The sequence below is a fragment of the Psittacula echo genome, assembly GCF_963264785.1.
Source record: "Psittacula echo genome assembly, chromosome: 12".
In the NCBI taxonomy this organism is placed as follows: domain Eukaryota; kingdom Metazoa; phylum Chordata; class Aves; order Psittaciformes; family Psittacidae; genus Psittacula; species Psittacula echo.
In genome coordinates this window covers 3,592,674-3,653,621 of record NC_137747.1, presented here as the reverse complement: position 1 = coordinate 3,653,621, position 60,948 = coordinate 3,592,674, and the positions used below count along the sequence as shown (strand labels likewise).

At 45.6% G+C, this 60,948-nt stretch overlaps 2 protein-coding genes across 2 annotated transcripts; one reads left to right on the top strand and one right to left on the bottom strand.

Annotated features, from left to right (window-relative positions):
* Nucleotides 1-1,044: 1,044 nt before the first annotated feature.
* Nucleotides 1,045-21,386, bottom strand: LOC308226379 (plasmanylethanolamine desaturase 1-like). Its single transcript, XM_080628054.1, has 6 exons — nt 21,120-21,386; nt 17,766-17,885; nt 6,665-6,756; nt 5,030-5,174; nt 4,167-4,379; nt 1,045-2,201 (listed from the first exon to the last, which is right to left on the bottom strand). Exons 1-6 carry the CDS (start codon nt 21,373-21,375, stop codon nt 2,080-2,082), a joined length of 948 nt encoding a protein of 315 aa, XP_080484180.1. The 5' UTR covers nt 21,376-21,386; the 3' UTR covers nt 1,045-2,079.
* Nucleotides 21,387-28,441: 7,055 nt separating this feature from the next.
* CEBPB (CCAAT enhancer binding protein beta) lies at nt 28,442-30,804 on the top strand. Its single transcript, XM_080627623.1, has one exon. The coding sequence runs from the start codon at nt 28,703-28,705 to the stop codon at nt 29,699-29,701; it is 999 nt and encodes a 332-aa protein (XP_080483749.1). The 5' UTR covers nt 28,442-28,702; the 3' UTR covers nt 29,702-30,804.
* The last annotated feature ends 30,144 nt before the right edge of the window (nt 30,805-60,948 follow it).

Here is a 60,948-nt window from a genome sequence, read left to right as displayed (position 1 = left end):
GACTTCCACAGTAGTGAAAGTTACCTTTCTTCCCACCCAAACTTATATTCATATCAATTCTTTAATGTAACACTAAACTCTCAGTGCCTGGAAATTAAAACAAGTAGAGATCAAACTGCAAGGAACAACTGTGCCTGCAGGTTTGGCACAGAACCACCCCTCTTCAGTGCCCAGATCGGGAAGCAGCAGGCAATAATTAACAGTATTGAGGGAGCATTTCTTCCTCTTCCTCCACTTTCAACTAAATTCATTTTGAGACTCCTATAAACACTTCTGGTGGAAGTGTTCTTTACTGTCAAAGCTACGCAGAGATGTGATGTCAACTGGGACAACTGAAATAGACAAGTTTCATGTAACGGTATAAAGTTCTCCAAGGGGTTTGGAACTCGATGACCTTCAAGGTCCCTTCCAATGCAAACCATTCTAAGGGCCTCAATCATTTAAGCACATGAAATTATTTGCAACCAAGGTACAACTCTGACTTTGGTCTGCAGAACCCAGCTCGGACACGCCTGCACCCAGCAGTTTTCACTGGAGGAGAGTTGCCAAGTTCCAACACTTTCAGAAGTTATGGTCCATCAGGATCAAGATTAGTGTAAACCCATGACTCAAAACCACCTTACTGTGCTCTTCAGGAACAGTTTGTATTCAACACAATTTACAACTAGGGAAGGCAAAGCAGTTTTAGATTTGACCATCTGTAAGTTTTCATTCAGGAAAGAATTCAAGAAGATCCAAATCACACTGACGTGATAAAGTACCCATTGGATGTTCTATGGGGAACTTAGCCCTCCCCAATCCAGCAGTTACTCCTTAGCATCCAAAGCAGAATTAATTGCACTTCTTGAAAGGTGTTGAAGTCTGGCCTAATATACTGTCAAGCTCTTAGAGAGTAGACTAGCAATTGATCACTTCAACCTAAAGAGGATGTAACAGGCTGTGAAGTGTTTTAGGTGGCTTGAATAGCATGAAGCATTTTGCAACCAGTGATCAAGTTCTTGGACTAAGCACTGACAATGCATGAATGAAGAACAGCAACAAGACTTAACAAACATGATTAGTATTATCCAACTGCTTTGTTATAAATATATTATATACATTCAAACATCACATTAAAATATTATTCCGTTACACCAGAAGAGATTAAGGCTTTATATTATTTACAGAAACAAGCAAGCACCTTAAAAAAAAGAAGAACACCAGTCATTGACAATTTCCCTTCTAACATTACAATTTGATACCTTGAGCTCTTGAATACAGCTATTTGCAATGTGCCCAATACTAGAACTATTTTAAACATTTATTGTCAGGGTAGGGAACACTTAACAGAAGACTCATCAGTGAGCACTCCGCATGAACAAACGCGAGCATGTGTAGTACTGGGTGCCCTCCCTCTTCTCAGAGGCTTCATAAGTTGAAGGCTTATGCAGAAACAGCTCAGTTCCACGTAGAGAGTAGAACAACTTTATTTTAAGGGAAATTGAAGACACTTGAGGATTCGTGGCCCACTGGTGGAGCAAGATTCCCAAAGTCTGTCCCACATTAGATCAATTCAATTCAGCATGATAGAGCTGTAGGTTTATCCATCACTAAGTGCATTGAACAGCGATTATTTTATAGGCTTCCATTATTCTGACACACTGTTTTCGTGCAGTGTACTTGGACTCAAACACACAGTGACACACTGCTGTCACTATTCTCCCTACAGGTCTTAGGCAACAAGCTATTTTTGAAGTATTAAATAATGTTGATACAACACATGTTTACTACGCCACCATGTACCAATGGAGTGACCGTCCCGCCTTCTGGCTTGCCCGATAGCCTTTTGAGACACAGTGATGAAGTACTTCCTAAGATGTAAGCAGACATGGCCAAACAGAAGGTGCTCAGTAAAAGTAATCATCTCCGTTTCAAGTATTGTTTTAAGAATTAGTTCATTTTGTTGCAGTCTGTTAGCACTTTTTAGTTTGTGCTTTAGAGTCTGTTATTTCTTTGCAGGTCTTGAATTTGGCTGACGGCTTTGTATTTAAAAAAACCAACATTGGCAACAAGTTAGGGATTGCAGAAGGCTGGCAAAAGTTACTTAATTTTCTGAGCCCATTTCATGTCATCGGCTCTTGGCTTCTCCCCGGTAACTGCTTGGATAACGTTCTCCAAACACCTCCAGAATCTTATCTTCTCTAATGGATAGTTCAGCCAACCTAAGTGATTGCAAAGGAAAAAGAGGATTAGTTTCCCATAGCATCCAAAGTTCAATGTCTTGCAATGTTTGTTTAATAACATTCTTCAAATTAAACAAGGTAGATGCGAGGGGATTGGACTACTCTATGGCCACTGCAAACCTATCAGAAAAGGAACCATCAAGCTGAATGAAGCAAGAGATTTTCCTACAACCAGGAAGAGATGGATGTATAGAGGGTTAGTTATCCCACACTTACAGAACTGTTCTGTAAGCATATGTTATACTTTACTCCATGTACACTTCTCTTACCACAATGGAAACAGTGAGCTAGAAGTTCATGTTGGAGGGAAGAGCTGAAATGCAGGATAGCGCAAGCAAGACAGGAACCCAGGAAAGCTGCTGCAGAGCCAGCTCTGTCAGCAGCAGGAAAAGAACTGCTCTTGCTGGTGATGTCTGAGACTCTGTATAGCTATTATGGGACAGAAATACTAAAGGCAGAACATTCAGGATATTCACTGCTGAAAATGTGTTTCTAGAGAGCTAGATCATTCCTAACCAGCGATAGCTACAGCTTTAACAATCTACCAAAACAGGAACTATTTTCAGCCACCTTCTGTAGTTGAAGATGTCCTTTCCCACCTCACCTGTGATCCTGCAGCTCCACTAACTCACTGTATGCTGATGCCCCTTAGGAAGTCAGCCCATGCAATTCTCCTTAAACCCAGCCAGTAACCCTCAAGGAATGGATGACTCCTTCCTGGTGTCTAAAGATGGTAGTCAGCTTGAAAGATTTAACATTGGGAATGCTAGAAAGCTCTGTTATCTGACCCCATCCCTGGCAACGATACAGTGGCAGACCTTTATGTACACAGGTCAGCCCTGAAACCAAGTATACTCTTGGGACTTGGCTATCTACTCAAGTCAAGTCACTAACAAGTGCCTTACAGTAACTAGTCATATTTCATTCGGTAAAGGTCCCTTTTAAATAGTGCATTCATTGCATATTTCTGTTGTCCCCCTCATTTCTATCCTAGAAGAAAGAGAATTGGGGCTGCAGAAATGCTTTGCTCCACTGGAAAATTGAAGCATACAATCTGCATGCTGTGCTATGTCAGACTAGTACGGTACGAACACTTACAGAAAGCACAGAGTCAACAGAAGCACATGCTTTTTGGTTTTCAAATGAGAAATGAAAGCAACTGGCCTAAGACTGCTGATAATGGCCAGGCTTAAACTTTCAGGACATAATAGGACTGAAAAAAACTCTTAAAGTGGCAAGGGTTTTGCCATCTGCCAAGTCATGCTTCTTAATCGTATCATGTTTTTACATGACATTCTGGTCACGAGAATTAGATTTGTTTCCTAGCAGAGATTTCAAAACCATCAGAAACTGTGTGTTAAAGCCAATGACAGAATGAAGAACCCAAGTGGTTTATTTCCAACTCCCCAGTAAACTTAATAACTTATTCAGGACTGTGCAACACTGATGACTGAGTATACCCGCCCATACAATGGGCATAAAACTGAATATAGATGTAAGAGGAACCTAAAGGCAGTTTTTGGCAAGCTTTCACACTCTTCTGCCCCAAATCGGAATGAATGAAGACTGAAAATCCTGAAGCCTTGCTTTAGAAATGAGCATTCAAGGTAAGCTGCACTTGCAGATGATGAGCAATTTTGAACGAACAACGGCTTTAAGACTTTAATGAACAAAATCCATTACTAGCATGAGATCACCAAGGTACCATGCAATTGGATCTCAGTACCACTAACTACCCTGTCAAGCTGAAAGTTACCTTTCAGTCAATCACAAACCTTCCCCCCACATTTTTATGCGACAGAAAACTGTAGTTTGCTAAGAGCACAATTAACTTCACCATGTCATTTTGTAGGTATTTAGTAGGCTGTCACTAAATTACATATTGCCAAGTAAGTTGCACTAGCCTACTAAAGAGAGGGTGCAGTATGAACCAGGTGGCAGTACCAGTTGTAATGCAGAAGTACGTCTCGTGTGGAGACACATGATGGATCCTGTGATGCTTTCGCGGCAGGATAATGTGCCAGTCCTGCAGGAATATGACCCAGCGTGGAAGACCAAAGTACGTGTGAGACCACTTGTGAATCTGGTTCGTCATGGTTATGAAGATGATGAGTGCAAAGACATAACACTCCCAAGGACACGTTTCATATAATGCCTCTGCAAAACAAAGATGTGTATCTTTATCATTTATGAAAAGGTAAATTTCTACTAGGAAGATGCTGTCTTGCCCAGAGAGAGATGCCTGGTGCTGCAGGAACTACCAAAGGCCCCAACAAAGCTGCTTTGGCAGAAGTACCATGAGAGCCAGTGAGCCATAAGCAATTCCAGAATGTCACAAGACAGGCTGGTAAGCAACAGTGTCTGACAACGTGCCATAAACAAGAAGTTAAACTCTGAATTTACCAACTATAAAATTACATTGATTCTTTAATTCTCCCACTTCCAGTTTGCAAGTGTTTCTATAAATAGGGAGCATTTTTACACACTTCAGAACAATGAGTTCCTCCACACACACAGTTTGATCCCTCTTATAAAAATAATAATTTACTATAACTTCTAATGCTTCCTTGCAAGACTTCAGCCACAGACTGTCTGTTGAGCCAGAGGATCTACCTGCCCCACCTTCTGGTTGCTCCACCATCAAGGAAAAAGAAGGTTTCCCTCTGTCCTCCCAGGAGCATCCTGCTTCCAAGAGCTATTACTTGTCCTCTTTCATTCACTGATTTCTCCTAGCTTCACACAGAGAAATGCTCATTTAAATACCAACACAAATGCTAAATGCACACAAGTCAGAAGTAAGAGCTTACCCGGGGAAAAAGAAACAAATTTGTAAGCCATGTTTGCCAACGGGACCAGTGTCATAAAGCAGTTGTCTCCATTGGTCTCTATAAAATCGTGTCTGGTAATCGCTGTGGGGTCAATGTGATGTTCTCTAAAGGGTCTGATGAAAGCCTGAAAAAACAAATTGACAAACATGAAACCATGGCTCAATAATGGTCTCAGAAAGAAAACTATTGAACCTCCCCAACCTCACATACATTCAAACCTATGACAGTTTGAGTTCCCAGTACAGAGCACATAAGCAGAATTCAAACTTGGGTGATGACAACACTTCAGATAATTTGATTTGCAAAGCAATTCAGTTCCCAGACCCAAATCCAGTTTTTCTTTCCTTTTCAGTTTTATTCTTCTTAGTTTTCACTTACGACCTTTAGTCTGTAGATCTGAAACCCAAAGCATTAACATCCTAATTTCACAAACAACATAAGCCTGTGACATTCACAAATGTAAGTCACTTGGTGAGCAGCATAAACCAATAAATCACTGAAAAAATAAATTCAGCCTCATAATTTGTGTGGGCTAAAAGGACAGCATTAAAGGCAAGGCAAATGACCAGACAAACCAACAGAAGTCAAACAGTCAAATATAAAACTCTCCCCTAGGAGCAGAAGTTGCATCTGAATACACAGTCACAGAGAAGACAGAGCAAACGTGGTCAGTAGGACTGGGACAGGAAAACAAGTGCACTTATTTGCCTGTAACAAACACATCGTGTACAGTCTATGCAAAGGTGAACTCTTGCTTATTGTGTGCAGTCTCCTGCAGCCTTTGTCTTTGAACTATGGCCCAGAGATACAGGGACTCAAGGACTACCAAGTCTATTAAAGGTAAACAAGAACAAGCCTAAACTCGACAGTCTTAATTCCATAGTTCTAGTTCATGTATTTCTTGATAATTACAAAGAATATCCCATATACTTTCATACTAATATTGCACTGTGAGGAGTAATTAATGGTAGCTATAAAGAAGTTTACCTTTAAGAAAGATTATCGCTTATTACAGAAGTCAGTGCACCTTCCACTAAGCACCTGGCATTTGTAGCTGCAGGGGTATAAATACACCTCAAATCTAAGACCTCAGTCATCACCATTGTAATGCTATTACCTTTACAACAGGGGCCAGTAGCACAGAAGCTGGAAAGATTTCTTACTGGAGTGTCCTCTTGTTTTACAAGGCGGCCTTTAGAGGGTTTAGCTCCAGGAACAACCCTCATTTCTCTGTGTTTATCAGCCTTTTGGAAGATCGACACTAGTCTAGCCAGGTTTCCACACTCACTGTGGCACAGGCCATTCCCACAGTACTTTGGGAAGGTCTGGGAACACTGGGATTGCAAAACTGTGTGCAAACCTTCAACAACGTGATAAAATGGGGCAGTGTCACCTTGCACATGTCACTGAGGCCAAGCATAAACATGGCACTTCTCCAGCAATACACCATGCTTTCCAGTGGAGGAGGGCTCTGGGGTGGGTGAGCAGGTTACATTGGCAAGACTGCAAGAAAGATGCAGCTTACACACACAGTCCAACGCAGCCGGGAACACTGGACGTGTTTCAGAAAAGCATTTCATAACGCTTCCAAGCATAAGGATAAGAATCTCAAACCTTTCCAACTATGGGTAGCTCCACGGATCCCCACGTATCCGCTCCCCAGTGAAACAGTCCTGATAGAAAGTCAGCCGTAATAACTCCTGCAACTTGAACAGGGAGAGGGACAGTTAGATGCACACAGCACTTTTACTGACATACTCACATTTAATGCACGGTTTATAAATTTACTGATTTAACTCTAACTTAGACATTTACAACCAAAGGAGATCTGCTCAATCTGACTAAACGTAAGGTCAGACCAACTAGGAAAAAAGAAGGTCAACAAGACACCATTTGGATGGTTACCGTGCTCATTAAATAGCAGGATTTTGTGTTTAGCCCATCTTCTACAGAAGAGCTTGACAAATCCTTACAATTGCTGGCATGGAAAACACTAGTTTTCCACCACTTAGATCTGCCCATCCTCCCTCTTCAATAGTGTTTAACAGATTACCAGGCTGTTAAAGCTATCCCAGCAGATAATGCTATCTGCAAGACCCATCCTTTCCAACCGTGGTCCCTTATGTCTGTAAACAAGCAGCACTGCACACTGATGGGTACAGATAAGCACTAAGGAAGAAGCCATTCCTGGGTACTGTGATACTATTTACAAAACAAGACTGGAACATCAAACAGCTTCAAAACTGTGGCACCTGCAATGCTGTAGGTAAGGCCCCAGAAACCACGCTATCAAGTCTCTGTAAGGGACAGAGTGCACTTGTGGTATTTGGGTACCCAGTCACATACATCACTGAACAGAGCTTGCTGCAACAAGATTTTTCTAGCTGCCAACTGCAATAACTTTAAAACCATGGTCAAGTAAGGGTGATTTTTAGTTCATGCACCTAAAAACCTACTTTTGCCTTCATGTTCTGGGTAATCTACCTACCCAAGTTTCTGGCTAATCCTGACATTAAAAGTAAGGACGCAACAGATGGCATTTGATCCGAACAGCTGTATATTTCCCAGTTAGTCATAGATGGTGTTTAACAGGCACCTATCATTCTTCACCTGCAGAAGTATCTGACTCCCAGGTTCCCAATGCCTTTAGCAATGAAGTCTCCAGCACAGTCTGAGTTATTCCCCTGCATGAGCTCTGCTGCCAGGCTGTGCTTTGCAGGAAGAAAATTCAGAGAGGAAGAAGCTGAAAAAGCTCCCTTGTTTTAAACTGAGAAGCTGGAGGAATGTGGCTGACAGCGCAGTGATATGGCTATAGCAACACAGCAATGAGCGAGATACTGCCTCAGGACCTCTGTGCTTGAGGGATTTCAGGCTGCCAGACCCTGCCCTTCACAGAACAGAGACAACAAGAGGCAGCAGTCCTAGCATCGTGCTCTGAGCAGCTCACGTTAGATTAGCCAGGTCTGGACTGAGTCCACATTTGCTGAAAGATAAAGCAGATTAAGCCTCAGGATCATTTCTACCCCCAGGGCCATCCCCTCAGGTGACAAAACCATCGGAAAGATCTTCCTGTTTACTCTGAGATGGACCACCCAGTGACCAGCACACAGCCATACCTGGTGATCCTCTGCGGAGCCAGCGCTCAGGCTCTGACAGGGAAGGCAGCACACACGTTACCTGCAGGTCTGGTTAAAGGAATTCAGCAGAAGCACGACCTAGATTTCATAGCAGCTGCCGCATCCTGTGCAAACCCACCTGGGAACTGAGTGTCTGATCCCAGTGAAAATCCCTCAAAATCACCCGAAGTTCATGCCAACTAAAGCACTCTGCACTGATCTTGCAGTCCACTGGTAAATGGGTCACAACAACAGAAATACAAAGACTGTGTGGTCAAAACATAGTTTCAAAGCAGTTCAGTTAGCAATTCGCTACTTTCATTTGGTGCTCAGGGCAGAAGGCACAGTCACTTCCTATTGGCATTGGCAGTCCTCAGAGGAGCCTGTGGGTCCATGAAAAGCAGAGGAGTAGTCACAGGGCCAGGTCAGAGTGGTTGGAACCCAGCTCTTTGGTTTTCCCTCTGGTATTTACCAAATTAGGGCTGCTTGCAGCACTCACCCATTCTAACAGAGTCTTTGCTCCTAAAACAACAGGAGCTGCAAACCCAGAGGTGATGCAGGACATTTATTTATTGCTCTGCTAATTCTTCTTCTGCACTAACTCTTTCTCTGATGTCCACGAAGCCAGGAGGATTCCTGGCTTTCTCTTCCACTAGCCAGCATTTGTTTCCTCTATGTGTTTGAAGACTTTGCTCAAGCACTGCTTCTCGTTTATAGCATTGAGGCTTTGTGATGGGCAGGGACCCCTTTTCCTATTATGATGTTAGGCAAGACAATTCTAACTCACTTGTAATCCAGCCCAAAAGTTAAAGTTGCTGTGTACTGGTTCATCTTGCTTTGATGCCAAGGCAGCACCTTGTTACCCCTCCCTCCCTCCCAGAAACTTAAAAGCAGTCTGAGATACGGCAGAAAACAACAACAAACATGCATCTTGCCCCACAAATCACACAACTTTCATTTACCCTGGTCAGGATCCAGACTGTGCCTGACCTTCCTACTCCAGGAAGCTTAGGGCAGCTGCCTTGAGAGTCCAGCTTAAGGAAGTTCTTGTGACATTGGCAGGATTGCTAAAGAGCAGGTAATTTTCAGAGCATGACAGAGGATGAGGTTGTTCTGTTACTATCAATCAAGCGTTCTTCACCTTCAGTGCACAACCATTACCTACAGTGCACGCAGCACAGCACACTTCAGATGTAGCCCTCCTTGTGGTTACCTTTTCCTTAGCTGATCCCTCACCTCTGCAGGCCTTCCCCATGCCTTTCATTTGCAGAAAGGGAGAAGAAATAAGGTTAGGATTAGTGTGGCATCTACTACCCCAAAAGGTTTTCTTTTCAAATTACAAATCAATCCCCACTGCCGAATCCATTATCTAGTTGGCCCAAACTCTTAAATACAGCCAGAGATACCCCATCCTTTATGTATCACTTCACTGTACTGAACATAACTCCTTTTTAAGCAGTAAATTCTATAGACTTTTTTGTTTCAGGGCACACACTTAAGCTACAGTGAGACAGGGTAGAACACAATAGCTTTTAGATCTGCACCTAGCAGCTGAAAGAGCAAAGTGCCTTGATTCAGGGGGAAGATATCCAAACAACACTCCACTTTGCAACAACTAAAATACCATTCTTGCTGAGGCAATCACCCTATTAAACCCGCATCCCCTCCAGCACACTGCATTATCAGAGCTTGAAATAACAGCAGGAAGATCAACAGAAACAGAGGCAAAATACTGACAGTTCCATAGATATTCCGTGTGTTACTCCGATGCCAGCTGGTAGAAAGCTAAGAGGAAAGAATGAAAGGTGCCTGAAGCAGTGCATTATACTAAAGCAGTATAGAAAAAACCTAACAACCAGAAACCTTTGTATTCAGCTGGACTGCAGAAGGGCTTGCTCACTCTGCAGCAGTTGCGTATGACACGTTGTAACAAAAGAGACAGAACTGAACCAAAGGTTATATATATAGACATGACTAACATCATAACACTTTATTTGCATCCTGTTTCTGGGCTCTGGAAGTACAGACAGCAATGTATTGAACTCAATATTCTCATATACCTACCACTGTCTTCAGGTAAAATGAGAAAAGCAAGGCAGAGGTGTCCAGCTACTTCTCTAAGGTGGTATAAGAACGTGATGCTCTCTCATCAAGGTTGGGAGGGTGACAGAATTCATGTTCAAGGCTGTCAGTCTGAAGAGTTTATTATAAAGTCAGAAAAAGCAGGATATGCAGAGTTTGGATACCTGTGAACTGCAAACCATGGATTCACACACTCATGAGAAGCAAGACCAGTAAAGCATTAGAGAAACACAGCTCTGTGCACATTAGTTTTACTGCAGCCTGCTGAGCAGTGGGATGGAGGATCAGCCCACCCACGGCTTTTATCTGAAGAGGAAGTGAGCACTCAGAAGACACAGAAGGGGAAGAGGGCATCGTGGTTAAGAAATGAGCTGCAGAACTTGCTCAAAACATCAGGATTTGTTTTGGATCTTAGGCTGCTGAAGGAGAGGAAAAAGGCCTCGCAGACAGGGAGACTGAAGGTGTGCAAATGAATCTCAACCAGCAGCAGATGTTTTGAAGTAAGTGAACACATGACTGATGCACACATTTGCTGGAATGGCTGCTCTCTTTCAGCCACTTGTGATCCTTTGCACGGGTGAGCCCGCAGGCACAGCAGCACCCTTGGGACACCACAGAGAGAGCGGGTGCCTCTGCTGTGAGTCAGGGGACGTGCCAGAGCATGACTGTGGCACTCAGACACCCAAGTCACCTGCCAGGCCATGCTCAAAGGGCTCCAAGAGACACTGCCCAAACATGCAGTCACAAAGATGCCTTTGCTCTTGCTTGTGTTCTCTTCAGAAACAGGTAAAACACAGGGGCTTGTGTCACAGAGAAGCCCCCACTCCTCCTCTTCCTTGCTTAGGTACCAAACTGAGGATTACAACCTGCGGCCTCAATAAAGAGCCTCTCTCGTGAACCAGTCACATACCACTTCCTGCAACCTGGCTGCTCCCAGTGCGAGCGAAGGAAGCCACATGAAGTGGGACATTCGAACACCTCGTGCCTGCAGAGACAGAACTATTTTGCATGTTCTGCAACAGCAAGTTGTACTTCACCAAAAGGTGCAGAGCCAAGTGTAAGCCTGGCTTTGCACAGATAGAATCGTCACGCTGTAGCCCAGAAGCCTTGCAATAGAGTATATAAAGTTTCATATTCACTGTAAGGACTGACTTGGTTAAGAGTCTCTGGAGAGGAAAAAAACCCAGCATAAGATGTTATTAAATAACCTGATGCTATTGTGCAACATCATTGAGGTCAGTCATTTGTAATCAGTGACTGTTCAAACCAGTTGAATGTTAGAGCACTAAGGAACCCGAGGAGTGGCCAATTCCACAACAGAAAGATTGGTTTCCTAAATAATCAATATGCTAAAGCAACATTGCTTTGCTACTTATATGCTTATAAAAATAAAATGCCTTTGTCATCTGCATTCCACATTTAATGGCTTTCAGCACAGAAAAGGCAGGGCTTGACACTATGGCAAGTTATGAGGCAAAGAAAATCCCATTTCAAGAAGTATAAAGTGTAGCAGCTTAAAGGCAAAAGAGAAGAGTTAATTGTTTTGGGTATTTAAAGCTGAGAAGCATTCAGTCAAAACTGGACCTGAAGTGCAAGGAAGCAGAGAACACAGCTGAACTACGAAACAAAAGGGCCTGGATATATTATTATATGCATTAATTAGATTATAATCGGGTTTTCAAATAAGCCATGTCTATAATATGTACGCTCCAGAGATGGGAAAGGTCTATCCTGAGTGGCATGTGCTTATTTCGCAAGACTGGCACGCTACTGATACAGCAGACATTCCTTCTCCTTCCACTGTATGCTCCAGTTACTCCCTGCTATGGGAAAGCCATACAATCCACTGCCTCCCAGCAACACCTCCCAAGAACCAGGCACAACTCTCATACCTCCTGCCTCACCTCTAACTGCAACAGACCGGAACACCGGCCTCAGGGCAGAAACCACACAGCTTCCAATACTGCCAGAGGCTCCCAGGAAAAGCACATCCCCAGGGAATCGGGGTACCAGCTCTGTCGGAGTCAAACACCAGCAGATCCTAAACATGACTGGACTAAGAATCACTACCTGATAAACTTAATGATAGGAACCACGTTTTATGTTCACGTCCTTAATCATTGCCTGTTAACCCAAAGCAAGCCCAAAGCAGCTATTTCTCCAGCTGATGGAGTGCTGGTTAAGCACCCATCATGTTTAAATGACCAAATCTTGACAGCTTTACCTAGGCCTCAGGTTCTTACACAAAAAGTACCATTGTGTGTACTTCTTTTCCCTGAAAATACATTACTAGAAAAAGAATTAATCACTTTCTTCCGGATGGCTTAATAGAACAGAGAGCAATGATTACTGAATGAAACCCAGGACAGAGCGCGTTTTCCCTCACTGAAGCCCCCATACTTTCATTAGCATGACAGATCAAACTGACCCTCTGGTTTCACCCACTGCAAACACCCCCAGGAATCCCGCAGGGCGAGCTCAGCTCTCGGCAGCACCAGGAGCTCTGTGCAGGCAGGTTGGCACCCACAGACCTGAACATTCGCCTGGCGCAGGACGCAAGCATCCATAATCTCTCACCAAAGCGGATCATTCTGTCACCACTCACTCTAACCCACTCCATCAGGGCAACACTCCAACATGGGTTCATGTTCTGAAGTGCATGAGGCACTACTCCAAGTCAACCAGGGCCACCGAGACCTATATTAAACCGAAGTCCCTTGCAACTTTAAGAGAGACCTAGACAGCTCGGCAAGCACACAGAGCTGTCTTTGTCCCCGTCCTGCTGCTGACATAAGGAGCAAAAGCATATTCACTGTGCACACAAGGGGGACAGCACAGAAGGAGCCATGTCACCAGCTTCCCTCTGCTCCCAGGGTAAACCAGCAGGGAAAAGGGCTCATCTCTCTCCATCAAGGTATGGCCTCCATCCACTCTGCCCCAGAACTCTGCTGGCACAATGGAGAAGTTCATCCCCTAATCCAGGTCTCACAAAGAACAGACATCACCTAGCAGGGTGCAAAGCGTGTACTCCATAATTCCACTGTCACGACCAACAGCCTCCAGCATCTATTGGTGCCAGAAAGGCTATAGCCCAAGTTAACACACACAGCACTACAGAATCTATCGGTAGATGATGACGGTTGGATGGGGCTTTGAGCAATCTGCTCTAGCAGAAGGTGTCCCTGTCTGTGGCAAGAGAATGGAACCCAACGAGCTTTAAGGTACTTTCCAACCCAAACCATTCTGTGATTCTGTGACATGACACAGATTGTGTCAGGACAGTGCAATTGTTATTTGTGCAATGCAACACTGACTCAAAGTATCCACCTTTAAGAGATGATACAGTTTAGGCTGGAAACCACAGAGTTACCAACAGATATGAAGTAACTGACAATAGCTTCAGGGAGCGGGTGAGACAGCGGGTGACAAAGATTTGCCTTACTTGCACCAACGCTGAGCTCAAAGATGATTTTCCTTTGTTAACTGAGGGTTTCCCTGGCGTCATTTCAAGGACCTGTTAAATCAAGATTTCAAGTGCAAACTCATTTTAATGCACAAATCCAAAGCAAAGCGACATCGCCACAGTTGTGTGTCACGCTGCAAGGCAGCAGGACGCTGATGCAGGGGCGCATCAGTGCACTTCATAAAGCACTGATGGTCTCTAGAGCGCATTTACTCCAACGTGTGCCAGAGCTTTCATACATATTACACACTCATCACTTGGCTCTGCAATGCAGGTAACCAAGCACAGCTCTGCAGAGCTGTTCAGGCTTGAAACAAAAAGGTTCTGGGCCTTGATCAGAACAAGTTTCTATTTTGAAAGTGAACCAAGTGATTTCTTTCTGCTCCGGCCAACTCACAGCATCTGCTATACTGAAATGTGTACCTCTAACGGGCTTAGGAAAAATCAGTCCCCATCTCTCAAGTGATCATTAATTGTATCTTGTGTTGTGTCATCAGATGTTTCTAAAGAGATCTGCCCTACTTGGGGCAGTTCTTGGGAACATGAACAGGTTACAACACAAACTTAATGATTGCCTTTGTAAGACTGCAATAAACAGGATCCGTTAAGAACAAACACGGCTGCAGATGGAAGTCAGATGTCAGAAACAAATCACCCAACTTGGAAAAAAGGCTTTAAAACCCTGTAAGAAGACATGAGGAGGGAGGGGAAAATGAAAACCAGAATCCATGGTGTGATTTGCCAAACTTTTCATCAAGATGCTATTAATACACCACATATATACACACACACAGAGAGCTCATGTATACTGAATAACATGTTGGACACCACAAAGTCACCTGAGGGTGTAGGGGATTTCAAACCTAATCTCACATGTTCTGGCAAGGCTTTTCTGCTTACCACAAAGTGACACCTAGGCCAGCCTTGTCCCCAGCACTACTGAGCTGCTCTTCCAGGGGCAGGAGCTGCTCTGGGTCTGCAGCACCGCCAGGATGCTGTCCTGCTGCAGTGGGACTGCTCGGGTATTAACCCTCCATCACATCAGCTTTCCGACCCGAGGCTGCCCTGGTGTTCACTGTGTGCATGTGTGTGTGCAAATAAGGTATAACATTCAAATCTACATCATTGTCAGCTTGTATGAAAAGGAGATTTTTCATAGCTTCTGAGCAGCAGAAGATACTCAGAATAAGGCATGACTGGAGTTAACACAAACAACAAAACAAATCCACCCTCTGCCCACTTTCTTTTCTCTTTCTCTTTTCTTTTTGACAGTGGGGAGGGGAAGGGAATGGTCTTCCAGAGATAAGAGGCTCACATGCCTCTTCCTTTCCAGCAAGATCATCTTTAGTCAGCACAAAACAACCGAGTTCAAAAGCTATTCTAAACCAACGCCATAAAGTTCGCTCCTCACAGCCCCAGTGCCGGTAGGTGATTCAGCACAGCAAATGACAGCGTGCCACATTGAGTTCATTTCTCAGCAGCCTGCTCACATCACACAAGGAAGTAAGTGCCTTCAGACTGCCAGTAAGAGGAGGATTGGATCTTTCTGTCCTAGGAGTTTATAGATATTTACAGCATTACCTATGTTACAGCTATGCCTTTAAAGGCATGAAAAAAAGAAGCTATAACACAGCCTTTAACCATAGATACAGGGTTTACCTAAGGTGAAGAGATGCAGAAGGTTCAAGCTACTCGATATTTCTTAAAACAAAGCACATATTTACATAAGAGTACACAGAGAGTCCCAGCAACACATCCCAATGAACAGGTCTGTGCAGATCAGACCCAGCCCACTGGATCACCAATCACTTTCAAATTCCAACACACGATCTAGAGCCGTGTCTTTATTAGCAGAATGTTTAATTTGCCATCTCAACTCAAAGGTCAACATTCCAGTCTAAGCTTCATGAAAGCTCTCAATGGGAAAACATCTGACCATGTCTGTAACTCAGTGCTCCTTATCTCAGCCACTGCACTGCATTGCAGTGCATAGGAATCGGGGCATCTATGGAGATGAGTTTCACAAAACTCAATTCATAGGGGTAATTAGGCTGCATTACAGACATCATTCACACTTTACCTGGAGAAATGATGGATTGAAGACAGCAAAACAAGATAGCACAGAGCACTTATTATTTTATTGAACTAATTTTTGTACATGCTATCAGTTATTTCCACACTATTTACACAGAACCCAGATTCTGCTGTTTTAATCATTCACTACTACTTAAATAATATTATCAGTGAATTGGCTGCATTATCAGTTAAATTGGTAACCAGGATATCAAGCTTTTATCAATATTAACATTGAGATGAAAGCCACTTGCAAACAGATTGCACCACAGGTGCAATCATTACTGCTTCTCTTGTCTGCATCTGAGATAATTATTCTCCATTCCTCCCAACACCTCCGCCTAATCAGCTGAGAGAGGGTAAGATGAAATTAGGCCAAGTGAGCTGGTGTGATTTGTAGCGGAAGTCTGCTCTCCCTCAGCCCCAACAGAAAGCAATCTTTAAAGAGGCATCAGGAATTACCTCTTCCCAGCTTTGCCAAAAATTCACGGCATCTATCATGTATCACTCTTTGAACCTGCTGCTGTGTTTTGCTAGTGCTTGGTTGGGGTTTTTTTATACATATAATTGCCAACAAGTACCATTCTCTTCTAAAACACACAACAATTCACACAGTTTATAGACAAGTTCCTTTTATTACGAAGCACGGAAGCTGAACACCTGTAGCTAGCTTACGTGGTGTCCCGATGAATGACACCATTTGGCCGCCTTTCAGTTAACTGGGAAATCATATTAAAATACGTAAACCTTTATGCACACCCAACAGAAGCTGCTAACACTGCATTTAATATTCATCACAAGTACAGTAGAAGACTGCTGAAATGCTTAGTTACTATTCTCTTCCCTTTCTCACCCCATATTAGACTCTAACCAGAAAGTTATGAGAGGTATGCACTGCAGAGCTGGCTCTTCAGATTCCTAAATTTAATCCTCTTTCCTTTCCCCACATCACCTCCCATCCGCACATAACCACACAGCCACCAGGAACATTTGCTGCCCAGATAATGCCAACAGACTGAGCAAGCCAAGCTGCCCACCTGCTGCAGCTCAGCCTGCTCCACTGCCCTCTCTTCTGCCTGCTCCCAAGAAAGCTTCTGTTCCACAGCGTTTCAACACCATCCCAGTAACACAGGGCTCATGTAAACACAGATACTTTAGGTTCCAAGTGTTAAGCAACATTCAGGTTGTATTTAGGTTTAGGCTTTGAATGATGTAATGAATGTTGTGGAGTCCCTTTTCACACCCAGGTTATTCCAAGACAAGATTTTCCTTCAGCTAATTCCATGCAATTCTTCATTCTATCAGTACAGCTGTACAGCATCATACTAGAATTCTTTACTAGTTCTTCCTCTCCATCTTTTCAGATGAAATCACAAACTCACACCGCATCTACACCAGCTACTTCTGTACTAACAACTTCAATACTTCTACACATCTAAGGCAGAGATACAATACTGCACTTGCTTGCCTACGCTCCCAATCAAATGAAGTAATAAGAGATCAACAGTCACATTTACTGCCACAAAAGAGCTGCATTCAGGACAAAGGCCAAACTTCATGTTTCAATGTGAAATCACAACACTCCCAAATACCCATTTTTAGTTCTTGGCCTCCAGAAATAATTGGGCTTTTGCTTTCTGGGAAGTTCTTGTGACTATTTTTGTCAATCAATGTATTTTGTTTCCAGATGAGACAGTCGTAAAAGCTTTTCCCCTCTCGGTAGCCCTCACACTTGCAGTGACTACACAAGAACACCGCACTGCAGTAGCTATGCTAAGAACTTCACGTTTGAGACATAAGAAGCCACTGAAAAAGAGAAAGCACTAGAAATTTTTGCAGATGGCCTCCGTTTCAGAGGCAGTGCAATTGCACACACAGGAACGTCCCTGTCCCTTTCAACAGCAAGTCAAGCCTGAAAGATCACACACTTGTTCCAGCATTACAACAGGCTTGTTCATGGCAGCGAAGGGCTTCTACTTACAGATCCCAACAATCACTGAGGGCATGTGTTCCAGGCGCAAGTAGAAGAGAAGATTGTAAAAATTGAAGCAGATGAGAGCGAAGCACAGGATGACCGAGATCCACTCCTGCAGCCTCTTTCCTGTTGGGGAAGAAAAGGAGAAAAGCCATGTTTTAGTTTATCTGAGAGGACATTTTGACATCTGCAATAATACGGACATTCCACTGCCTGGATGACTGACTCCATTTGTCTGACAGGGAACCGAAACAGAAACTTACTTATCCACAGGAGGTGTGCATATTTTATTGTGCTATTCTTCTTCCTCCAGCCACCCTTCCTTCCACCCCTTCCCTGTGCCCTTGCCCAAATAACAGGGACAAATCAGACATCATCCAACATTGTCCTAGTTTCCTTCCCCCTGCGGTTGCTGGCATTATGCTCCTCCGCATCACATCCTTTTTCAAATCTCCATTTCATTCAATATTCAGTGTTGCTGGGATGGCTGAATATGGGAACAAATTCCTGGCTTCAGATGCCCTGTAGTTAAGTCACCTCATGATCTGCAGTATTTAGAATCTCAGCGCTTGTAAATAAAGCTGCGGTGTTCACAGGAAAAAGCATTATCTTGTATTCTGCTGACCCTAGAACTGCTTTCCTGACATTTGAGCTATACTTCTGAAGCTTGCCTAACTCCCTCAGCCTTGTCTTTGCCTTCCTGCTACCAGGCATAAGCCTACAACCTCTCAACCATTGCAAGATGAGAGGAGACAGAAAAAGCAAGCAGAAAGATCTGTCAAAAATAAAAATCTCTCTTGTACCTTGCTGTACCACTACCGTATCTGAACAACCCCCTCATTTATTGCCTATAAAAAGAGACATATCAGAGTATGGTAACACTTTGAGCATGCAGATTAGCAGCAGAAAGCTTCTGCCTGTCAATCACTGCTAGAGCCTCAGAAGGCACTGATGCCAAGAGCAAGAGAACACTCAGTATGAGACCCACATGGATTAAGTCATCAGAAACAGACCTTTAATGCCTAAATCCAAGATGATCTGAGTTACCACCTTGGCCCAGAAGGGCCCTGGCTGTGGTTATCTCTTGACATGCTCAGGAGCAGAGTGCTCATTCTTCACCTGTTTCAGGGGCCAGACAGCACAACTGCCCTTACCCAGGGCCTTCCAGAGCAGTTTAACCCCACTGACCATTCCCACTCTCTCCTGCAGCCTTACACACTTTGTACCACTCCAGTTTTGAGGCACAGCAACACGCATGGGAGCAGTCAGTAAGGACTATGTGCAAGGTGCACATCCTCTCACAGGAGCAGAGGCACACTCACACATCTGGCACGTGTTCAGGACAGGAGTTTCTTTCCTACTACTCCACTACACTGACCTACTGCCTGATCAAATTTCTCCTCCTAAATGCTAAATCAAGTCCCTCTTCTCAACTATCCTGTGCAGTGGAAAGGAAGCTAGGAACGCTGAAGGAGGATCAGTGTTCTCCAATGTGCCTACAATGCAACATTTTAAGGCAGCGTGAACAAAGACCTTTAGAGGCCATAAGTGTACAAACCAACACCCTCTGCAGTAGCAGAGGATCCGAAAATTCAATTAAGACACAAAGAACAAGCATATTTCCAGGCAGCATCAGGTGACAATGTGGGAAACTATAAAGAGATCCCTGGAGTAATGAAAGTAAGAGTTAATTAACACTCCCTGCATAAGGAAACCACACCCTGATTAGGGGAGTGAAGTGGGTAGATCCTCACGGAACAATTAGCTGGCTGTGGGGAAACACTCGCTCCTTACTAGCAGGTCCCAGGAGTTCAGTCGAGGCAAACAGCTCTGTACTCTGACCGTGGGATTCTAAGGTGTCTGTCTGGAGATATCCAAGTCCAGAAACGCAGGCCCAGCTCTGGACAGACTGAGGGGGCGAATCAGTCAAAGGAGCAGAGTCAGCACCAGCAACTTGTGCTCGGATCATGGGTAATGGTTTGTGGTGGAAAGGACCTTAAAGCTCACCCAGTTCCAACCCCCTGCATGAGCGGGGACACCTTCCACTAGACCAGGTTGCTCCAAGCCCCATCCAAACTGGTGCTGAACACTGCCACGGATGCTCTCAAGTTTAAAAGTACACCCCACCTGAAGGAATAAGGTGCCAAAGCCACTAAGTATATGCTTAAAGAAATAGTGGAAATACTGCAGAGTCATATTCACCCTGCACAATTATATGTAATCGCCGCTCTTAAGACTTCCTGCTCAGTAGTTCATCATGTGCTTCCACCGTAGCACATATTCTGACATTGTTTATGTAAGTTATTTATGTAATACCAGAAAAAAATGCACATCTAATCCACCAGCACAGCTCACTGCTGATGGGTATCGCTATGCACATGCTGCTCCACAGCCTTCCCAGGAACTTACGTCCACAGCTGAAGATAAGAACAGCAAATTGTTTGGGGAGGAAAATCTTTTCCTTATGAGCAAGAGCACAGCACAATCGTAAAGCTGGTGCTTGCTTGTGTGTAAAGCACCGGAACTGGTCACTGCCTGGATCAGAGCTGTGCCTCTAGACCAGCTGAAGGGCATCACACACCACCTTCTCTCAGGGCAAGGAAGAGGTGACCAGTGCAAGCTGAAATGGGCAGACTTGCCCTGAACAGTCTGGAAAACTGGCAAACTAACGGATGCCTTTTTTCCTTATCATTACTTGGCTCTACACAAGTAAGAACTCCTGCTTTTCCAGTAATGGCCTTGAACACTCAAGCTAACGTGTTCAGCTGACCTGCTGGAAACCACAAGATGGAGAACACTTGTCTTCCCTTTCCCAATCCTTCACCAGCAATGGCAGGAATACCTGGCAGCACTCACACTGAGCTAAAGACAACGACATATTCCATTTAAGGAGTTTACAGCTATTTCCAAGGCATAATCACAGCTGTGGCTGACAAACAGCAAGCCTCAGGAAGACAAGGCCAAACCAAAGCCTCAAACATCCCCCACCCAGTTCTGAGGTGCCAGAAGTATCTCAAGTAGCCACCAAGTATCCTGAAATGAAAGCTCCTGTTGTTACTGTGTGTAGCACCCGAGTTCGCACGTCCGCGTTCAGATAAAAGGTGACGGCTGCGTGAGCATTTAAAGGGCAGAGCACTCACGCTGGGCAGGTTCTCGCTAGGGACCCCCACCACGGCAGCGCAGCCCCTTCCCAACCCGCCTTGAACCAACCGCGCTCGCCCGCCCTGCGCAGGCCACCAGCGTGCGGCATCGCTAACCCGGGGCTCTCTGCAGCCCCGCCGGGATGGGCCGGGCCTGGGGGGAGTCCCCCGGCGTCCCTTCCCCCGGGCCCCCCCGTGCTTCTCCCGCCGCCGCCCTCACCTGGGGAGTAGAGCTCGGCCAGCTCGCGGGCCCCGGCGTGCTGCGCGCCCCACCGCCGGCTGCCGCCTTCGGGCTCCTCCGCGGCCTCCGCCTGCGGCCCCGCCGCCTCCGCGCGGACGCTGTCGGCGGCGCCGGCGCTCGCCATGGCCAGGCCCCGCGGCGGCTGCGGCTCCTGAAGGCCGGCGGGGGGCGGCGGCGGGCGGCGCCCAGGGCCCGGGGAGGCGCCCGGCAGCAGCGCTGCGGCCCGCGGCAGCATCGGGAAACGGGGCCGCGCCGCGCCGCTGCGGGAGGGGCGGGGGACGGGGGGCGGGACGGACGGGCGCGGCTAGCCACGCCCCGGCACCGCCTCCCGCCTATCGCCGGCGCCACTGCCCTGCCGCCGGGCCAATGGGCAGCGCCGCCCGGCGCTGAGGAGCCAATGGCGTGGCGGCAGGCTTCGGCGGCGCATCTGGAGGCGCCCCGCCCCGCCCCGCGGGCCGCAGCCGGCTGTGAGCGGCGCGGTCTCGGCAGCGCCCTCCCGCGCTGCAGCCCATGCAGTGCCTTGCGCGCCCCCTGGCGGCGCGGCTGCCCCGGGGCTGCGGGGAGCCCTGGCGGTCACGGCGGCAGGCCGGTAACGTGCCGTGCAGCGCCGCCTTCGCTGGTGATCAGCGGTCCTCCGCCCACCGGTGGCCCCAAAGAAACCCACCGCAGGGTGGGAGAGAAAGCCCCACACGATGTCTCAGTACCAGAGTGTGTCTATGAACGTGATTTCTGCAACAGACTTACCTGGATATCAGATAAAATGGCACTAAAATAACAAGTGTTTCAAATAATTAAACAGGTTCCACTTAAACATTTAAAATTGATCCATTTGCAGTGGGCGAAATACTAAACCAGGTGTCTGATTGATCACAGAATCATAGAACCATGGAATGGTTTGGGTTGGAAGGGTCCTTAAAGCTCATCCAGTTCCAACCCCCTGCCACAGGCAGGGCTTCCACTACAGCAGCTTGCTCCAAGCCCCTGTGTCCAACCTGGCCTTGAACACTGCCAGGGATGGGGCAGCCACAGCTTCTCTGGGCACCCTGTGCCAGCGCCTCAGCACCCTCACAGGTGATACTTGTGCCAGGTCCCTGGTAGGTTTCCTGACACATCGCTTCACTTTCAGGGTGCTGTTTCCACCAGGCACTATGCCCATGCGGTGCCAGACCCCTGCGGTTCACCCTTTCTCAGTGTGCGGTGGCACTACGGCTGTGGCAGCTCTTGGTGGTATGATTAGAAGGTGTCCCTGCCTGTGGCACAGAACTGGATGATCTTTAAGGTCTTTCCCAACCCAAACCCAAATCATTCCATGGTTCCATGGTCCTGCACCTAGGACAAGGCTGCTGAGACTCTGAACAGAGCTCTGCACTAAAACAGTGTTTCCGCAGGAAAACCTGTGTGCTCTTTGGGGTGATAAGGGCTGTATAGGGACATGACAGACCACACTGCTGTGCGGGAAGGTCCGGAAGAGCTGCATCCCTGTCCGGTTTGTTCAGGGGCAGCAGACAGCCAGGCCCTGCCGTGCTCCCGGGGAGCAGACCGGGAGGTGTGCGGGCGGCACAGCCGGCGTGGCGACGGCGCGGCTGCAGAGAGGCCTCGGGGCGAGCAGCGTCCGAACACTCGCCCGGCGCGGGCTGCCGGTTGCCGCCAACTGCCCCGCCCCGGCCCCGCCCCTGGCCCCGCCCCGGCCCCGCCGCGCGCCGCTAGGTGGCGCCCCAAGCCCGGTGACGGGCCGGGCCGGGGAGGGCGGCGCGGGCTGGGTGCGAAGCCCGGTGCCCGCCCGGCTCTGCCATGACCCCCGTTCAGCCGCAGCCATCCCGGGACGGGGACACGGGGACACGGGGACACCGACTCCCGCTGGTACAGCCCTGGGCAATGCCTCACCCCGTGACTGGCACCTGCCAGGGCACCTCGAGCTCCTGCAGACCCGACTGCTGCCCACCACCAGCACGGGCCCATCGGTGCAGAGCACGCTCCGGGCTCACCTCTCTCCCCTGCACTTATGCAACTCCAGTCTCTTCCCGCGCCACAAGGCACACAGGGAGCAGAAACTGGCTGCAGCTCCCTTGCTGGGCTCTGGCATGGGAAAGCGTCAGTGGGTGGGAGAGGTGGAATGGGCACTCCTACGGCTCCCGTCTAAAGCTGTAAATGCAAAGACACGGAGATGACAGGGACCAAAAGGCGAGGTGTGTGGAGGATGGTACTCCATGGCTATCCCTGCCCAGTACCCAGTCCACCAAGGCCAGCTGCCAGATGACACAAACCAGCCCAGGGGCAGCTTTTAGGTGCCAGGACTCACACCAACAAGTCCTAACTGATGCCTGGCAGCCCCACTTTCTCCATGGTGCTTGACACAAGATGAGAGCAGAGGGAAAAGAAAGTATTTGTACAGTCAAGGGCATGGACCTTAATGCTTTTAATGAAGAAAAATCTTGTTTCTTAAGCCCACTCTCCCGTCACTCTCTCTAAGTCCTCCCTTGGTTTATGTCACCCCAGCAATACACACCATGGAGTCCCAGCTACTCGGCCTGCAGCCTCTGCACCTCTGAACAGCTCTCCTCTTTTAGAAACTGCCTAGATGAATTCCCAAGTTCTGTACTAGGAAATTATGGCACTTGGCAGGGTCTCCTGGAGGGACAGAATTCCTGTTCCCTTGATGGATCTTTTGAAAGCTTGCATATGTTAGAAAAAAGCATTAATACATGATTGTAATAAATCCATCAAAGAAAGAGGCCACAATTACCTAGGAAATGTCAGACAATTATGGAAAACTTCTGGAAAGTTGGTGGACAGCAGCTTCTTTGCCATTTTTTTTTGGAATACAAGGGAACAGGCTACTCATAAACCACAAAGTCACCTCTTACAGTCCCTGCTTGGAAAGACAGCCCATGTCTTGCCAGCCAAATGGCTTCATTGCGACTCTGCAACACAGGACTGGAGACCGTAGCTTCTGCTTTGTCACTGTCCCGTTCCAGGGGTGTTGGTGTGCACTCTGGCTCTCCCTCCTTCTCTATCTCTTGCAGAGCCACAGAGTGGGTGCTCTGACCTCCAATTTGCTCTGGAAAATTTTCCGTCGGGTCGGGGAAGGTATTTTGCTCATGTTGTCTGCAGGCAGCGGTGCCAATCTCCAGGTGTCGTCTCTGCAGCACTGTAGGGCAAAGAGCAACGTGTAGATAAAGTGGGATTGAGCAACGCAGCGCTGCAAATGCTAGGTCAGAGGTGAGCAGAAAATCAGCAGAAGACCAACAAATACCCGAGCATCACCATGTCACATGGAAACAAGGGGTGAGGGAGCACTTAGGGAGGGGGAGGACTCTGGTCTCTAACAAAAGAAGTGAAGGAGGCCAGGAGACAGGGCCTGCAAGTGCCTGGGGAGCTCCCTGCCACTGGAGACTGCAAGGCAGGGTATCGCTGCTGCGGTTTCAGAAGAGAGGAAAGCATGTGGCAATCATTTTTTATGTTAAAATGAGGCAAAGTCTTGAGGCTGGTCTCAGAGTTGGGGGAGGCGGAAGGAGGGACAACCTCTCTCCAAGTTGAGACACTGTCCCTGCCTGACATTTCATAAGGACTGCTTTTTTACACCAGAGAACAGCAAGTGGAAAGCAAGAGATTGAAATCTGGCCTCTGCCAGGTACAACTTAAGAGTTGTCGTTGGCACAAAGTGTGCGGCTGCATAAAGAGGTACCTGGGGGTAGGAAGAGGAGCAAACACAGCTCACAACATGCTCAGAAATACATTTCAATTTTACTTCTCTGTTTTGCAGCCCTTACTTATTGCAACATCGCTCCACTTAAGCCAGTCGTTCAGGCAAGGTCCCCTCCTACCCCCCCGAGACCTTCCCACACCACCTCTGTGCTCTCTCCCAGCTTGCCTGCTTGCCTGGGTACTGCTCTGCTCTGGAACCCCTCACATTCTCCTCTTCAGCCCATTTCCAACACACTACCTACAGCACCTTGTTCATTGATGCAACTCTCAGCTTCTGGCATAAGCCTCTTTCCTCTTTGTCCCTCTTCTGCTCATCCTTGTTGTTTTTTATCTGCAGGGCAGGGTGAGAGGCTGTGCTCACACACGGTTTAGCATGGCACAGCTCTGATCTTACTGATCTGCTAAGAGCTACCGCAAGGGAAATAATACTTGAGACAGGTCTGCAGCAAGAAGCATCAGAAATTACAGATAGCCTTTTTCTAGAGTATGGTCCTCAGTCCACAGACCTTATAAACACTTCAGTGTTTGAGCCATCACCATTAAACCAACAGCGTCTCCCCAAAGCTGGTGTCCTTCCAGGGACAGCTGCTGTAGACCTGGAGCGCATGAACTGGAAAGCTTGCAAAAAATCCTGGAAAAGCAGATCATTTCCAGGAAGAAAATGCCTTTGCAATGCTTTATTGTAGGTCTGAGCCTGGAGCTGGAAAGTTGTGGCTTTTACAGGACAAAAGAAAAACTGAAGAGCAGAACTTAATTCATGACAGAAATGAGCACTGAGGGTGAAATTCTCCCCTCCACCTTTTCTGGTATCTTTCTGTTACCCTCCCAGTATCTACCTTGTTTCACACACAAATGTAGAGGGATCTGGCTTCTATTGCATCAGACTTTTTCTGCTCAAATATGCTTTATGTTCTTACTAAGTGATGTGTGAGTTATGCTGTCTCCTTCCTCAGTTGACTAGCTCTGAAGAAAAGAAAGCATGGAATCACTAGGAAGAAAGTGCTTTCACAGAAGTGCTGCCTTCCTGTTCAAAATTACTCTGTTGCGAGATAGAGCAAACCTGCTGCCCTTGGGTACTTCACAGCAGTGCCTGGATCCCTTCACCAGGAATCTCTGCATCTATTCTCCTATCTAAAGCATCTCTCTGAAGAGTTTTCGAGGACAGCTACTAGCAGCCTCTGCACATGTGGCCAGGCCAAGGGACAGAGCTCGGTGTGCCCAGGCCCCCCCTCAACCCTCACGGTGCGAGCCTCACTCTGCACCTGTTCCCATTCCAAAAACCCCATTTCTGGCCATGCATTTGTTATGACAAGTGCAGAAACAATTTATGAGAGACCAGAGTTAGCTCAGAACCTGCTTGTCGAATGCCAGGGTTTTGGATACGTGGTTAGAGCCGCCAACAAGGTTCCCATGAGAAGCTGAGAACGGACGTTGGCTCTATGAGAGTGGATGCTGGGGTTTGAGGTGAGCTGGAGGAAGTTTAAAGAGATCCAGGTACAGCAGGGAGGTGAGGGGGGAGAAGGCCAGGAGGGGACAAGCTGGGCATCCAACCTCAATTACCACCCCGGCTGACGTGTGATCTCGGTGACTACAGGATTACTCAGCACTGGCCTGGAAGCGAGGTGTGGGCCACACCATCCCTGATATAATCTGTTTCACATGACAGTTGCACAGACATCGTATTTTGTTAGGGAAGATCAGCCCAGGCAGGAGTACAGCTGCTGCAGAGCAGGGGAGGAGAGGGCAGAAACTTGAAGAGGGCGAACTGAGATCTCCAAAAATGTCTTGAAAAACTGCCCAGGAAAGTCACCAACCACCTTGAGCGCTCAACTGTATCCAACAGCAGTGGTGAGCTGGAGACCTGTCAGGGTAATGCTGAGAAAGGCATCACTACAGCAGGAGACCTCCTGCTCTGGGTCCCTGAGATGTCTGGGAGGTAGGAAGCACATGAGGCCAACTTTCAAGAGCTCGGTTACAAGGGCCAGCTGGGGCAGCGGCTGGAGGTAACTGCCAGATCAGAATGCAGGATAAAGGCACAGAACGAGGGAGTAAACAGCCAGAAGAACAAGCCCTGGCTCACTGCGACTTGCCAGTATTTGCACCCAATACAGATGTTTGTATTTATGAAGGTATGGGCTCCAACTCCAACCTCCAGACCCAGTGCTCTGGCCAGGCCCAGCTCCAATTTAATCTCTGGTGCATTCACCAAAGATTAACTTGGTAGATAAAGATGGAACTAGAACTATTTGAAGCCTGAAAACCTGTTAGGGTACTTCTGCTATGGAAGGAAAAGAAATTCTTTTAAAACATGGAAAGAAAAAGCAAATTAAAAACTAAAGTGAGAAAAAGTCCGATGATCACTGCCCGATTCTTGAATTCTTCCTCTTTTCAAAGTTCTGAGGTTTGGACATCATGAACAGTTGACTGTTTGAATCGTATAATGCAATACCTGTTCCTCTGGCTTAACGTTACAATATTTCCCACACCGCAGGATTGCTTCACATTATTCTAAGAGGCAATGTCATTTTCCCTGCAGTGCTGGGTCTTCTTTACTGAGGCGAAGGACACTCCTACTTCCTTTAATTATATGTTTTGTTTTAAATTAATGTCCTTTATTCTGGGGATGAATCACCAGCTTGTAGACAGGTAAATGTGGGAGTAAGAGAGTGAAAATATAAGTTTGATTCCCAAGGTGGGTGTCTTTAATTAAAATGGACATCAAGATTCAGTCTTCCTTCCCAAACTTAACCCGCGATTCTAAAAGCATTTGGATTCCATGTTTCTATGCACGTATTTCACTTCCCTTCTGAACTGTGTGGGATACAGTCAGTCCCCTTTGATTCCCTATTGCTCGTGTACCCTGACAGTTGCACCATATCATGCAAAGCAAATATGCCAAGGCAAACTTTAAGGCCACCATCCCTGCACAAAGTGATGGCAAGGGGAGCTCTGTGTTGGCTCGACTCTTTTGCTGCTGGGGTGCAGGAGGCCTGCAGCAGCCCCATGCCCTGCTCCGACCCCTCTTTGCTCTCCTCTGTGCCCATTCAGATGGATGGTGCTCACTGCCCCTGGCACTGACTGAAGCAAGCACAGGACGGAGAATAACGGGATCTGTCTTGTTTGCAGCCTTTCCCCTGCCTCACCTAAGGGGCTGCGGAAAATCCCTCTTTCCCTCTATTTCCCAAGGGAACAGGGGCGCAGCCGGGACCTGCACTCATCACCTCGGCAGCGCTGCCAGCCCCCAGCCCGCTTCCGGGCGCGAAGGACGGAGCCCCCGCGGGCACGGAGCCGGCGGCACCGTCCCGACACACGCGTGTGCGTGTCCCCCGGACCCCCGCTCCTGCCGCCCCGGCGGGGCTCGGCTCCCCGCTTCTCCGCCCCACAGCGAAGCCCCGTCCGCAGCGCGGCCGCTCGGCGGGCACCGCACCGGCAACACCCGCCCCGGGAGCCTCCTCCGGGGCCGCGGCCGGGGCCGGGGCCGGCAGTTACCGAGCGTGCAGCGTGGCAGGCGGCCAGGCGGTGACGCGCCTGTTGCTATGGGATCCACCGCCCCTATAAATAACCGGGGAAAGGAACTTTCCTAAGTCAGAGACTTTAGGACACGGGACCCAGAACCAGATGGTCCGGACGAGACGCGCCAGCTCCCGCCGCAGCTCCCGGAGCGGTGAAGCCCCGCCGCGCCGCAGGACCTGACCCAGCCCCGGTGGGCAGCGCAGCCGGGGGCCGTGCTCAGCGTCGGAGGCTGAGGCCGGGTCCGGAGCCCCCCATACAGCCCCAACCCCGACGGCGGCAGCCTGACCCTCTGCCGGGGGGGCCCCCCGCGTCCTGTCCTCCTCCCCGCATCCCCCTTTGCTTTCATGCAACGCCTGGTGGCCTGGGACGCAGCATGCCTCCCCATCCAGCCGCCCGCCTTTAAATCCATGGAAGTGGCTAATTTCTATTACGAGGCGGACTGTCTGGCTGCGCTCAACAAGCTGCACCCGCGGGCGGCCGGGGGCCGCTCCATGACCGAGCTCACCGTAGGGGACCACGAGAGAGCCATCGACTTCAGCCCCTACCTGGACCCCCTGGCATCGCAGCCGCCGGCGCAGCCGCCTCCCGCCGCCGCAGCAGCAGCAGCAGCAGGGGGCAACTTTGAGCCTCCCTGCAGCAGCGGCGCCGGCCAAGATTTCCTTTCCGATCTCTTCGCCGAGGACTATAAAGGCAGCGGCGGGAGCAAGAAGCCCGACTACACCTACATCAGCCTCGCCCGACACAGCCACCCCTGCGCCAGCCAGAGCCACAAACCGGGGGGGCTGCCGGGCTGCTTCCCGCCCCAGATCGTGGAGACCAAGGTGGAGCCGGTCTTCGAGACCCTGGACTCTTGCAAAGGGCCCCGTAAGGAAGAAGGGGGAGCCGGGCCGGGACCGGGGGGCATGTCCTCACCCTACGGCAGCACCGTGCGCTCCTACCTGGGTTACCAGTCGGTGCCGAGCGGCAGCAGCGGGAACCTGTCCACCTCGTCCTCCTCCAGCCCCCCCGGCACCCCAAACCCCTCCGAGTCCTCCAAGTCCGCCGCCGCCGCCGGCGGGGGCTACTCCGGCCCCGCGGCGGGCAAGAACAAGCCCAAGAAGTGCGTGGACAAGCACAGCGACGAGTACAAGCTCCGCCGGGAGAGGAACAACATCGCGGTGCGCAAGAGCCGCGACAAAGCGAAAATGCGCAACCTGGAGACGCAGCACAAAGTCTTGGAACTGACGGCCGAGAACGAGCGGCTGCAGAAGAAGGTGGAGCAGCTCTCCCGGGAGCTCAGCACCCTCAGGAACTTGTTCAAACAGCTGCCCGAGCCCCTGCTCGCCTCCTCGCCTCGCTGCTGACCCCCGGCCGGGCCGCGGGGCTAGCGGAGCCGCCGGCTCCTCGCTCCGCTCCGCTCCGCCGGGCTGGGGGCGAGCCCGGGGGCCGGGGGGCTGGTTTTTAATGGTTTTTATGTTGGTTTGTTCTTGTGTTTTTTTGGTCTTTATTTACATGTTGGCGGAAGGCTCCGCCGCCGCGCGGGGATCTCCCGGGGGCTGTCAGCGGGGCGGCGCGGAACGAAGGGGCCCCGGTCCCGGGGTCCCGGTGCCCCGGTCCCGGACAGGCTCTGCAGGCTGCTGGGCGCTGGGGTTATTTAAAAGAGCGAGAGGAGAGCAAGGGCAAAGTGATGCAATCCTTTAAGCATGGCTGGGAATGCTGTGTACATGATGCAATCTCGTGTAACTGTCAGTCATGAATTGAGTAATCTGTTAAAGATGTTCCTACAGTTTTTTTTTTTTTTTATTATAAAGAATAATCTATTTCTATAAGAAAATACATATGTATATTTTGGGATCTATGCATTCTTGCTACATTTGAAGCATTAATGAACAATTTTAATAAACTTTATGACTAGGTTAAAGAAAGTAGCTTGTTTTATTTTGAAGGCACGTTTAAAGTGAGATTAAGTGCAGGGTTGAAATTCTAGCTGAATCTGGCTCAATGCTGGGATCTGGGATCAGGATTTTTGTTGCTCTTTTGGCTTTCTCTGTGACTCAGAGAAAGGAAAAAATAAACCCAACCAAAACCAAAAAGCAAAACCCCCAAGAGAAACCCAGCAAAGAGCAGAGCTGAATCTTTAGCCAGTTCTTGTTGCCTTATTTTATGTCCTCTGATCACTTGCTTTAGCTGCCGCTTGGGTGTTGTTCGGGGAGGAGGTGTTTGTGTTGAGTTTTTTGCACTTCTTGCTGTTCTGAACGTGTAGAGCAAGATGTGCTATCCAAACCATGACGGATCTTTGGCAAAGTAACACCAAGCCTGAAGTGGGAGGGAGGAAGAAAAAGTCAGAGAGGAAGCTTGAAATGAGGGTTTGTTTATGTTGTGTGTGTTTTTTCTTCACAAAGTTTCTATTCTCTATGATTCAGCATTTCTTATGTTTGTAGTTTACAGGAATAAACATGAGAAAGTAGCCTTTCTGTTGGATGTCGGTAATTTCGGGCATTGCTCAGGAAGCTCTCATGAAACCTGGCCAGGTGAGAGGCACATGAACAACTCCCTCATCTTTCCTCTTGAGATGTCTTCCTAAACCCTGTAGACAGAGCTTCTCTGATGAGAGCTGTTTGTTTCTGTGTGCATGCGGGTTTGCTGGGGGAAGTGACAGATAAGGGTGGGGTGGCAGAGAAGGAGGTTTGTTGGAGGCCATCACTTTGTTTTAGGGAGAGCTAAGGAACACGCCAGCCTTGCCAGGGCTCCCAGGCTGCGTTATTTCCCCTGTAAGAAGTTAACAGTCTCAAGCTGGTTACATGGAGGGAGTTGAGCAAATGACCAGGTCTTACTCAGCATTTTCCATTTTCCTGTTAGGCCAAATTTAAGCATTAAGTTTTTAGATCCAGATTCCCTGTGCCCCAGAAAAGAAACTGCTTCGTGGCCTGTGCCCTGTTTGACAGCTGAACACAGAAGGATTTTTTAATATAAAGGCTGTGGACTTGAATTCACCCCTATGCATTCCAATCCAAACAGCAGTGGTTTGCAGAGGAACAAATCATCAATTTGTTGCTTATTTTTAATGTTTCTTTAAGCAAAGCAGGTTTTCTGCTGAAAAAACTGTTCTGCTTTTTTTGACACTTAAGATCCTGGCTTCCTGCAGGGAAATCTGCTAAAGAGAGCTCTCACTGAAATTTGTTACGCATTCCCTGCCTCCCCCAGTGCCTCTGCAGCTCCTGCCAGGAGCCACGCAGTAGTGAGCACTAGGAGCCGTGCAGTAGTGAGCGCTAGGAGCCGTGCAGTAGTGAGCACTAGGAGCCGTGCAGTAGTGAGCACTAGGAGCTGTGCAGTAGTGAGCACTAGGAGCCGTGCAGTAGTGAGCGCTAGGAGCCGTGCAGTAGTGAGCGCTAGGAGCCGTGCAGTAGTGAGCACTAGGAGCCGTGCAGTAGTGAGCACTAGGAGCTGTGCAGTAGTGAGCACTAGGAGCCGTGCAGTAGTGAGCGCTAGGAGCCGTGCAGTAGTGAGCGCTAGGAGCTGTGCAGTAGTGAGCACTAGGAGCCGTGCAGTAGTGAGCGCTAGGAGCCGTGCAGTAGTGAGCGCTAGGAGCCGTGCAGTAGTGAGCACTAGGAGCCGTGCAGTAGTGAGCGCTAGGAGCCGTGCAGTAGTGAGCACTAGGAGCTGTGCAGTAGTGAGCACTAGGAGCCGTGCAGTAGTGAGCGCTAGGAGCCGTGCAGTAGTGAGCACTAGGAGCCGTGCAGTAGTGAGCACTAGGAGCCGTGCAGTAGTGAGCACTAGGAGCTGTGCAGTAGTGAGCACTAGGAGCCGTGCAGTAGTGAGCGCTAGGAGCCGTGCAGTAGTGAGCACTAGGAGCCGTGCAGTAGTGAGCACTAGGAGCCGTGCAGTAGTGAGCACTAGGAGCTGTGCAGTAGTGAGCACTAGGAGCCGTGCAGTAGTGAGCACTAGGAGCTGTGCAGTAGTGAGCACTAGGAGCTGTGCAGTAGTGAGCACTAGGAGCCGTGCAGTAGTGAGCACTAGGAGCCGTGCAGTAGTGAGCACTAGGAGCCGTGCAGTAGTGAGCACTAGGAGCCGTGCAGTAGTGAGCACTAGGAGCCGTGCAGTAGTGAGCACTAGGAGCTGTGCAGTAGTGAGCACTAGGAGCTGTGCAGTAGTGAGCACTAGGAGCTGTGCAGTGAGCCTTACTCCTCATGCAGATTTCCTCTGTTTGCTTTTTAACTTGTACAGTGCAGTTCAGTTGTTTTTATGAGACCCTAAGAATAGCTTTTCTTGGGTGAGCTAGCTCCTGCACCAGCATGACTCAAGTTCTTGCAGGCAAGATAGACGTTAGATCTTGTCTTGACTGTCCCTCGTGACGACGATTACTCCAGCCTCCTGTGGCTGTTTATTCTACTATTCTTCTAGTTACGAAACTTATCCACATCGTTAGATTCTATTTTCTTGTTGTGCTGTAGGCCATGTAATGTTACCCAAACTTACAAGCAGCACTCCCAGTCGGAGCCGAGTGCTGCTGAGGGTGGAATTGCAGGACTGAAGCTGTCCTCGGGCATATTTCTTCCTTCCTTTCTTTCTTTCTTTCTTTCTTTCTCTTTCTTTCTTTCTTTCTTTCTTTCTTTCTTTCTTTCTTTCTTTCTTTCTTTCTTTCTTTCTTTCTTTCTTTCTTTCTTTCTTTCTTTCTTTCTTTCTTTCTTTCTTTCTTTCTTTCTTTCTTTCTTTCTTTCTTTCTTTCTTTTCTTTCTTTCTTTCTTTCTCTTTCTTTCTTTCTTTCTTTCTTTCTTTCTTTCTTTCTTTCTCTGTCTGTCTGTCTGTCTGTCTGTCTGTCTGTCTGTCTAAATGACAAAGTTTCCAACAAAAGTTCAGTTCATGGGGGCTGGAAGGCAGGGGAGATTGAGAGATAAGATGTACTGAAGGTATTTATATTTGTTTAAATAATACTTCAGTTTTGGAGACAGAGCTCTACCAGGCATGAATGAGCTAATCCTCATCCTTACTTAAACTTTGCCTGCCACAGTTCAGGGGAGCCAGGGTGGTGTTGCTGCAATGCAAAGAATGATGTTTGAATTTCTGCTGTATTCCAGTGTATGTTTTAAGCTGGATTATAGATTCCTTATTCAGGAGAAACTTGTGCAGCAGTGAGCTTTGGTCCAAAAGATGCTGTTGCAGGAAGGAAAGTTAAGGACAGAAATGCACCAATTTTACACTGGTCTCAGAAGGAATCTGTGAAAGTCAGACAGAAAATTCCCAAATCCTTCGTTCTTGGTCTTGTACTACCCACCTCGCTTATATTTTAGGAGCTGTGTAGCACTATTAAATGCATGGAGGTCACGAAATACCCTGCTTTATAAAATAGCATATGGAAAAGCCCCTCTAATTAAAACATTTCGTGGACAAGAAACAGTCTGGAAAAAAATAGTTTGGAAATGAATCTGAGAAAACTACAAGCACTAAAGCAGACACAAGATTCCAAATACCTTTTCTAGTCACAGCAGGGGAATTGGAAAATCCCTGTCCAAGCACTGGCTCTGCTCCAAATATTGATAATTTCCCATTACAAATAAGATTCTGTTGACTGAAAGCAGTACTTGGTATGTCTCGGTTGTCTTCTGACAGGGTCTCTTGAGCTTCTTTTCCTAAAGCAACTCCATACAGCTTGTGGTAGAACTCTGCAGTCTGTTTGGAATTTTATGGAACTTTATAAACAGCATTTTGTTTGGGCTTTTATTTTTTAACCTTCAAATTATTTATTACATTGACTGATTCATATAGGGCTTTCTCCTTACTTCTAAAATAACAGTGTGTCCTCCTATGTAGAAAGAAGTCTGTAAGATCAAATCCCTGGCATGAACATCACCTTTTCAAAGCACCTAGCTCTGTTTTGCTAGGTGTGTGAATTCAGTTGTGCTTAGTTCTGCAAAAGGAATCATATGTATAATTTTAAAGCAAACTATTTAAAAATACAATTATAATTTTGTTAGCAGTTCTTGTATCTATGAATACAATTTATTACTCTCTATCTGCCCAAAGCACATATAACCCTGTGCAGCTCTGACGCTGTGCTGTTCCTTTCACACTTTTCCCACTGCCTTCCATCAGGGACTCTTGGAAGATGCAGGGATATTTGCACTTCTTGCTATACGAATCATTTCTCCTCTGTCACATAAAATCACTCAAATTGCACACATGCACCAAAGGATTACTGGGAGGGAGGCTTGATCACGTTTGGTAACGGTATGGGTTTATTCTGCAATAGCCTTCAGATACTGAAATCACAGCCTGAAAAAAGCTTTGTGCACAATGTTTACCATTTCCTTGCTAGAACAATTGTCATTGATGTGGATGTGTATAAAAATATGAAACTACTCTCATACTAGCTAGTTTTCCAGCAATGTTTCATTAGCTGTGACCAGAATAAAAGTCAATGCAACTCAATATCTGCTTTAATAAAGAGAAAAACATGTATATGAGGCCAAATTACACATCTGCTTTTGTTATTTATAGTGATATCGCTTCAGATGCAATCAAGCATTGTCTTGTATTTTCCTGTCATTCATACTGACACAAAGTGAGTCTAAAGCAGCACCAAACTGGAATGCCAGGGTTCTGCGTTCAGTTTGTACTGGACAAAGATGACTTTATGGTGGATGGGGGATAATGACAAATGTGGTTGCAACTTTTTGCTACTGATTGCTAATGCAAAAAAAAGTCTTTATTACTCTCCTGAGTGTTAGCCTCTTTTATGCTTAAGTCTGCACAAACGTTTAACAGTCAACAGTTAGGGCAAACCTCATATAAGGTTGTGAAGTATAAAGAAAAATTTAAACCTATGCATATACGTTGAAAGGTTCCTGCTACGTTAATGAGGAAATCCAAGCAAAACTAGGAATATCGTTAACTTCTCCCACAGAAACAATTCTGTTCACATTCTGAACACTTTTTTTAACCAATCAATCAAGTAAAACTAAACCCATGTGGCCAAAACTGTACATGGAATACATGGGAATTGGTTCTCCTTTGAGAGATACTCACTGAACAGAGAAGTGAAATCATTAAACGAATGAAGTTCTATTCGACTCTTCGCTGGGACCCAAATACCAAAACATTGTCTGAGAGTTTGATCTTGGCAACATTAAGCTAAACTTCGGTAGAAACTCTACACTTGGATAATAACCTGAGGTTTTCTGAGGTTCCCGATGCTTTCATATGTACTGAGGCTGTTTTGCCCCAGTCTGGGCAGATGAGCAGCACAATCTATGGTGAGTATGCAAACACCTCAAAAGATTAGATACAGCCTCGGACTAACATCAGGATCATGTGAAATTTATGGCGCGGTGTTAGCCTGATGCAAAACTACCTGAAACTCCCTGAGTTTCTCCTTGAAATGATCCTGGGAACAGCCACGTGGTGCCTGGATCACCACCCCTGGGGCTGGAGTCCTCGGGAGTTCCCAACTTCGGGATAGCTGTAATTCTCATATGCTCAGTTTGATCTATTGGAGACTCAATTGGAAAGCAAAATGCCTTCTGTGATCACTTCCCCACCTGCCGAATTGATCAAATGCTTTAAATAAAAGGCTTTCCTGCCCTCCTGGAAATGGTGGTGGTGGTTAGATCTGCCTGGATGTGAAAAACAATAGGGCTGGGATTCAAAATGAGGATAAAAGGGTTAATAGTTGCTGAAGTGAATTGGTTTGCGTTTATAATAGGGACACATTTAGTTCCAAACCTTCCGATTGGACTGACTGCTACAATTTCACAGAGTGCCAAATTTAACCCTCAGGTGTTTTATACTTTTCACAAATTTATATATTTACTATTAAAGCTATTCATATACTAAATAATAATAAATTCCAATAATATTTGCTAGTTAATTAAAAGCTAAGGAAGACTGATCTCCATCCAGTTTTCACCTTGCCCCATCCTATTTGCTCTTGCCTCTGGGATTCCCATATCACACATTATATAGCTATCCAAGCACTCTCAGAGTTCAGGCTATTTAAATCAGAGGGTTAAGTTAGGTCTCATAATTTCATACTATTTGCAGAATAAATCCTCTAAGAAGTGCTGGCTCGCTCAGCAGACCTGGTTGAATGCAGACCCCGTTGAATGCAGACCCCTCTGGATTCATGGCAGTCAAAGAACTGTGTTTTTGATAGAGGCAATGGGCTGCTGTGCTCCCTATCCCCACACAAACAAACGCAACAGCTTGTTTTCTATAAATACCTCAGGTTTGCTAGTATATTGCAACAGCAGTTCATTAAGCCTGTGGTAAGTAGCTCATTGATGTTGTCTAGAAATTACAGGAATAGGAATTGCAGCCTCCTTCAAACAATGGAAAAATGCCTCTAACGCTTCGTCTGGTGCATTCCCCTCCTCCCTCAGCTCACCTGGGAGCCGCATCCACACAAGGTTCGCGGATATATTTTCTCCAAGCGAGCAGAGGAGCTTTGGGTTTAGAAATGAATGTCATGGTGACACGATGGGAAAATATTTCTGTGCAACATGATGAAACAATTACTTGGCTGAAGTAATTCAGGAAGGGAATCACAAGAACAAGAGAAAGTGCCTGGAGCCAGCTCGAGAAGCAGAAGGAGAGCGGTGGTGGCTCCCTAGCAGACACATTGTTTTGCTGATTTCCCCAGCCTTTGCCATCGAGACAATAACTCAGGGGTGGATGTCTCTGACAGTGATTTGCCGCACTTCTCTGAGCCCAGGTGTCTTACTTGAAACAGCAAACCACAGATTCTATCATTTTCTGAAACACAAAAGGCCAGAAAACGACCCTGGAGTTGTAATTTATTAAGATACATAAGCATGTGCAACATCGAAATGTACAAGGCGCAGAGTAAAATCTGTGGGATAACTTGGCACAACGAGATAAGCAGAATTACAGAAAAAGGAGTTATTATCACGGAGTTGGGTTGCTGGAAGGAATGCAAGCTGGACCATAGCCACTTATGTCTAACCTCAGCACACAGAGCTTTCGTGCCAGCTCTGTGAAGACAGACAACTTCCGAGCAGGGCTGCTTTCTTGCTGTTGAGTTATTGATGGCCACTCATGGTGGCAGAAAACATTTTTGTGCTTAAAATTAAGAACGGTGGGTTGAGGCCCCAAATCTGAAGGAGAAGAAGAGAAAGCAGAAGTCCTTTATGTGTGACTTGAGCTACTGCGTGCACAGGATGGGTCCTTAACCATTTTCAAGGCAAATTACACAGTCAATGAGTGCTAAGCGCTGACAGAAAAGAAAGTGCAAAGAATAAGTATGGAGCTCTGAAACAAAAGATGCAGTTTCTGGTCCTGACTTTTTCACCAGTTTATCGTGTTAGATTATCAGTTAGCCCCTAAATGTTATAGAGGCTGCATGCACATATGCACATCTCTAGTTACAAGTGCAGTTGCCATAGCTGCAGGTATATTTGCCTGTTATATATTTAGATCCTGATCTTACATATGTGCTTCACTTTATACACGTAGCTGTAGTGATTTCAGTGGAACTATTATTACTTGCATGAGTAATGATAAATGCATAGATCTGTATTTACATGGATGTATTTACATGGATCTGTATATACATGGATCTGAGATCACACTGTCTCTGGGAAAATTTTTCCTTACTCAGTTAAATAGCACGTGCCCCAGCAAATTCTGAGCACTAACATTCTGTGGGCTTTCAAATTCAAGAGAGCCACCCATGCACAGGGCACGATTTGTCCATCTCTTCTGTACAAAAGGAGATGACAGTGGCTGCAGCGTTTTTGTATTTCCCAGAAGAAAAACTGACCCCAACAATAAAACATCTGACAAGAGGGGTGCAGACTGTGTTTGAACAGCTATTGCTGGATTCCAATTCAACAAAGTACTTGAGTGCATCACAGATTGGTTTGGATTGGAAGGGACTTTAAAGCTCATCCAGCTCCAACCCCTGCCACAGGCAGGGACCCCTTCCACTTAGAGCAGCTTGCTCCAAGCCCCTGTGTCCAACCTGGCCTTGAACACTGCCAGGGATGGGGCAGCCACAGCTTCTCTGGGCACCCTGGGCCAGCGCCTCAGCACCCTCACAGGGAAGAGCTTCTGCCTAATATCTAATCTAAATCTCCCCTCTCTCAGTATGTTTCATATACCCTCTTTCAGTGTATATTCTACCAGAGCAGAAGCAAAACAATGCTCAGTACAAGCTGAAAGGTTTTGGATGTGTCAAATGCTCTCCTGAAACACATCCTTCTAGAGCTTCAGCTGTAGCTCACTGGCCCTGGATTATACAGCTGTGATACAGCTGTAGCTTGGGCAGAAGTCCTGGGAAGGAAACCATGATAGAAAAGCTGGATGTCCGAAAGATGGTGAATGAGACGGACTCAACCAGGCCCAAAGGAATCCGGATTTCTTCCTACTATGCTGAAGGAGCCCATCCAGTTTGCATGCTGGCCAGGTCTGGCAAGCCACCATTTCAGAGCATGGTGTTAGTACCTGGCTGCCGATCAAAGGATTCTTAAGCAATAACCCACTCCACATCAGCAAGAGCTGCTGCCAAGAACCATGGACTTCTATGGGCTGGAAGACAACTGATAAAGCAGGTGCTGAGAAAAGCAATGATGCCTGCATTGGGCAATCTAACAGCTACTAATGGCTATTGGAAAATGTTATTTTTACTTTAGTTCTGCAATTGCTTAAGCCTGGCTCGCTGGAGGCTCACAGGGACACAGCGTTTGCATGGGGCTTGCCTTTCTTCTTTCTGCACAGCATTTTATTTAGATGTCAGGGGAAAACCATGACTCCTTGGTAGTTCTTCCTCTGCCAGTAACAAATATGGGTCAACTGCACCTTTCTCCAGAATTATCTCCTGTGGATTTTGGCTTGTGAGGGAAAGGGCACTCAGAATAGGTATGAATGATGAAACTGAACCTCTTGTGATACAGTCCCATGCGTGGTTGTAGGAAATCCAGTTCTTGAGTGGGGCTGACAGATTGGAAAGGGATTTGCATGAAGGACAAGAAGGCAGATCTCCATGTGCTGAAGAGGCCTGAAAAGAAGGAAGTGATACCAAGCAGCACACAGTTCTGGGAAGGCTATTGCAGGCTGTGGCAGTGATGGGAACCGTTTCCAACAGACAGACAATGAACTATTTTCCCACTGATCTCATGGTAACATGAAGTGAAAATTCCACTCTTGTGTTTTTCTGCCAAGTCCTTAAAGGCAAAACTTTAGCAAATGGCTCCTGCTTTTGCATTGATTCACTGGCAGGTGCTCTTCCGCACGAGTCCTGCAAGAGCTTTATTACCAGAGGTACACTAACTATTAAGCAGCCATAAGCTTAACCCGGTATTTACTGTAGGACTGTGCCTTTTTATTGCACAGAGGGAGGGAACTCCCTTCTCAGCCCTCCAGGTGGTCCCTTCAGGGCAGGGTTGAGGCACATTGGTGAGAAGGGGTGGGGTTCGGTGGGAGAGGCTTTCATTGCTGCCCTACCTGTTCTGGGCATAAATTGAAATGATCAGCCTTTAAACCCTGCCAATTAGGCATGCTTTACTGGCATTAGAGTCAGTTTACTATGATCTGGATAACTAAAATGTTCCTTTTAAAGTAAAAGAGAGGCAAAATCCTGCTGTAACACAAGTAACTCCTGGAACAGGGGTATCGGGGTACAGCAGTGCACTCTGTGGGGTACCTGCCCCAGCCCAGGCAGGCAAGAGCAGGGCAGCATTCTGCAACAAAGAACAGCTCAGGGACAATCTCCTCCTAACACGTTTGCATATCTCCTTCCAGCAGTCATTGTCTATCAGGGAGCAGGGCAGGAGGATGCAGGCTGCAGCCCCCTGCAGCACCCTCTCCTCTCCTATTCCACTTCAAGGTAGCATTAGATATGGGAAAAATAAAAGGAAATCAAAATAGTGATAACCCTTTCCTGGGCTCCACCTGCCAACAAAGCTCCACCTACTTGGGAGAGCAAAATGAGACGCTTTTACAAGACTATGAAACTGCTAATCAAGGTAGTGCGTGTGCTCTCAAGTTAGTACCTTCCTAATCTCCTGATCAACAGATCCCTGTAGTGAAGAGGCACTATGGACTTTTTGGTCTGATACTTCTTGGTTTCTGCAGGCTGAGGCAGATACTGTTCTATTTTTCACACACTGAGGGTTATCCTGATTACTATAAAGGTCAGAAATGATGGGGTTGGTTTTCTTCCTCAAACAAAAGTTATCTTTGCAGCACGTGTTTCTGCCTCTGAAAATAGGGTGTGCTGTGCTGCCATGAAAACCACAAGCTGGCTTCATCCTCATCTATATTCACAGAAGGAGAAGGTGAGGGCCATCTCCCAACAGCCCTGTATTGCTTTCCTATGAACCACTTTGTCTCTGCTGGTCAAAAATAAGCATTTCTGATATCAGCATTTCAGGCCTTTGTGACCCTCACTGGCTTCAAAACAGGCTCTGTTCTGAGAAGGGCTTGTCCCTGGCAGTTATGCAGGAGGGGCATTTTAGGAAATGAAGAAGACAAATGGGAAAATTATTTATCCATGTAAAACTCATTTCACATTACACAAAGCCCCGCTCTGAAGTGTGCTTCCTTTCACTTGCCTTTCACTCACCTCCTGCATCCACAGCTTGTTGAGATCCATGGGTGTTTATCATCTTGTGTATAGGGCAGAAAAGCCCACTTGTAAGCTTCTTTACAAATGCACTCCTAGGTTCTTCCCTCCTCTACCTACCACCATGTCTTGAGGAGAAGGGAGGTGAATGTGACCTCCAAACAAACACCTCTCGGAGCTCATTTGTGCTCCTCTCCAGCCTGTAAGATTAAACATTAGCCAGGGATCTCAGGAGGGCTTTGGCCACACTACAGAGCTGAGTAAACTGGTGGGACCTGGCATGTGCAGGAGGGTGCTGCACTGGCTGTGTACTAAATATTAGGCCCGGATGGTCGCTTTTCAGCCTCTGCTGCAGCCTCTGTCCCACCTTAATTAGGTAGAAGGGATGACCTAGTGATTCTGGAGACAGGAAAGCAAGGCCCTGTATCTGCCATTGCTGCAAACTTGTTGCAGGATCTCGGGCAAGTCACCTCACCTTTCTTTGCTTCAGTTCTTTATCTGCCAATAGATACTTCCTGGATGTGTCTCAGGTACTGTTTGTTTAAAGAAGTGTGAAATATGGGCTATGAGGCCTTAACAATACCACCTATTAATTATTTACAGTTTAAATTAAAAGCTAAAAATAGAAGTGAATTCAGCAGGGAAAGTCTTCTGGCAAAAATGACTGGAAGCACAACTGTCCCTCTCTCCAAACGCTTCCCAGCAATAATATGACCACATGGAGTTTGGCTCATTATGTATGTAAAATAGGCAGATGCTATTAGAAAGTAATTTTTTTTTCACGCACTGACTACAGAAGCCTGTCCCTCATGAGGAAATCCTCTGCAGGGGCCGTATTTTTACCATGCCTCATACTTCTCAAGGTATTTGAAATCACGCTCAAGGCTGGATACCGTCTTCCCTTTTCTCTCCTTGAATGAGCTCTGCTTTCACAGCACTGCATTGAGGCCTCAGCATTTCCCTTTTGAATACCCTTCCTTTTTACAGTATATAATTCCTGATGTCGGGGGGCATCATCACAATTTTAAGTATGTAGTAACGCACTGTTTAGAAACAACAGATCATGGTAATAAACCATCGTCATAATTAGGAGACTTGTCAAACAGCATGGAAAAGGACTGAATGGAATTCATAAAAGCATTTTTAAGAGGCTGGTGGAAGTGTTTAAAGAAAAAAGAAATTAGCAGTGTTTTGTATTATTAAGTGTTTTGCATAGCAGAAAATTAATTAGCACTGGAGAGAACACACTCGTCTGGAATGCCCATGTGTGGCCCATTATATCCCATTTTTCCCTCTGAGTCATCTCTCCGCAGCCACTGATTCCATGCGAACAGGAGGAGTCACAGTGGGATCAAGTTGAGTGACTTACTTGTGTGAGTAAGCAGCCATAGAGGGAAATTTCCCCTTGAGCAGTGGCCATGGTACCACTGGCAAAACCTGGAGAAGTAACTTTTCTGGGCTAAACAGAATCCTGGTTTTGGATATTGTTATTTTTACTTTTCTGCTTTTCACTTTAGGAATTCTATTATGCTAAAAACGTGTCTCCATTCAGCTATACACATCAGAAGTCTGTATGTACTCCAGAATGATGATCTGAGACATCTGGCACTTACACTTGGGGCCTTCCTGCATGGGACAAGTTGCCCCCATGAAGAGAATGCACATTTCTAACATCTAAGTGAAACAAATAACAAAATAGCTGCTGGTGAGCTTAAGCCCTAAAACTGCACAAGCAAGTTAGCAAGGCCAAATCCAGCTCTCTCCAAGTCTAGGTGAAAGGTCATCCATGAATCAGGAAGCAAATTATTGAGTTACCAGCATTGCAGCAACAGAATAAACTCTCACCAGCTGCTTGACTGACAGTGGGATATCACCCCCAGCTACTGGCAACTGTCCTTTCATCATTAACCTTCATTAAGGTGGCCATCTCCAAACCAAACAAATGCACAGTTCAGTTGCTAATATAAAAGACATCAATTAGATTTATATAAGAGTATTGCAAAATATTAAATAACAAAGGTTGCTACCAAACAACAGCAGAGGATTCATCGCTCTACAACACTTGCTCCTCAAACAGGCAAAGCCTGGGTATTCTGGGGAAATTACACCTTGACTGCTGCTAATGCTTTGTGCATTTGATATGTGGGAGAAGGGGTACTGCTGGCATCCTTGGTCTGCCTAAATCTGACAGCAAGGCTGGCACTTAACTGCATGAATCACCAACTACTGAAATTTAAAAGCTTGCATATGCAAATCACTAATTAAAGGTATTAGCATAGTCAGTTACCCAAACTGTAATCTTAATCGTATCTCCAAGTGAGGCACGCAATCACACACCCATTTTGCAGATTTGCATTTGTGAGCTTGGTTTCCCGAGAGCTAGGGCCAGAAACTAGTCTAATAACCAATTTTAGCTCATGTGGTTCCAGGAAGGAAAAAGAAGAGTGAAAGTACGGAGTGGCTTCCTCCCTGAAAAGTAATGGGGAATTGTACAAAATCAGGAACCGATGTGGACAGCGAATGATAACTGAGAGGGCTTGATGGTGAGTTACGCATCCTGTCCTTTAATCTAATGCCCATCTTGGTGACTCTTGACACAAACAACGTGGATTTCCCTCTATTAGCAAATATTCAGACACAGGAAAAGACTATGTGCCAGATTTTGACTTTATTTACATTGAATTACCTGAGATTAGAATCTGAAACTAGAAACTTTCTTTATACAGTTACAAATAGCTATATTATGCAGTTTTAAGGAGTTAAGAAAAGGAGGAAATCATAACCACAGAAGTCGTAAAGGCAACTTATCCCAAGCCAAATAGTTTTGTTTCTAATGCAGGGCTTTAATTATAACATGTCATATAATGATGACATAGTGCTATAATAGGCAAATATAATGCATTAATCTGATATTATACTCTGGCTTTAACAATAGGTGCAGCGAACCAGCCCTAGTGGATAACTCATTCAGAACCTATCTGCACACTCCACCTAGATACTTATCTGCCTCTTTAATTAAGTGGAGGGAAACTTCTTGAGGCCATACCCATAAAGCCAGTCTCTGATGATAGCAGAGTTACTGGAAGCCTTTGGTAATCGTTTACACCCACGTATTGTGGTTAGCTTCCAACTTTGGCTCTTTCCTTCTCGCTTTGGAACCACCTATTTATCCCGTAGTGTAAATCCCCTAGTGTTTTTGTACCAAAAGGGGTACAAAAAACCTTCGGCGGTTGGTTTGAGCAACACACCAACGTACTGTCATTGGCCTCCTCAGGATGGAACCAGGCTTCTTAATTGCAGTGGTGAAGAAAAGTTTGGCAAATTTTTCACTTACCATATACTTCTTGAAACAGTAGCAACAGACTGCATCAGGGAACACAGGATGGCCAGTGACACCTTTCATCACGCACATACCCAAGGTTGTCCTCAGTGTGTGCTCAGGGCAATCAGAGACACTACAGCAACCAACTTCAGAAGAAGCAGGACTGGGCCTGTGGGATAAAGTCATGTTTCCTGATTCCATGGGTCCTGTCTAACTTTGTGTACATTGAAAAACACCCTTTTTGGCTTCTTTGAACACAGTTGGTAGGATCTGCACACTAAGCTAAGAGTTTAACTGATATGTTAGTTTGGAGAAGGTGGTTCCTGAGTTGCAGTGCTTGCTCTCTACTAGGATTTTTTGAGACAAATATCCTTCTCTGAAGCAGTCATATGCAGAAGTCATAAAGAACAAGCATGTAAACAGCATCTGAAGAAAGCTCAGGGACAGCAGTCATGAGGCCATGTGAGATAACTTTTCTGAGGTGCAGAATAAAGGCAGGCAACATGGGGTTCCTAGTCTTCAGTACTAGCTAAGCAAGCCACACAGGATGAGCACAACCAAAATGGCTCTGACAGCTTACTGCCTCCTTTGCCTTTTTCTCTCCTTCTGTGGCTCACTTCCGTACTCTCCTCCAATCTTTTCCAGTATGAAAGGCTCTGCTAACGACCTCTGAACAGATCATGTAGAGAATGTCACTGCAGACCTGCTTAATCTTATGGTGGCGCCTAGATAATATGGTGATGGGTACTGAAATGCTGAAAAACAGACAGACAGATACCTAGATAAGATAAGATATATAAGCAATTTAGTCATCATACAGAGCAGCTGACATAAGTTCATTTGAAAAGCCAACTGCTAAAATTGCTTTAGAAGTCCTTACATTTTAATTCTGTTGAAAGGCAGACCTTTGATCTGAATTGTTTTGGTGGCATGTGCATTATTTGAATGGAACCTCACCTGACCAGCTAATACCAGACCGGTCATTCCTGGCATACTATTGTCACAGGAGAACAGTGTACATGCAAATCCATACCTACCGATAGCTCAAGGGCAGACAGATAACTGAGCATCATGGAACAGATACAGACTGAAAGACGAGCATCACTTTATTCTGATATGCAGAATGAATCACAGCTAATAAAAAGCTCAAACAATCATATATATAACTAAAAGTAACCCGAAAACACTTTTAAGTTAAGCATGATCATAAAGTAGAAGGAGAAAAAATTACAGGTAAGTGTTATTGCTTCTCTTTTTCATTAATATTTATTAATTTACACTGAGGGATATGGAGGAGGAAGAGAAATAAAACAGACCTGTCAGATTTGCCATTGTTTATAAACGGTTTTATATTCCAGGTATTAGCAAAACACTGGGATGTTTGTTCTGCATTCACTGCAGGGAAAATGATTTACATTCACATGTGATGGTCTTTTAATTTGGCATTAAAACCAATAAATTCAAAGGCACTTCCTAGGGCAGTTTATTTTTGAAGTGGGTTGTTTGTTTTCACTCTAAATCCGAGGCCACGGTAATGTTCCCAACTATGGAAGGGAAGAGAGTTAATATGAAAGTGTAGAGTTAGTGCTTGGTTTTATCTGAGTGGCATTCACCCCAGCGCAGCCACTTTGCACCACTAAAGCAAAACCTGTGCATCAGTGCATGGCTGAACCACAGATAAATGGTTGCACGTCCTAATGAGTGATGGCTGACACTTTCAGAAGATTCTCTGGTTGAATTAGAATAAGCATTCAAAAAGTTCAAATGTTAATCTGAGCCTCTTTGGTTTATAATGATGGAAGTCTGGCTCTAGAGCTGGCTTACTCACTCCATTTTTAATATAACCTGACTGAAGTTGGGCTTGAACCGCTGCACAAACAGCCTCTGTCGCGAAAAGCAGCTCCCTCCTTTGTACCCACTCAAAATCAGTAATTGCAGGTGTGCAAAGAGATCAACTGATTGAACAGCAGTCTCCAGACACGCTTGCCACAGTCTTGAGTCCTCTGACACTTTACCTTTGCATGTACTCAGCTCTAAGGCTTGAAGTCTAGATTAATCTTTCTGTACTGTTAGAATCCCTGTTTCCTTGACATTTGGGAAGCTTAACCTCTTTTTGAAGGTACCTGCATCTCACCAGTGACTACAGTGAAGGAGCCCTAATTTGAGCATCTCATTTATTTGCCTGCACTTTGGAAGGATCAGGGTCCATCTGTCTTGTGAAATGCCCAATGTTACGTATCTCCCTGAGTGGCAACCTGTCCCCCATAGTAGTATGTTATGGGCTCCTTCCAGTCAGTTCTCCTGCATGTTGGTGTATGTCCTGGTTTTGTCTGGAACAGAGTTAATTTTCTTGCTAGAAATTATTAGAATGGATAGTAAGACAGGAGGCTTGATTCTCCAAATCATATACAATATACCTAAAGCCTGATTCCCCACTGTCTTATGACTATGCAATCAAACCCATGGACTCACAGCAAATCCATAGTGTGTGTAAGATGCTGTCTAGCACATCTGGAAGTGCCAGGCTCTCAGTCTGCATAACTAAAAAGCAACGGAGGATGAGGACAATAGTTACAACAATTGTACTTTGATGCCTAATGTCTGCATGAGAGACTATTGGGCTTGTTACGCATGAATTCGACATCTGCAGAGTTGTCTGTCTTGGGCATAAATGGAATAAGTGTGTATTTCCCTTGCACCCCTCATGCCAAATATGTGCAAATCAAGTACAAAAGTATGTCATCAGCTGAGACAACCATTTAAAACGGGTATCAAAATGTATTATGTAGCAAAGTGCTAAAGAACATAGTTTTAACGCCTAGAAAACAAAACTGGGCAGAAACTTGTTTAGTGGTGTAGTTACACTGGAAGCAGTAAAAAGGATTCAAACCATCAGTTCCATTAAACAACCCAGTTCAGGCAAAGGGATGGAAATGTACTTCTGTGAACTTGTTTGCAGTGATAACAGCAGCTCTTCCTACAGCATCGTGCGCTCCCAAAGCTTTGAATGAGTAACTGTAGCTAATGAATACTAGTACCTTTAAATAAAATCTTAATTGCCAAACAAAGGAATAATAAAGAAAGTTAATTTTTTTTTTTAAATCTATTTTAGTTGAAGCTTAGAAAAGTTTAGGTTGGAGTTTTGGTTGAAGGTTTGGTTGCTGCCTTTTCCCCTTTTATCTGAACCAGCTCACTCAGACCTAATCTTCATCATCTAAACCACATGATTAACACACAAAATAACACTGGAGCAAGCCAGGTCCAAGCAGGAAGCTGCAAGTACTATCATGTTTTCATTATATTAGCCAGCAAAATAACTGTGGTTTCTTCAGGTTTTTTTTGGTTTTTTGTTTCTTTTTTAATTCTCTACATTTATGTTTTCCTTGAAAGGGGCTTGTGGTTTTGTTTCTTCTTTGTGTTGGAAACTTTCAGATTTACAATCTCATTCCCAGAGGGAATGCTTATTCTCCTAGACAATCCCCACAAGACTGGGGCAGGCCTGGACCCTTATCCAAAATGGCTAAGGATGACTCCTGTTCCGCTCAGGTTTGTCAGTCAAACCAAACCATCCAGCCAGAGAGCATCACCTTGTCCAGTTTAAAAGCAAGCAGCTATGACTGTATCATGTGAGGGGACTGGTCCTGCTGGTGTGTATTAGGCTTGTTCAGAATATTCCATCTGAATTGGCTGTCCTGAGAAGAGATGCTCCTTTACTTCTTCCAGGATCTCAGTGGGGTTTAGGTGGGAGCTCTGCACTAAGCTGCTCAGGTCACAGCAGTTCTGGGCATGTCTAGACATAAAGTTGCTGGTAGTGGAAGAAATGTTATCCTGAGCAGGGAGGAACCTACTGCGTTGTAGGTGCTTAAGTCCGCTTTTGCATCTGGCCCTAACTTGCAAGAGGGGAAGAGCCAAGCGCTCAAAGGCAGCTTCCATTTTATGGCTATAAATCATGCAAAAAAAAGATGGACTTGATAATTTTGTACCTTCATTTGTATTGAAGGTGAGGGAGAGTCTTAACCAGGCAGGGAGAGACTCTGATTCTCTGCCTTTTCTCTGCTCTGTGGATTCAGAAAGGAAGCGAGGTGTCAGGCCAGCAGAGATTATAGCTCCCATGTGTCTCATGCACTCCTATGCAAAGCTCCGTGGTTGGTATACTGGGTACTTGTTGGGCAACGGCGTGGAGAAGGCTGGTTTCCTTGGAACATTTTCTGTTCATTGTACTGTTCCTTCCCAGCATTTCACAAGCCGCCACAAAGAAGACGACAAAAAGGGGGGAAAAAAGCCTTCTTAAAATGAATTATGTGTGTCTTCCCTCGCTGCCCCAACAACCTTGGCAAGCTCAATGGAGCCATGCAGAACTGGTCTTTGCTGGATGTTACTCTTTGCACAATTTTATGATAATTTTGGGGAGTTCACATGGTGGAATGGTGAAAGCACATGGAGGGAACTCAGGACTCTTCGCCCTCGTTCCTGGTCCTGCCACCAAGATGCTGTGTGCATTGGCACTGCATATATAAACTCTTTTGGTTGTCCCATTGGCATGAACCTTGTTTTATGTATTTGTTGCTTCTGTCATTTCTAGGGCTATCTGAGCTCCAATCAAAACAGTAGCCAAATGTCCCAACTAATCTGTAAATCAAACTATAAACCTAAGAACTATAACCTCTCTGCTCTGATTCAAAGCCTATTAAAAGACAATGCAAAGACATCTGCTTGCTCCAGTATACTTTAGATTACAATGCAGGTTCTTGATCAGGTGGAAAAGAGAAGGAAGGCCACTAGAACTCAAGGAAGCAGTGGGAGAACTACAACATATATTAATAGGAAGTGAAAACACCCTCAAGGGATGCTGAAAGGAAGACTTCTGCCAAGGCTTGGCTAGAATACACAAATTTAGGGACCCAGCTTTTGCAGCTTCTTGGCTCAACCTAGGAAGAAAACAGCTTCCTGTCTTAACTTCTTAATGTGAGTTCTGTATTAGCAATTTGCAGTACTTTTCATACCTGAAAGAACAACTCAGTTCTGCTTTCATGGCAAAATTCCCAATGATTTCATTGTGAGCACAGCACAGCTCACATCCTCTTATTCGCTGCTGTTGGGTCTTTTTCACATCCTTCCATGCTGTGAGGCTTCACTGGTCTTCTCCAACTCATGCTCATTCTTGGTCTCTTTCTTTGACACAGGTAACAGTTGCTAACTCCATCTAAAGATTGTATTTGTCTCTGTAGCAACCAAAATGTAAAAAGAAGCAATTGATTCAAACACTGTCTTCTGATTCCATTCAAGACATCTGCTTATAGTGATAATGTGTTTTCTTCTTGCTTTTCAGCATAAGCCTCACAGTCAAATTCAGCTGTTCTCAGATGGGGCTTATGGAGGAGAACAGGCATGTGGACAGTCCTCACTGCCACACTTGCAGAAGTAGTCTGCAAATGTAGCATGTGATCATCCCAAAGCACAAATGCGAAAAAGGAAGAAAAGAATGAACCAAAAACCTATTAGTGTTCTTGAAAATGAAATCTCATGATTTCACTATGCAGCACTGCTATTTCAGTACTGTGGATTTCAAAACAGTACTAGATTTGTGGTCCTTCTGTAAGTATCTACTTCCCTGGGGTTGATACCTACAACTGCCCTCTTTGCCTTTCAAAATCCTCTTTCAAATTAACAAAGTGGTTTCAAACAAGTGGCAGGCTATATATAGAGCCTGGAAAGTTTATCCAAGATTTTCCCGAAGGTATTTTAAAGTCTTTATCAAAATAAAACCTGCAAAGATGCATAACCAGGATCCACTTATAACCATGTCATCTCTAACCCATCTGCTGTCATGGCACAAAATGAAGGAGCTTGAGGAATATGGACATTGATTATATAACGAGATGCTTTCAGTTGTGATCAGAGATGGCTTTTCCTTCTAAAAATACACTGAATTTGATTCACCAGCAGCAGTGACAAAAAAAGATGTTTTGGTTCATAAAGAAACACTTTGATTCAAATATTTAATTTTGCTTTAAGGGTTTCTAAAAATACAATGAAGTGCTAAACTAAAATGGAAACTCTGAATCCTGAAGCTAAAACATTTCACTTAGAAAATGCTAAACTTGTATAATTTGATCTGTTTGGCATTTCAGGGTGATATAACTGAAACAGTCAGTTGAAACTGGTTCAGTTCACAAAGCATCTTCCTAGATTTGACCATTTTGGTTAAGATTATCTGATAATTAATACGGGGAGGATGTTACAGTGAAGAAATAATGTGCTGTCAGAATCAGGATTTCAGTGTTGCCAAATACAGGTCTATAATGGCATTTTACTGCATTACTTTATCAATGATATTTACAGAACTCTCAGCTGAAAGGTGGAGTGGGTACAGTAGGGAGTAAGTCATGGCTCACTTTTAGTATATTATTAGCTATGGCCAAGCTGAACAAATCTGTAAACTCCATTTGAAGGGAAAATACCATGCACATTTGTGATGCCAAAGAAATAAAGTATCATAATTAAACCAGGGTTCTTCTCCCTCAAGATTTTCTTCAGACCTGTCCTCAAAACGAATCCTAGGCAGGTAATTTTTTGTTCATCCATAAGACATCTAAGCAGCATATTTAACACTGTTGCAGTTCATACTTTAAATTCAAACATAACATCAATCCAGCAACTCTTGGCAAATAACAGGCAGCAATGGAGTGTCAAGAATTCAAGGAAACTCCGGTCTAATTTAAATGGTGTTGCTCTCCAAAGCTGGCAGCAAGGAGTGCATCTTCTTAAAATGTTTCTATTAGAAGCTGATGTTTATGATCGCTCTCAGCTTGGCAAGAAAAACAGTCTTCTAAACATTTACATTTCACATTCTTTAGGACAGTTGAAAAATGTTGGCTTGCAGTTCCCCACACTGCAGAGAGGTTGTGAGGAATGTTACAGTAGAACGTTAATAGCCATGTACTTTTCTCGTCTTTTGATTTACTGTGTGGCAGCTTTTATACCAGTTGTGTTCCTAATGTTGTCAGTCCTGATTCGAGTATCACTCAAACAACAAGGGCCTGGGTTTATTTTTCTAGCTAATAAAACCAAAGTCAATTCGTTTATTAATAATACTTTGTAATAATGTTACAGTCACTATTTGGAGACTTTCCCATTTGAATATATTCACCATGATCTGTTGCAAAACTCCCCAGCCGAGTCAGAAAACGAGCATTTTTAAGAGAAGCAGCCTGTGAAGAGGGGCTGCTACTGCTCTGTTTGCCCAAACAGTGTGGCCATGTTCCGGTTGCCTACGACTCTGATCACACTGTACAGACATCAGCACAAAAATGATAATACAATGTAGAACCCGGTCAGTGCCTCTGGCTCCATGTAACTACTGTCATGAGTAACTGCCATGCTGGAGTAAGACTTGTGTGTTCTGGCTGCTGTGTGTCACACGCTGTGGCCTCAGTGCACAGCTCTGGAGAGCTCTCACACATGGCACCATTAAAGCTAGCTGGACGGACTGCTCGTACTTGCCTACTCGCTCCCTTGCACATGGATTTCCCAATATGATCCAATCTAATAGCATTAGAAATAAAACACACAATACAGCATTGGCTTATTCTTCACCAACAGCACTGTTTTCAAAGCACAATTAGATCGTAGATTAGAGGTGCATAAATGTATTCAGTGTGTTCAAATCACTGAAGGATATGTATGAATCTTACTGACATAGGTAAATGAATTGCTGAATTAGGACTGATCCATGGGCTATGATGAAGTCCTAAACACTGCCAACTCCCAGGAAGGTCACTGAGAGTTGATGGTACCTAGGGACTGCAGGATTGAATAAATACAAGAACATGAATAATCTTCTGTATGCAAATCAACCCACTGCAGTGTTGCAATCAGTAGGAGTCCCCAGACTGGACTGCCCGTGTGGGTAAGCTCACTCATGGTCTGAGGATCTGCAGAATCAGGCTTGGTGGTATGTGCTGGATGCCTGTGCACTATCATTTTAATTCAGCTTGCTAAGGTGCGTGCAATCTCTGTTAAGGGACACGTAAGCCACAATCACAGTGGCATCGAGTCAGCTGCTTCAGGTCTAGGCCATTTTGCTGTCAGTTGAAGATGTGAGGCTGATGGAAGTGGCTTGTTCTAAGGTACCTGGAGAAAGACTAAAATTTGCTGTATGCCTTGCTGCTAGCAGTCGTAGTGCAGAACTCAAAGCAAGGGAATTTTACAAACTGTGAATACAAATTGTAGGTGTGAAGTTTTAATTGGGCATAATTAGGCAACAATATAAACAAACTGTACACACATAATGACCTTCATCAGAGGAGTTCAGCTAACTTAGAAAGGGTATTAAAGTCTCATCAAAACATGATGCTGTGACAGTATTACAGAGACCCCCTGAAGCAGCTGTAAACTACCTTGTCTGGGCCATGGCAGAAAGCCTGGGCCTTACGGCTCCCGGCTTGGTAAGATCAGGAGTGCATTCCCTTCTGGCAGCTCCCAGTTAGCCGCGGGATTGTGTTGTTCAGGGAGGTGCTTTTATTCGGTAGGATAAAAGCTGGGTCTTGCTGGCTTACATCAAACTTGCTTGGGAATATTTGCAAACTCATGAAACAAAAGACAATGCCTCTTGACACAACATTTTTAGTGTAATTCTGTGCAAGAACTCTCTAATTCCAGAATAAAAATGACCACACAAAGAGTGACTCAAAACTAACTCCCTGCCAGCCTTTAGAAACTGAAAGTCCCATTTTAAAGTGGAAGGCACTTATAAAAGCCCCATGTTTTTATTTAGCTTGTTATTTCCAGTGTGTACATCCCCTAGAGCAAGCACCCAAAATCCAAATGAAGTCAGGGGAATCTCGAGGTACCTGGTGACAGTTGCCTCACTTCAAGATAAGCACCCAAAATCAAATAAGGTCAATTGAACCTCAGGCTGCTCAATGACTCATTCCAAGGCAGACATTAAAACCAAAGTATCTTTGCAGGGTTTTGGAAATCTTAGCCTAAGTGGCTGGGGCAGATGACGAAGCTGAGGAATTCCTGTTCTCATAGATAAGTCTTCTCAGAACGACTTTTTATCAACTAATAATTTATATTCATAGAGATTAGCATATAGAGGTCTCCATAGGAAACCAGTAACACATCACAAATCATAACTTAATAGAACCTGTGTATAACCAGTGTCTTGAATAACACTAATAACTCTGTAGAAAGAAAAGAAGGGAGCAGCTCGGAGTGGGTGGGAAGCAGTAGCCAGCAGGCTAGCTTTGAGGAAGGGAGAAATAATAAGGCACCTAGTTCCCAGGAAGGGCCAGCAGGTGTATTTGTAGAGGTCACACACCTTCTGGTCAATTAGGTTTTAAACCCAGAGGAATCACTTGTAAAACATCCACGGCTGCTGGCTTTGGTAAAAGCCAATTAGAGAGGCATTTATATTATAAAACCTAATTTCTAGGGAACAAAAGTGTGAAGAACTTCAAAGAGTTGCGCAAAGAAAGAGGAAGCATGGTGTATATTCAGGACTGGGACCAATGGAACCCAGTGCCTGAGCGTGTGGACATTCTTTGAGATTCCAGAGAGGGTGGCCTAAAACATTGGCCTCTGGCTGCAAAATTTAAGGCAGAATTGAACTATTTTTTACTTATTTATTTTACATTTTACTTGTTTACCTCCTCCCAGCCCTGCATCTCAATGTTCAAGTTCAATTGTTCCTAAACAAACACTTGTTTTTCTCCACAGCTTGTCTGACACTGGGGTTTAGGTAAATGAAAACAAAGCTGTGGTGTTACAATTCCATGGAGATCATAGACTGAGTCAAAGAAGCCCATGTGGGTAACCTTGAGAAACCTGTACCTCAGCACAGCTTCATGACGTTCTTTAAGTGGGAGCTTTTTTGCCAGGCGAGGAACTGCTGCAGGAGCTGGGAATGCCAAGGGCCAAGTTTGCCAAGGAGGTCCCTTTATAGGCACAAACAGAGCCCTCTCTGAGGCAGAGACTCTCCATAGCTTCTCCAAGCCACGGTGCTGTACAATAAGTAGACCGAAGCCGTACCACGGGTTAGTGACAAAGCTGAAAAGAATCCAGATTGCCAGCTCCCTGTCCTAAATACCAGATGCAGTCCTGCCTTCTCCTCTAGGATAAAAACATCAGGAAAATATTCTAAAAGCTTTCAAGCAGCAGTGTGGATTTTGCTGTTAAAAGGAGGAAACATTATCAAAGGATCAGAAAATTCCACGAAGTAACACAACAGTTGCTATTTCAAAACTCTGGGGGATCTCTTCTGTGGTATAGAGCTATTCAGCAGCTCAGATTCATAGCTGTATTTCTTCGTCCTCCACAGTCATAAATTCTTTTTCCTGTTTTGGCTAAGTTCACTAAGCTCCACTCTTTTGGCTTCAGTGAAGCCAGACCTTGCCTAAAATGTAGTATTTTTATTGCCCTTTCCATAGAACATTTATGCTGTGTTTATCAGGTTCATTTCTTTTTTCATTGGAAGTTAGTCACACTGCCATGAGTACTGCTTTAATGTCATGAGAATCACACTCTGTAGGGCGCATCCTATGACTGCCTCAAAAATCTCTCCCTGTGGTTAATTTGTCTCTGTGAAATAGTCTGGTTCCAACTATTCATCTTTGCCAAGAAGAACAATGCTACCAATTATTCCTACAGTGGAAAATAAATCAGGACTATCATTTGTTTTCTTGCAGTAGGTTGTACATATCCTTCATCAGAAGAAATTTAGCTATGAATTAGAAAAATTTCCTTTCACCTTCCCAGTCTCTCCAGTTTGTGCAGGATTCGTAGTAAGCCTATGCATGAGATGAGTTATTTTACCTGGGAGGCAGGAATTGTTCCAAGTTCATACCTGCTCAAGATGTAATTCAGTTTTATGAAGGAGACTGGCATAATGCCTATCTACAAAAAATCTCCAGCATCATTACATAGAGCATAGAAGAGTTAACAGTGACCCAGTAAAAGAAGATGGTTTTGCAGAGAGAAAAGATCTGTCATTAGTGAAAAGAAATGAGGTGAAATTACTGAAAGAGCATTTCTGATCATGCAGTCAAGGAAAGATGGAACAAAACTCCAGGGCACAGGGGGAATTGTGAGTACTACCTTGGGGAGAAGGTACTACAGATACTTCTTCAGATAAGGGAATATCAAAATTCAGTGCCTGAGCTCAGAAACCCAAACATATTAAAAATACAATCAGTTCACATTCATGTATTGGCACATGAGTAGCTTTAGGACTTGGCTCTCATATTCTGCTTGAAAACTCAATTCATAAGAACAATTCAGAGGTTCCATGACTGTAGTGATAGGACAAGGGGCAATGGGTTTGAACTAGAACAGCAGAAGTTAGATATAAGGAAGAAGTTCTTTACTGTGAGGGTGGTGAGGCACTGGAATGGGTTGCTCAGACAAGTGGTAAATCCTCCATCCCTGGCAGTGTTCAAGGCCAGGCTGGACAGAGCCTTGGGTGACATGGTCTAGTGTGAGGCATCGCTGCCCATGGCAGGGGGTTGGAACTGGATGATTTTAAGGTTCTTTCCAACCCAACCCATTCTATGATTCTTACGATTCTATGACTGTGACAGTATCAGACATCAGAGCAGATGCACACTCAGGTAACACAAACAGTCCTCTCCTGTGCACACACTTGTGAACATCTGACCCTACAGATTTTCCGCCTTTATTTTCACTGTGCCCAGGACTCACTGAGGTGTTGTCCGAGGTGCTGAGTCCTCCTCAGGTCACTGCAAAACTGAAGGAAGCTGCAGGTGCTCCGTGCCTCTGAAAATCACGTCACAGGCTTAATCATCAACAAAGCCTTATTACCAAGATTTGCAGCTGGTATCCAATGAACTCTGAGATAGCAGTCAGAGTCCCAAGCAACTCGTAATACCAGTTTTTCTAGAAAATTAATAAATGCAAATGTTAACTGTTCTAAATTCACCCAATAAACAAGTCACCTGGAAAGATTTGTGGGTTTCATTAGACTAGAGAATATAAATAGAAAAGGAAATGGACGGCCTGATAGTTGGTGTTCAATAAACCCCATAACGTGGCAAAGCTTTTGCAGGGCTCTCTAGGTATGCAATGAGATAATTAGCAAAATGTCATTGTAGTCTTTCAATCACTATAAAATACATTTAAATGCTTTCTAAGTGTGCAGCTCATTAGTGACTAACGAAGCAACTGCAGCTGATAGGCTGAATCCTGAGTTAAACAACGCAAAGTAAAGAAGATGAACAGTGCTGAACTGTGCTGAGAAGCTCCAAGGAAGTGGTTCTGTTCTCAGCTAGTGAAAGAAACTGGCAAGGGATGAACACTGATTGCCCAGTCCCCCATTAACACAGAGGCAATGAGTCTTGATACATGTCTAGTATCCACTCACACCAGTGATTTTGAGGGTAGGTGAGCAGAGGAACTTGAGATTCATCCCCATTCAGTGTAAGAAACTGTGCTGCACTAAGTCTTGTCATTGTTTCCATTCTTGCCTTATTCCCACTACAACAGCTTGCTGTCCTGTAACAGGCAGAACAAACCCCAAGCAAAATCTGGTGTGACTGTTCAGCACTGAAAAACCTATGCTCCTCCTCAAGTCCTGGCTCTAGGAGACAAATGCGGATTCCCCTGGAAATCTGCCCAGCTCTAAATGTGAGCACGGAAATGGGTGTTATTGACTGCACTCTGGGTTTGTGTTTGAACTCTCCCTTGCCTGCAGTTTCCAGATTTTTCCTATTGAAACTAGGGTTAGATTATAGAATCATAGAATCATAGAATGGTTTGGGTTGGAAAGGACCTTAAGATCATCCAGTTCCAACCCCCCTGCCATGGGCAGGGACACCTCACACTAAACCATGGCACCCAAGGCCTCATCCAACCTGGCCTTGAACACCGCCAAGGATGGAGCATTCACAACCTCCCTGGGCTTTGCACTCTTCTGCAAATTCTGCACTTGCTTCCAAAGGAAAAGGAAAAATGATATATTAAGAGAATAAAACTACTGTACCACAGGTATAATGTCTTAGCAAAACTAACACAAAGGGCAGATTGCACTCTGAATCTGGACCATGAATAAGATCTTCCCAGCTTCTGCAGTGGCCTAGACATGTGTCACCTTCTACATCCTCACCAGTCTCTCAGGGCTGTAATGTGCACCCACAACTCCCAGCCGGGAAGCCACCACGTGCTACCTGCCAACTCTGGCAGAGCTCACGCGATGACACTGCCCCACACCAGTGTGTGGATGCAGTAAAACCTACCCAGCTGACCTCCATAAAAACGGATTGAGTGGCCCTGCTCGAAGCATCATGCGTCTTCCTGGAGTTATGCATCGGAAAGGACTCTCTGAGTCATCCTCCTCATCTGCATATCCCTTTGCATCTTGGCATTAACAGTCAAGAGCCATTGGAGCCAGCTAGAAAAGCCTCATGTTTGTGCTCTCCCATGCAAATACCTCTTCTCCCTATATATTAGTTACTGTGTGTGGGTTTTCTCTCTCACTCTCTCTTGCCATATGTGTGGGAGTTGATGGCATCAACTTTATGAAATCTCAACACATGCCAAGAACAGCTGGAGAAGTTGAAACAAGTTCTGGGTGAGGTGAGTTTCATGGGCAGGGACTGAAATTAGTAAAGGTACCGTGGCTGCTTGCCATCCTGGGAGTCTCACATGGAGCATGTGGGCTTTGCTTGCTCCAAAAGCAGATTCCCCATGGAAAAAAGGATTTGATTTAGATAATGATGATGAGATAGCTGAATTAGAAGAATCTGTTCACCAGGAGAGACCATCTCTGCACCTCTTCCATGACTGGTTCATTATGTAAATGCAAGAATTTCATCATGAGTCTGAGGTAACTAATATCCTTAGCCAGCATGTAGCACTCTTCAACTTCAAAACGCTTTACTAACATTAATAATTAATCACAACAACACTTACTGTTATCGTTTTAGGGTTATCATCTTTAATCAATGGGTAAACTGAGGCACAAAGATTTCAAGTATCCCAGCCTGTCAACAGCAGTACCCTTGTGTCCCAGCCTGGTGCTCAGTGTGTCCCAGTGCATGGCCAAGGCACCTGGTATGCTTTACGATGAGAAGGAACAAACCAAGAGGGCACTGCAGGATGAATGAAATAGAACACCCTCCAGACCGCACACAGAGCAGAACCTGTTACTCACTGGCTGCTCCCTGCAGGTCTCCGTGCTCTCAAACCCAGGATGTCTGTCCCCCCCCTTGTAACTTCTACACATTTCTGTTGATCTTTCTGCACATTCCCTTCAGCAGTTCAACAGTATTCCTGATGCGATTGGTACTCTCTGGCCTCAGCCTTAGCTACGACTCAGGTATTTGCATTGTCTTTCCCGGATGATTTTAGAATATAAAGAACCAATGATATGTCTGTTGAATTTTAGTGTTATAAATCATGTAATAACTAGCATTTGCTTTTGAAGCACTTTATGCATCTATCTCGGAAGAATTTACAGCTTTTGTCTCAATCTCTTATATAGGAACATTTGAGTCTGGTTCGATTTTGGTCTTGTTAATTTTCTACAATCAAGTCTTGCCTAGGCTTTAGTAAATGCAACTTTTACCTTATCAGTTCCTGCCATTAGTTCCATCTGGACATCTCCAGGCCATACATTATTGTTCAGGTATGTCATTCCCAGGCAAACCTGGGGAGAATTGTGAAAGAAGTGACCTGCCTGCCCAATTCAGAAAATGAAACTTCAGCACAGCTCCCTAAATACAGGAACATGCATAGTACATCTCAAAGAGAAGTTTGCTTGTCTTGAGGCTTCACAAGAAAGATCTGTCAAATGTGGCAGGCTGTCATTAAAAACAATTAACCTAATCAAAAATCCCTTTTATTTCTGCTTAGTCAGGTGAATATTAAATACTAGATTTTCCAGGGGCACAGAGAAGAAGAGGAAATCAGCATCTCTGTTTTCATTCAAACACGCGTACAAAGGAGCAAGTACAGATTCGCCTTCGTATACCTAAAGTATGCATGTCATTAGTATGACTGCACAGGGAGTCATGAGACTCGTATCCATGACTGGCCACCTGCATGTCACTTGGGCGGTTGTCTTAGGAGTGACAATGCAGCCCTAAGCATTTAAACCCAGGGAAACACACATTTCCCTGGCGAAGTGGACTTGTAAGAGCTGCTGTTCTCCCAAGCCCACACTCCCCAAGACTTCCGGTACCTGTTAGGACAACACATCTCATTGAACATGTAGATTTTTGTACCTGTTTGGTTTAGAATAAACTGGTTGCTTGCAATGTCTGAACTCCTAGCATCGCCACCACTGGTACAAGTACACATCTCTCCTCAGCACTCCCAAACCTCTTTTGTGTTTTCCAGGAGTGGAGGAGGCAAAGAAAAACCCTAGTTCCTTTGAGGTGGGAGCTCACCCCAAGGGGCAGGAGAGGTAAGCTGACCTCCGGTGCATTTACTGATCATATTTATTTTTAAAGGCACTTAGCCATAAGTCTCAGCCTATGGATCTGCTTCCTGCAGGCACACCCTGCTTGTGGCTGTGAAGGTACTCACTAAGCGCTAGTAACACCCAGCATTTATATAGAGCTTTTCATCTTCAAAGCACTTCCCGAACATCGTTTAATTAATGAATCCTCACAGCCCTCTGTGAGGTATGCACAGTTATTACCCCCACATTTTACAAGTGAGGAAAACTGAGGCAGCGATTAGCTGAGGCAACACTGTGGGAATTGGGATTAGAGCTCAGGAGAAGTCAGGAGTGCCTGGACCCCCATCCCACGCAACGATTGTCAGGCTGCCTCGTTGGGAAATGCACATGGTGCCTCAGTTTGGCACAGTATCTTGCACACAGCGGGTGCTGACCCTTTGGTCCACCAGCAACATCTTTTCCTTCCAGGTTCATATGATTTTTTCTGTGTAGGGATCTGGAAGAATTCTCTTTTTTGTCTCTCAGTATCAGTTCCAGATCCTGCTGCACCCACTCAGGAGACGGGAAGACAGACACTGGGACTGAGGTTCTGGAAGGCATTTTCTATTACCTATAGCACTACCTAGCACATTCAGTTTTAGTGCCTTCACAGTGTTTCTAAAATGACATACACGGGGTACTTTCACCCATGGATCTCAGAGCGCTCTATGGACAAAGGCCAGTGTCACAAGCCCAGATCACAGTATGGCTCTGTGCAGACTCTCTGACCCACTCAGGCTTGGCCTCGGCTGCAGATCTGATGATTCACGACCCTCAGCCCACATTCATGAAAGTTCAGTGAGTTTCACTCACATCCTCCTCAGTAACTGCGGGTTCCTCCCTTGAGAAGCCCCAGGGTATCCCCGTTCCCAGCTGACATGAGGAGAACAGGAGCAGACTTCCTGGTCATAATGGTAGCCGGTAGGGTGAGAGAGGGCACCAATGATGAGGGTTAAACCTGGATGGTTCAACCTCGTCAAACTTGAACATCCGAGAGAACCTGCAGGGCTTGGTTCCCCTCCAGCCCTCCAGGGCTCTCACAGCCCTAATTATTATTGTTGTTGTTGTTATTATAACAAAACATTAATATACTGCCATAAAATACAAACTAGATAATACACGTTCTTTGCCTGAAGAGCTCAGGCTTGAAACAGGCTGGACATTCTGAACTGGATCCCTCAGAAGAGACAGGGAAGGCACAGCCTTTTTTACAGCAATTTCCCCTCTTAACTCCTTTGAAGTGTGGCTGGAC

Excerpts from the sequence above, each read along its gene's own strand:
- CEBPB (XM_080627623.1), top strand. The coding sequence starts at position 28,703 with ATGCAACGCCTGGTGGCCTGGGACGCAGCATGCCTCCCCATCCAGCCG.
- LOC308226379 (XM_080628054.1), bottom strand. The coding sequence starts at position 21,375 with ATGCTGCCGCGGGCCGCAGCGCTGCTGCCGGGCGCCTCCCCGGGCCCT. Across the intron at positions 5,175-6,664 it reads AGCTACCCATAGTTGGAAAG|GCTTTCATCAGACCCTTTAG; the intron begins GTTTGAGATTCT and ends TTGTTTTTTCAG. Across the intron at positions 2,202-4,166 it reads GTACTTCTGCATTACAACTG|GTTGGCTGAACTATCCATTA; the intron begins GTACTGCCACCT and ends GCAATCACTTAG.